At 43.6% G+C, this 70194-nt stretch overlaps 1 long non-coding RNA gene and 1 pseudogene across 1 annotated transcript; one reads left to right on the forward strand and one right to left on the reverse strand.

Moving 5' to 3' along the window:
* Positions 1 to 1224: 1224 nt before the first annotated feature.
* On the forward strand, positions 1225 to 45370 carry LOC105738119. Its single transcript, XR_001113850.2, has 8 exons — positions 1225 to 1444; positions 3304 to 3354; positions 6469 to 6512; positions 7181 to 7295; positions 8276 to 8351; positions 16663 to 16754; positions 43326 to 43400; positions 45331 to 45370. It is a non-coding gene; the product is annotated as an uncharacterized LOC105738119 (long non-coding RNA).
* On the reverse strand, positions 39402 to 40874 carry LOC100580594 (annotated as a pseudogene).
* Positions 45371 to 70194: the final 24824 nt, after the last annotated feature.

Genomic DNA, 70194 nt, shown 5'->3' on the forward strand with positions numbered 1-70194 from the left:
GCTCCCCATATATCACCAATGCACCTGATGATATGACGAAGCTACATTTATTGCTTCCCTCACTATAGGAGAACACCACTTCGTGAAGCTTTAGCGGTGCTTCAGACAGGAAAAGAAAGATCAGAATTTATTGAGAAATGAAAAAATGGGCTTAAGGCGGTGAGTTTTTCAATGCCGGGATTTGATTGGGATTGGGTAAGAACCACGAGATACCAGCATTCTATGATTGGTGTAAGCAGCAAGAGGAGGATTTTAATGAGAGGCATTCAAAAAATTTTAGAGTGCAAACTGTTGGTGCTGTCCATTGACGAGTTGATGGGCCTTTGCAGAAGATCCTGTAATGCAGAAACTCTTTGCCTGCAGAGAACGTCCTGGAAAAGTAATGCGAATGAAGACAGTGGATTAGCAAAGTCCTTTTTATGTAGATGCTAAAGTGGGGTTTTTGATTCTCAGTGTCCAGGCCGAGTTTGGGGATAGGCGGTTTTAATTCCCATATACATACATTTTTAATGGACAATTCACCTTAGGCACGTGTTTATTTTATAGTGTCAAAATCCTTTCATTTCTCGAAGGTGTTTACTGAGACCTGAGTTAGTTGCTAAACTAGCTAGTTTAAAGCTAAACAAGTAGCTTTAACCTGTCTGCTAAAACCTTCAGGTGGATTATTTCATTTGCTCCTCACAAACACCTGTGAATCCTCACAAACACTTCACCATTATTGTCCCTATTTTATAGAAGAGGAGAATGAGACTCAGAAGTAATAATTAGCTCACAATCTCGGGGCTACAAATACATGTTTTCAGTAACATCAGCAAAACCCTCTTAATCAAACAAACAAACATAAACTCCAAAACCCTGCCTTATTCTTCTGTTTTTGCACAAGGAGCTGGAATCCATGTTCAAGATAATTATCTGGCCATTCTGTCTTCTCAGGGGTCCTTTTTCCTTTCCGGGAAAGAGAGGAAAGGGTGGAAGCGGCTTCCACCCACTCCAGTTCGGGCTTGGGTCAGCTCCCTGGGGGTCGCGGAGCATGCCCTGGTGCCACCGGCGGGGCCATTTCCGCCGCGGGGGCCCAGAGAGCGCCGCCGGCTCGCGTAGGGTCCAGCGGACCTGCAGGCTCGCGCTCGCGGCGCCAGCTCTGCTCTCTTCTGGTCACCAGGGGGCGCCAGAAGCAATGGTGTATCCCGAAAGGGACGGCGGCCACGTGACAGGGGGGTCATGCGCAGTGTCGTGGGGGACAGCCTGGGGATCCCTGGACGGCTGCGACGAGTGAGCGGTTGGCTCGGGCTGCTTTCCTCCCTCCACCGCCTGCTTGTTTCGCCATGCGCCGGCCGGACGGTGGGGCTGCAGCGGCGAAAGCGACTGAAGTCCGGGAGCAGTCGCATGAGCTTCCCGGTCACCAGGAGGCCCCAGGAACAGACGCCTCACCCTGACATTGTAGCAGGTTTGGCCCTTCCCGCAATGCAACAAAGGAGGGACTTTGTCCCAGCTTTTCCCCTAGCCAGGAGAGATGCTGTTAAATCCCGTTGTGCCCCCCCACCGGCCTTGGAGAGATGAGCTTTCCCCTGTAGTACCCCAGGGGACGGGCCGACGGATGGACTTTGTATCTTTTGGCTGATCTGGCCGGACATCCTTCCTCAATAAGCACTTACCCAGTTGCCCACCCTCCAAAAAAAGGAGAAAATCAAATCAGTAATTTGATCGATCATTTTCATAGATAGGCTGTAATAGAACAATTCACCTGGTTGTGAACTGGGCTGGGGAGTTTCCAGACGTGAGTTTGTTAACTGACTAGTTTCTTGCTTGGTGTAGAGGCCTTAGGCACTCTCACACTTAAACTGGCAGAAAGGCCAAGGAGTATCTAGACTACACACTGGGGTCACTCAACTGGAAACACGTTGTACGCCTCAAGACATCCTACAATTTCACAGACTGAGATGCTAGCTGTGATGACTATGCAGCACAGCCCCAAGTCCCAACTGACAGAAATGTCTCAGAAACTTAATTCACCACGGTCTTTTTTTTTTTTTGAGACAGAGTCTTGCTCTGTCACCCAGGCGGGAGTGCAATGGCGCGATCTCGGCTCACTGCAACCTCTGCCTCCTGGGTTCAAGCAATTCTCCCGCCTCAGCCTCCTGAGTAGCTGGGATTACAGGCGCCCGCCACGACACCAGGCTAGTTTTTGTATTTTTTAGTAGAGATGGGGTTTCGCCATGTTCGCCAGGCTAGTCTTGAACTCCTGACCTCAAGTAATCCGCCCACCTTGGCCTCTCAAAGTGCTGGGATTACAGGCGTGAGCCACCGTGCCCGGCCTCACCACAGTTTTTTTGTTTTGTTTTGTTTTTTGAGACGGAGTCTCACTCTGTCGCCCAGGCTGGGGTGCAGTGGCACGATCTCGGCTCACTGCAACCTCTACCCCCTGGGTTCAATCAGTTCTCCTGTCTCCACCTCCCGAGTAGCTGGAATTACAGACATGCCACCACCACGCCCGGCTAATTTTTGTGTTTTTAGTAGAGACGGCGTTTCACCATGTTGGCTAGGCTGGTCTCGAACTCCTGACCACAGGTGATCTACCCGCCTTGGCCTCCCAAAGTGCTGGGATTACACGCGTGAACCACTACCAAAAAAATAAATTTAGCCAGGAGCGGTAGTGCACACCTGTAGTCCCAGCTACTTGGAGGCTGAGGTGGGAGGATCACTTGAGCCAGGGAGGTCGAGGCTGCAGTGAGCTGTGATTGTGCCACTGCACTCCAGTCTGGGTGACAGAGCAAGACCCTGTCTCAAAACTAAGCAAATAAATAAAAATAAATTTATGGAGTTATGCAACCATCACCACAGTACAGTTTTAGAACATTTCCCCTGTCCCCCACGAATTCCCAGAAGCAGTTTGCAGTTGATCTCCTCTCTCATATTTAGCCCTAGGCAACCATTTGTCTGCTTTCTGTCTGTATATAGTTGCTTTTCCTGGACATTTCACATGAATGGACTCATACAATATGTGGCCTTTTGTGTCTGGGTTCTTTCACTTAACATGATGTTTTCAAGGTTCATCCGTTTTGTAACATTATCAATACTCCCTTCCTTTTTCTGGCTAAATATTACATTGATAGATATACCATATTTTGTTTTTCCTCTCATCAGTTGATAAACATTTGAGTTGTTTCCACTTTTTGGTTGTTATGAATAATTCTGTGAATATTCGTATACAAGTTTTTGTGTGGACATGTTTTGGGTTCTCTTGGGTATATACCTAGGAGTGCAATTGCTGGGTTTTATAAAGTAACTGTATGTTTAACTTTTTAGGAACTTCTGGATTGCTTTCCAAAGTGGCTGCACTGTTTTCTATCCCCACTGGTAAATGTATGAGGATTTCTATTTCTCCACATCCTTACCAATACTTTCTTGTTTGTCTTTTTGATTGGTGTCTCATTGTGATGTTAATTTGCCTAGATTGAGTGATTTTTGGTTGTATTTGGTTTAGCTAGTTTCACTTCATTTAATGAATGCCTTTTTTAGTGTTATAAAAATTAGGAGCTGAAATGAATAATACATAGTCCTTCCTTGCAAGGAGCTCATAGTTCCTTCAGGAAGACAGACAACAAAGCAATGACAGTACAGCTTGTTAAGTGCTCTGAAGGGAGTTGAGGACAAGATGCTCTGGGGAGCAGAGAAGAGGAACACTTAACCGTGCTTGAAGGCGGGTGGAGGAAAGTATTAAGGAAACCTTTTCCAGAAGAGGTCTTAATGTGCCTCTGGTTTTCTTTTGTTTATTTTAATCAAAATTATACAAGTACATACTGTAGGTTTTTTGTTTTGAAACAGCATCTCGCTCTGTCACCCAGGTTGGAGTACAGTGGCACATGCAATCACAGCTCACTGCAGCCTCAACCTTCAAGCAATCTTCTCACCTCAGCCTCCCAAATACCTGGGACTACAGGTGCACACCACCATGGTTGGCTAATTTTTAAATGTTGTGTAGAGACAGGGCGTGGTGGTGTGCACCTGTAATCCCAGCTACTCAGGAGGCTGAGGCAGGAGAATCGTTTGAACCCAGGAGGTGGAGGTTGCAGTGAGCTGAGATCACGTCACTGCATTCCAGCCTGGGTGACAGAGCAAGACTCCATCTCAAAAAAAAAAAAAAAAAAAAAAAAGAACAAAAAAAGACAGGGTTTTGCCATGTTGCTCAGGCTGATCTTGATCTCCTAGGCTCAAGCGATCCTCCCACCTCAGCCTCCCAAAGTGCTGGGATTACAGGTATCATACTGTAGTTTTAAAAATCAAATAGTTCTACAAGATTTGCTTTTTTAAAAAAATGAATCATTTGCTTTCCTTCCCATTCCATGTTGCCCCCAAAAGCAACCACTTTCTGTTCTTTTAACTCTTTGAATATTTACCTATATATCTTTAAAGAGCACATTTATATTTGAGAAAAAGAAGCCCCAACATAGGCCAATTACTATCCTCACTTGCACTGATTTTTAAATCGGTCAGCCCTATTAAATATTAACACATGGTTAATTATGAAAGTGACGGTCACAATGCAGCCTACCTTCTGTCCATCTAAATGAAAGAAGACAGGCATGCTCAACAGTTAGCTACTAGAATAACTGAAGTAACACAATACATACTTTTAAAAAATGTGGGCTGGGCGCAGTGGTTCACGCCTGTAATCCCAGCACTTTGGGAGGCTGAGGTGTGTGGATCACCTGAGGTCAGGAGTTCGAGACCAGCCTGGCCAACATAGGCGAAACACCATCTCTACTAAAAATACAAAAATTAGCCAGGCGTGTGCCTGTAGTCCCAGCTGCTTGGGAGGCTGAGGCAGGAGAATCGCTTGAACCTGGGAGGCGGAGATTGCAGTGAGCTGAGATCACACCACTGCATTCCAGCCTGGGTGACAAAAAAAAAAAAAAAAGTGGCTGAGGAATTGTTTTTCTCATTGGTGCTTTACTATCATATAGCTCCAATAAGCCAGCACCCAAATGTAACTGTCAATTATGAGGAATGTTATTTTCACTTAAACTTTAAAGGAAAAGCAAACCACAAACAAGCTGCATGATGTAGTATAGGAATTGGCAATCTATGACCTGTGAGCTAAGAATGTGTTTTCAGATGAACAGTGACAACAAATTTGATGATAGGAAACACTAATTTTCAACCCTAATGAAGCAAAATGTTATTTTTCTATTCTAATCTTTTCATTAGTAGAACTGTATTATAAAACCTTATAGTCAATTGTTATTACATTTTAGATTTCATTAATTAAAAATTTGTACAATTTTGTTTTCTCTCATTATGTAAATACTTATATAATATCCTCGATTTTGCTTCTTGGTTCATAAATTCTAAATTATTAATTCTCTGACCTTCACAGAAAAGCTTGCTAACTCCTGGTTCAATAGAATAAAAAGGGCTGGGCGCAGTGACTCACGCCTGTAATCCCAGCACTTTGGGAGGCCGAGGCGGGTGGATCACAAGGTCAAGAGATTGAGACCATCCTGGCCGACATGGTGATCAAAAGATTGAGACCATCCTGGCCAACATGGTGAAACCCCGTCTCTGCTAAAAATACAAAAATTAGCTGAGCATGGTGGCGTGCACCTGTAGTCCCAGCTACTCAGGAGACAGGCAGGAGAATTGCTTGAACCCAGGAGGCAGAAGTTGCAGTGAGCTGAGATTGTACCACTCTACCCCAGCCTGGCAACAGAACGAGACTCCATCTCAAAAAAAAAAAAAAAAAAAAAAGGTATGGAAAGCAATTGACATGTACTTGCTGTGTGACCTTGGGAAGTCACTTTATGTCTCTGGTCTTTATTATCTATAAAATGGAGCTAAAGAGTAATGGGTTGATGAGATAAACTCTACCATGAATCCCCCAGTTTTTGATTAATTAATTATACAAATATTTATTTAGTTACTGTTATGTACCAAGAACTGTTAAATGCATTGGGAATACAGCATGAAACACAATTTTTGTCCTGAAAGAAGACAGTGTTCTCAATGAAAAGAGACTTAAGCGTGTGGTCTGAGATTGGATCATGATTTAAACAAACTTGCTTAATGGGACATTTTTGGGAAAATTAGGGAAATTTGTATATGGGTGGTTATTAGATGATGTGAAAACTTATTAAGATGAAATGGCGGAGGTCATTAACCGAAAAGGGTAGTTGTAAAACATTTTGTACAGTATTTCATTTTTGGAAGAAAATGCATATATGTATTACATATACTTAGAAAAAATATCTGAAAAGATATATACTAAGCTGTTAACGGTGATTTCTGTGTGATGGGAACACAATGTTCTATTTAGTTATTTTTGCTTTTGAATTTTTCACAATGAATATACACTGCTTTTGTAAAAATAAAAGATTGTTTCTAATTTAAAAAATAATCTCTCTTTTCGCAAAGCTTATAGCTAATGCTTCTTGTAAGTATTCATATTGCCAATTTGTCACTTTTTTTTTTCAGGGCAGGAAAACATCTAAGAATGGAGGCTCCCCCTTCCCTTGCAGGTAACAAAGTATCGGGGTGATCTCTGTGAAATAGCTACTGAATGTAAACTGATGCTACTGGCATTCCTCTGGGACTTTTACTGATAAGTAGAGCTTTCATAGTCTTCCCAATTTCAGATGACTCGAGATCGAATTTCTTTTTCCTTCCTTCCTTCCTTCCTTCCTTCCTTCCTTCCTTCCTTCCTTCCTTCCTTCCTCTCTCTCTCTCTTTCTTTCTTTTTTTTTTTTTTTGACAGAGTCTCGCTCTGTCACCCAGGCTGGAGTGCAGTGCCACGATCTCGGCTCACTACAACCTCTGCCTCCCAGGTTCAAATGATTCTCCTGCCTCAGCCTCCTGAGTAGCTGGGATTATAGGCACCCACCATCGTGCCTGGATAATTTTTGTATTTTTAGTAGAGATGGGGTTTCACCATGTTGGCCAGGCTGGTCTTCAACTCCTGACCTCAGGTGATCTGCCCGCCTTGGCCTCCCAAAGTGTTGGGATTACAGACATGAGCCACTGCACCTGGTCTAGATTGGATTTCTTATCTTGCAAAGCCAAGGTGAAGTCCAGACCATGAAAAAGCAGAAAATGTATCAAGATAAATGCTACCTTGTGAGCCCTATCAATAGTCCTACCAATAGCTTTCTGATAATGGAGGCTTTCAAATGAGATGGGTTTTTTTTAGGGTGACCAGCAATTAAAAAGAAGTACTAGAGAGGCAAATATTGGCAGTATACATCTAAGCACTGGTCAGAAAAGAAGGAACTCAGCCCAAGAACTTGCCCAATCTGATACTGGAGGTAGGTGTATCTCTGTTGCATCCATGAACACATCAGGCCACCAAAGCCCGATGTGATTAAGCATTTGAATCGTGTAACTGCTTCTCTTATTGTAGGCCAGGAGTCAGCAAACTTCAGCATGTGGACCAAATCTGGTCTGCCATCAATTTTTGTAAATAAAGTTTTATTGTTTATTTGTTTATATATTGTCTATCACTGCTTTTACCCTGTGATGGCAGAGTTGAGTAGTTGGCGACAGATGCTGTATATGACCTACAAAGCCACAAATATTTACTATCTGTCCATTCATTCATTCATTCATTCATGAGACAAGGTCTCCCTCTGTCACCCAGGCGAGTGGAGTGCAGTGGAGTGATCATGGCTCACTGCAGCCTTGAACTCCTGGGCTCAAGCAATCTACCCACCTCATCCTCCCAAGTAGCTGGGACTACAGGTATGCACCACCATGCTCAGCTAATTTTTAAATATTTTGTAGAGGTGGGGTCTTACTGTGTTTCCCAGGCTGGTCTCAAACTCCTGGGCTCAAGCGATCCACCTGCCTCAGCTCCCCAAAGTGCTGGGATTACAGGTGTGAACCACCATGCCCAGCCTATATGGCCCTTTAAGTAAAAAGTTTGCAGACCCCTCTTCTAGATTCACCAGAAAACTGCCTCAGTATACATGCCTGTGGAAGAGAATAACCACTTATATTATTTTCTTTTTTTTCCCTATACATTTAAGTAGTGTTCCTTTCATCCAAGGGAAAATGAAGAGAGGGACTTTCTTTGGTCCCTGCCTGTGTTCACCTTTGCCAAGGACCTTTCTCTCATGAATCCCTCTCTGCTCTTTTCAAGGAGGGTTTGAGGTTCTGTGTTATCACACAAATTGTGACCTTTACAAAGCCCCGCTGGTCTGCTTGGAATTTCACATGATGTGCCCTTCTCTAGATTTAGGTCTTTACATGTAGTACTTGCTTATTTAAATTTTATTTGTCTTTCAAGGTGCCACCCAAGAACCACTCCCTCCAAGATGTTTTCCTGGATTTCCTCAGCCTAAAGTAATCCCTCTTTTTCCTGGGTGAGTCATATCTTTTAGTTTATTTCTCTTGTTTGGCTTATATTCACTGATTTACATCCATACTCATTGCTTTGTGCTTATTTGTATTTGTGAGTTATATTCTCTACCAGATTTTAAATTCCTTGAGGGTAGGTACATATGTTGTTCAACTTTTTTTTTTTTGAGACAGATTCTCACTCTGTTGCCCAGGCTGGAGTGCAGTGCACGATCTCAGCTCACTGCAACCTCCACTCCCTGGGTTCAACCAATTCTTGTGCCTCAGCCTCCCGAGTAGCTGGGATTATGGGTGCATGTCACCACGCCTGGCTAATTTTTTTTAACAGTTTCTTCATGTTGGCCAGGCTGGTCTCGAACTCCTGACCTCAAGTGATCTGCCCACCTTGGCCTCCCAAGATGCTGGGACTGCGCCCAGCCTTTTGTTCAACTTTAAATAAATTATTTTTTCCCCATCACCAGATGCAAAAGAGGTTCAACAATAAAATAAATTTGTAAGTTCCCCCATGTACTTCACATCTAATCTTTAGTTCTCCAATGTTTCTACTGAGGATTTTTCCTGTGAAATGCTGGAGTCACTTCCTTTGTCCCTAGTGATCCTTGTAATTTCAAGCACCAGGCTATGATTTTCTATTCCATTGCTTTGATGGAGTTACTTCCACTAGGGGGAGCTCCTTACTTTGCTATATAGTCAATTTCCTTCTCTTTGGGAGACAAAAGAAGGGAGACTTCCTCAGACAAAATGTCAAAACAATGGTAGGAAGTAGGAACTAAAAACATCTCCTGGGGCTTGACTAGGTCTCAGCACTAGGTGGCTCCTCAAATGCCATTTCATTTGTCATTGCGATTTGGTATAATTCTGGCCCATGTGTCAAGATTTCCCCCTACCCAATCTACTTAATTCATTCCATTTACAAATACATATTGAGTGCGTACTTTGTGTCAGGTATTGCTGTAGATGCTGGGGCTTCATCTGTGAATAAAACAGACCAAGTCCCTGACTTTATGGAGCTTATATTCACATATGGGCAGCGGACAATAAGTGAGATGAATAAAGAAAATACACGGTCTAGTAGATAGGGATAAATATAAAAGAAAAAAGCAATGCAGCATCTTGTAGGCTATTGTAAGAATTTTGAATGTGATGGGAAGCATTGGGGAATTTTGAGTAGGGGAGTGATGTGATCTGACTTATATTTTATAAGGATTGCTGTGGTTGTTTTGTGGAAAGTAATTTTTTTTTTTTTTTTTGAGACGGAGTTTCGCTCTGTCGCCCAGGCTGGAGTGCAGTGGCGCGATCTCGGCTCGCTGCAAGCTCCTCCTCCCGGGTTCACGCCATTCTCCTGCCTCAGCCTCCCGAGTAGCTGGGACTACAGGCACCCGCCGCTACGCCCGGCTAATTTTTTGTATTTTTAGTAGAGATGGGGTTTCACTGTGTTAGCCAGGATGGTCTCCATCTCCTGACCTCGTGATCTGCCTGCCTCGGCCTCCCAAAGTGCTGGGATTACAGGCGTGAGCCACTGCGGCCAGCCTGTGGAAAGTAAATTCTAAGGGGGCAAGCTTGGGTCAAGGGAGGAACAGTGGACTTGGGGAGAAGTTGTTGGACTTTGGATACATTTTGAAGGTAGAGCCAACTGGATTTGCTAACAGATCAGATGTAGGATGTAAGAGGAATCAAGGAAAGCAGGGTCACCATATGGCATAACACTAATAGCATTGACAAAAATGTGACTGGTGCCCCCTGGAGTTCTGTAACACAGCATCTCTGTCCAAGATGATGCCAAGGCTTTTGGCCTGAATGGTCGGAAAGATAGAGTTGCCACTAACTGCAATGGTGAAGACTGTCAGATGAACAGGGTTGGGAGTGTACTGGAAGTTCAATTTTGGGTATGTTTAATTTGAGCTGCCAGTTAGACATCTAAGTGGGGATGTTGAATAAGCTGTGGGATGTATGAGCCTGGCATTCAAAGGAGTGGCCTGGGCCAAAGATAAACATTTTTGAGTCATAGGCATCTACATAGTATTTAAGGTATGATATGGATGAAATCACCAAGGAGTGAGAAGAGTTAAAGAGAAGGAGACCGAGGACCAAGCCCTGAGACAGCTCAACATTTAGAGTTTAGGAACGTAAAGAGGAACAAATAATGGAGGCTAAGAAAGACTGGCCAGAAGGTAGAAGGCAAACCAGAAGAGAATAGTATCCTGGAAGCCAAGTGAAGAAGGTGCTTCAAAGAAGAGAGAATGATCGACTGTGAAAAATACTTACGGTTGGCCAAGTAAGATGAGGTCTGGGAAGTTTTGGTAGAATTTAACAACTTAGAGGTCACTAGTAGCCTTGATAAAACCTGTTTCAGTTGACAAACGCTTGATTAGAATGGTTCAAAAGGGAAAGAGAAGAGAAAAATTGTAGACAGGGAGTATAGACAAATCTTTTGAAGATTTTTGTTTTAAAGGTGAGCAGAGAAATGAGGCAGTAACTCAAATGGTATGTGGGGTCAGGAGAGGGTGTTTTGAGTGGGAGGAATAATTGCAAGTTTGCTCCAGGAGTACTTAGCGACAGTTGAGTTCACTTGTACTTATTCACCTGCATTTCTTGGGGGTAGTACCCAGTAATCCTCGGGGAAGGTAGCTATCACAGGAGGGGATGTTGCCAACAGGTTTGAGTGGAATGAACTCCAAGGGAACCCATGGATGCCCTTTAATAAAACTGAATTCAGAACCTCTGCAGTTAGCAGAGCAGAGAGTATCTTCATGTATAGAAAAAATCGGGGCTGTGAGGTCTAGCTATCCCTCTCACCCACGTGGTGATTCCAGCCTCCTTTGCCAACCTTGAAAGATCTGGCATCAAGTTACACTACAGAGAGTCTGAGGGTCTCCTTCCAGAAACATTATCTATTGTATGGAAGGCAGAGGAAAAGAAGTTCTTACAGGTGCTGTGAAGCTGACTAAAACCCCAGGGAGGGTTTCAACTAAGTGGGAAACTTGACATAAAGATTCACTGGTCATTTCCCTGTTCCTTGGTGAGAAGTGGCCTCAGCAGTAGAAGATAGTATAGTGCTGGGCTTGTTTCTTAGCTTTGTACTTTAGTAGTGATGGCTTTGAAAACACATACAAGTTTTACTGGTCTCCACGTAGCGTTTTGGTTTGAATTTTTTAAAATTATTTTTATGTTTTTGAGACATAGTCTCGCTCTGTCACCCGGGCTGGAGTGCGGTGGTGTGATCTTGGCTCGCTGCAACCTCCACCTCCCGAATTCAAGCAGTTCTCCTGCCTCAGCTTCCCAAGTAGCTGGGACTACAGGCACCCGCTACCACGCCTGGCTAAGTTTTGTGTTTTTAGTAGAGATGGGATTTCACCATGTTGGCCAGGCTGGTCTCGAACTCCTGACCTCAAGCGACCTGCCTGCCTCAGCCTCCCAAAGTGCTGGGATTATAGGTGTGAGCCACTCTGCCTGGCCTGAATTTCTTTCCTATTCTCATACCTTCAAGGCCCAGTTCATATGTTACCTGCTCTACAGAGCCTTCTTTGAGCTCCTTCTCTGGCAAAAGTCACCATTTCCTCTCTGCATCTATAGTATTTTTTCTCTTTCTTTCTCTTAGCACATATCACATTGTGTTATGGTTGTGTGGTTATAAACTGATGAGGCAGTAGAGTGTAGTGATGAGAGCATGGGTTCTGGAGCTAGGCTGCTTGTATTCAAATGGTGGCTCTTGCAAGTTGCTTAACCTCCCTGAGCCTCAGTTTCTTATCTGTCTCATCTCAGTTTAATAATAACAATATGACTGGGATCTCATAATAGGGATTTTGTAAAGATTAAAGAGATTAACAATGTGAAGTACTTAGAACAGTGCCCAGCACATAGTAAGTGCTTAGTGAACTTTTGTTATTTGTTTCTCTTCTTGTTGAGGAATAAGACCATATTTTTTTTTTTTTTTCTTTGAGGCGGAGTCTCGCTGCTCGCCCAGGCTGGAGTGCAGTGGCACGATCTCGGCTCACTGCAAGCTCCATCTCCTGGGTTCACACCATTCTTCTGCCTCAGCCTGCGGAGCAGCTGGGACTACAGGCACCCGCCACCATGCCCGGCTAATTTTTTTTTGTATTTTTAGTAGAGACGGGGTTGCACTGTGTTAGCCAGGATGGTCTCAATCTCCTGACCTCGTGATCCACCTGCCTTGGCCTCCCAAAGTGTTGGGATTACAGGCGTGAGCCACCGCGCCCGGCCGAATAAGACCATATTTTTATCTTTATATATATATATATATATATGTATTATTATTATTATACTTTAAGTTCTAGGGTACGTGTGCACAACGTGCAGGTTTGTTACATATGTATACATGTGCCATGTTGGTGTGCTGCACCCATTAACTCGTCATTTACATTGGGTATATCTCCTAATGCTATCCCTCCCCCCTCCCTCCACCCCACAACAGGCCCCGGTGTGTGATGTTCCCCTTCCTGTGTCCAAGTGTTCTCATTGTTCAATATAAACAGAACCAAAGACCATATTTTTATCTTTGTACCACTGATGCTTAGCACTGGGCTTGGCAGAGAGTACTGGGTATCTACTTAATCAATTTTTGTGTGAATAAACCAGGTTTCTAAATCAAACCAACTTCAGTTCTTGTTTAATAGTTTCATAGGTATATAGCCCTTTTATGAGATCACTCATTCATTCCTGTGTACCACTCTGTGTAGTAATTAAGAATGAAGGTTCTGGAGCCTGATCACTCAGTTTGTATTGTTGCTTTGCCAGTTATTGGCTGGATGAGATTAGGCATGATATTTAACATCTCAGTGCCTCAGCTCTCTCACCTGGAAAATGAGGAGAAATATAGGACGTTAAACATAGAGTTTCTGAACACTCAAAAGTTAACTATAAGTATTATTAATCTTATCAGCAGTTAAATGACTTAATGAACACCTACCATGTTCCAGGAATTGTGCTAACAGTGGGGATGCAGAGATGAATAATGCCTGGTCCCTGCTCTCAGAAATCATGTAAGCTAGTGAAGGAAACAAGTGTGATCAAATCAGTATGTATGGAGCCTAGCAGAAGATGGGATCAATTTAACAGGAGGGAACAGTAACGGGAAAAGGCAGGGTAGGAAGACTTTATAGAAGAGGGAAATGCTGAGCTTTGCATCTGTGGGTTGACAGTCCTGGGATATTAATGTCAAGTACACACTGAAATCCGTTTTGTGGTTCATCAGAGATGAGTTTTATAACAGATTTCTCCCATCAGATTTTCTTTTTTGTTTGTTTGTTTTTGTTTCACTGAAAGCATTTACCTGGAAGATTTTCTTAATAAGGCCACTTAACAAGAGGCTTCCAGACGGTGATGATCTCTGTCCTCACTCGGCAGCATGGTGACTGCACTGCCGTGCGGCTCCTCCATCTCACCTTGACTTTTGAGAGATCTGGCTGGTTTTAGAAGCACTGTTACTGGATTCAACATTGCACCTAGACTTGAGAATTCTTTGTTCACATCTGGTTTAAAAAAGAATGTTTCAATGGCTTCTGTCTGTCCTGTTTGCTTGGAAACAGAAACAGGGCTAATTGTTTTATGGAACCCTCAATCTGCTATTTGAATGAATTTTATGATAAATGCATATAACCAAGACCAGTATTGATATTGCCTTCTAGTTTGGGGGCCTAAGAAAAATTTTAATCCTTTTCGGAAAATATGGAATTGTCATGTCAATAAATCTTGTCCAATGCCTAAAAAAAAAAAAGCCTCACCCTAGCTGGGTGCGGTGGCTCACGCCTGTATTCCCAGCACTTTGGGAGGCTGAGGTGGGTGGATCACGAGGTCAGGAGTTCAAGACCAGCCTGGCCAAGATGGTGAAACCCCGTATCTACTAAAAATACAAAAAAAAAAAAAAATTAGCCAGGAGTGGTGGTGGGCACTTGTAATCCCAGCTACTCAGGAGGCTGAGGCAGAGAATTGCTTGAACCCGGGAGGCGGAGGTTGCAGTGAGCTGAGATCACGCCACTGCACTCCAGCCTGGGCGACAGAGTGAGACTCCGTCTCAAAAAAAAAAAGCCTCACCCTGCCTTTTGAATCCCAGAGAGCCTGTTCTGGGCCAACAATGCACCACCAGGCTTTCCCAAGTGTGCCAAACCTAGTTTTGAATAGTTTTCCTTGGGCAAAGCTCCTCTTTCCTTTTGAACTTCAGCCAGAGGGCCCTCACAGGCAGAAGACTAAATTTCAGATGCTTCTGTCTTGCCCTCTCCCTCCCTCTCAATAAATTTTCTGAAAAAGTTGGCATTTAGATTCTTCTTTTCCCACCCTAACAATCAGGCAGGAAAGAAGTAGAGAATAGCATATGTTGTAAGAAAAGGCTGGTGCCCCTTTCTAGTTCATCCTTTTAATAGAGGCCTCTTAGAGATGGTGGGACTGGAGCTACAATTAAATTTTTGAGATCAAAGACAGGGTGCAGATAGATGAAAATCTTAATGTCTTTTGTCTCTCAAAAAACCAATAAAGCCATCGAAGCTTGTCTAGTTCCCCCAAGTAGTTAATGAGAACAATAGAATTTTGAGTTCCTGGTGTTCCTTTGGAGCTGATTTTGGCAGATGACAAGAAGTTTGTAAAAGAGCTTATTATTCGAGTAGAGCTTTGGCTGCCTGACTTTTAAGGTTGATTATTTGTTTTGCATGTTGTATAACAGGAGTGTTGGGCAATGCTCAGAAGAGGTTTTTGGGGTCAGAGATGTAAGGACTTCTCTGACTGTCTTCTCCCAACAGAACCAGATTCCAGCTGTGGAGCAAGAGGCAAGCTTGTACACAGGACCAAAGCCATGGCTTTTGTATAGCCCCTTACCACCAGACAGGCCTTTTTGTTGGTTCCTTTAGGGGGAGAATATATCAAAATTTCTATCAAATCAGTAACTCAAGGAAAATATTTCTCTGTGTATGTAATTTCTCAAACTTTCATTGGTGATGTGACCTGCTTTTTAAAGAAACATTTTTAAAGACATAATTTGGTCTTTTGCAATAAACAGTTGTATATGGGGTCCCTGTCAGCTCAGTAAGCAGATGCTCTGAAAGGTAGAGCCTTCAGCTGGTTATAGTGAAAAACAGCTAAGAGAGGTCTTCCCTCATTGGTGAAGAGTGCCAAGTGGAAGTTGTCCCAGCCCTTTTGTTTTCAAGGTTTAAAGTGTTGTGCTTCCTGGCCAGGTGCAGTGGCTCACACCTGTAATCCCAGAGCTTTGGGAGGCTGAGGCAGGTGGATCACTTGAGGTCAGGAGTTTGAGACCAGCCTGGACAACATGGCAAAACCCTGTCTCCACCAAAAATACAAAAAATAATTAGCCAGGCGTGGTGGTGCACGCCTGTAATCCCAGCTACTGGGGAGGCTAAGGCAGGAGAATCTCTTGAGCCTGGGGGACGGAGGTTGCAGTGAATGGAGATCGTGCCACTGCACTCCATTCTGGGTGACAGAGTGTGATTCTGTCTCAAAAAATAAAAATAAAAAAAAAAATGAAGTGTTGTGCTTCCTATCTTATGCTGGACCTGCTGGCTCACTGAGAGATAGAGAGAGGCAAATATTAGACATTTTGGAGACAGTGAATGAAGGATGTTCTTCTCCCTCCTATTCTAAGCTTTAAAAGTACACTGAGCCAGAGCCTACAAGAAATGGAGATTTTTTTTTTTTTTTTTTTGAGATGGAATCTTGCTATGTCACCAAAGCTGGACTTGAATTTCAAACAATCCTCCTGCTTTAGCCTCCCAAGTAGCTGGGACTACAGGTGCTTGCCACTATCAGATGGCTTTCATAAACAGAAACTTAGTTGTGTCTTTTTTGTTTTTTAATGGGAACCTAATATATGAGGGAGTTCTGTGTATAAAGGCTATAAGCTAGCATTTGTGTCCAGTGCCATCAGTAAAATGGGAAGTAGCAGAAGGAGATGATAGGTACCTAGGAAGAGATTTCATGAGCTATTCAATAAATTTTGGATGCTTTTTGATATTTGGAAGATGTGTGTCCTTAGGAGAGATGGCCTCTACACTTGAAGTTACTAATTCATGGCAAACCATTCTCCTTCAAAGACAAAGTTTTGTTGAAGAGAGTCTTGGGAAACATGAAATCTGATCATCCTGGTAGAGTTTGTGTCTCTAAAAGGAACTATACATTGTGGGTGTGAATAGCTTAATTTCTTGCACTAAAGTCTCTGGCACCCTAAATGAAACACTGCTTTGGTGCCTATATTAATCACGATAGGCTAGACTGATACAGTGACAAATAGCAGAGGTTTATTTGTTGCTCACATAATGTTTGATATAGACTGGTTGGCCCTCTTCTGTCTTGTAGCTATACCATCTGGAAAAGATGACTTCCAAGGACACTGTAGCAAAGAAAAAGAGAACTGGAAGCCCATGTGCCTTAATCGCCTCATCTTAGAGGTAACACAGAACTTCTGCATACACTTCATTGGCAGGAACTAATCACCTAGCCCCGATTTAACCACAAGGAAGACTGGGATATGTAGAGGCATACCTAGTAGATTTCATGTCTATTAACAGTCTCTGCTATGCCCCCTCAGTACCAACTGACCACTAACTTCCCACCCCACCCACCAGGAATGTATAGCTGCTGATGATTTTCGAATTCGGTAAGAGACTGGATTGTGAATATCAGACCATCTCTTCAGTCTAACAGACAGTGCTTGTTTTACCTAAGGCGAGGAGACAGCACAGGCAGTACTCACTTGTTTGTCAGTTACAGTCCTTTTCCTTTCCGTCTCTCATTACTCACCATCAAACACACATTGTCCCTTCTACTTCTGTCCCAAGCATCACACTCATAAGAACATAAGAAGTGCCCCCAGATCAAACAAGAGTGCTTGAATAGAAAGTGAGATATTTCTTCTTTATGAGGTTGACATTACAAGGCTGAGGCAGGCTGTGCCTAATTATGTAGGCACCCTAATGTCTCATGGTTGTGTCACCATAAATTAATTAATGATTAACCCTCTAACAAGGCTAAGTGAACAGAATTCTCCAGTGTCCTGACAGAAGGAAAGTTAATGTGGTCTTTCTCCCAGGAGGAGGATAACCAGTGGTGCCTTTTCCAGATTTCTCACTAGAAATAAAGACCAAATTTCCAGAAGGAACCTGAGAGATAAAAAGTGGTTGGCTGCTCCTGACCTGACTCATAGTGTTTAACTGAACCATACCACTAGTGTATACTAGTGTGTGTGTATGTACATGCATATACACATGCACACACACATTCACACACAATCCTATGGTATTTGGTGACTTTGGATGCCCAGCTCTTGCAACAATTTCCTGCTGTCATTCTTTTCCCTTTGAATCTCAGGGGTGAGCAAACTAAAGAAATACTATCATCTTGCTGCTTTTAGTATCTTCCATAGAAAAGGAGTGGCTGGAGTCAGTGTAGATCAACCTAAGCAGTACAAATCTGCCAGAATTGCAGCTCAGCTTCCTTACCTCCAGCATGTGTACCTTTCTGAAGGGTAGGCCCTTAAGCCAGACATAAGTAAGTTATCCACTCTGTGCATAACTGACTTGGCTTAGAAGCATGAAAGGGGCAGAAATGTAAGATGGGTAAAGAAGGGCTGCATCTGCAATAGGGCCATGATGATTAGCTCTCTCTTTCCTTCCTTTGGCTTCATTGCTGTATTCCATGTGGGTCTTGATATCTTGAAACTGGATGAGATACCCAAATAGTCAGTCCCTGAATATAAATCATTTCCTTGTACAGAATCACTGCCAAACTCAGTATAGTTAAAAGATTTTTAACACCCAGCTGCAGCATTCACTCTGGTTGGAATTGGCCATTTAAATTTATTTCACATATGTAAGTATCATATCCTTTATAATGCATTCTTAATTGTTGCTCAGTTCTTCCAGATTGAATTCCTTTAAAAAAATTCCTTATGTAATCTTTTAATTCTAGTTGGAAAACATCACTTGACAGTTGCTGTTTATACAGGCATGCCTCGTTTTATTGTGCCTGGCTTTATTGTACTTTGCAGATACTGTGTTTTTCACAAATGGAAGGTTTGTGGCAACCCTGCGTTAAGCAAGTCTGTTGGCACCATTTTCTCAACAGCATGTGCTAACTTTGTCTCTGTCTCACATTTTGGTAATTCTCTCAGTGTTTCAAACTTTTTCATTATGATTACATCTGTTATGTGGAGCTGTGATCAGTGATCTTTGATGTTACCATTATAATTGTTTTGGGGTGCCACAACTGTGCCCAGATAAGACAGTGAACTTAATTGGTAAATGTTTTATGTGTTCAGACTGTTCCGCTGACTGGCCCTTCTCCAAACTCTCTCCCTCTCCTTGGGCCTCCCTATTTCCTGAAATACAACAATATTGATATTAAGCCAATTAATAACCCTACAATGATTTCCAAGTGTTTAAGTGAAAGGAAAAGACATATATCTTTCACCTTAAATCAAAAGCTAGATATGGTCGGGTGTGGTGGCTCACGCCTGTAATCCCAGCACTTTGGGAGGCCAAGGTGGGCGGATCACAAGGTCAGGAGATCGAAACCATCCTGGCTAACACGGTGAAACCCTGTCTCTACTAAAAAATACAAAAAATTAGCTGGGTGTAGTGGCGGGCGCCTGTAGTCCCAGCTACATGGGAGGCTGAGGCAGGAGAATGGCACGAACCCAGGAGGCAGAGCTTGCAGCGAGCCAAGATCGTGCCACTGCATTCCAGCCTGGGTGACAGAGCGAGACTCAGTCTCAAAAAAAAAAAAAAAATGCTAGAAATGACTAAGCTAAGCTAAGTGAGGAAGGCACGTCAAAAGCCCAGCGAGGCCTCTTGTGCCAGTTAGCCAAGTTGTGAATGCAAAGGAAAAGCTCTTGAAGGAAATTAAAGTGCCATTCCAATGAGCGTGTGAATGATAAGAAAGCAAACAGTCTGATTGCCGATATGGAGAAAGTTTTAGTGATCTGGATAGAAGATCAAATGTTTTCTTAAGCCACGATATTCCCTTAAACCAAAGCCTGCCTAATCCAGAACTAGACCCTAACTCTATTCAATACTATGAAGGCTGAGAGAGATGAGGAAGCTGCAGAAGAAAAGTGTGAAGCTAGCAGAGGTTGGTTCATGAGGTTTAAGGAAAGAAGCTGTCTCCACAACACGAAAGTGCAAAGAGCAGCAAGTGCTGATGCAGAAGCTGCAGCAAGTTATCCAGAAGATTAATTAAGATCATTGATAAGAGTAGCTGCACTAAACAACAGATTTTCCATGTAGACAAAACAGCCTTATATTAGAAGAAGATGGCATCTAGGATTTTTTTTTTTTTTTTTGAGACAGAGTCTCGCTCTGTCGCTCAGCCTGGAGTACAGTGGGGCGGTCTCAGCTCACTGCAACCTCTGCTTCCCGGGTTCAAGCAATTCTCCCTGAGTCAGCCTCCCGAGTAGCTGGGATTACAGGTGCCTGCCACCACGCCCAGCTAATTTTTGTATTTTTTAGTAGAGATGGGGTTTCGCCATGTTGGTTAGGCTGGTCTTGAACTCCTGACCTCAAGTGATCTGCCTGCCTCAGCCTCCCAAAGTGCTGGGATTACAGGCGTGAGCCACCGTGCCCAGCCAGCATCTAGGATTTTAATAGCTGGAGAGGAGAAGTCAGTGCTTGGCTTCAAAGCTTCAAAGGACAGGCTGACTCTCTTGTTAGGAGCTAACGCAGCTGGTGACTTTAAATTGAAGCCAATATTCATTTATCATTCTGAAAATTCTAGGGTCCTTAAGAATTATGCCAAATTCTGCTTGTGTTCTATAAATGGAACAACAAAGCCTGGATGACAGCACATCTGTTTACAGAATGGTTTTCTGAACATGTTTAGCCCACTGTTGAGACCTACTGCTCAGAAAAAAAGATTCCTTTCAAAATATTACTGCTCATTAACAATGCACTTAGTCACCCAAGAGCTCTGATGGCTATGTACAAGGAGATTAATGTTGTTTTCATGTCTGCTAACACAACATCCATTCTGTAGCAGATGGATTAAGGAGTAATTTAGACTTTCAAGTCCTCCTTTTTTAAAAAAATACATTTTGTAAGGCTGCCATAGAGCTATTCCTCTGATAGACCTGGGCAAAGGAAATTGAAAACCTTCTGGAAAGGATTCACCATTCTAAATGCCATTAAGAACACTCATGGTTAATAGGAGGAGGTCAAAATACCAACATGGACTGTAATCCCAGCACTTTGGGAGGCCAAGGCGGGTGGATCACTTTAGGTCAGGAATTCAAGACCAGCCTGGCCAACATGCTGAAATCCTGTCTCTACTAAAAATATTAAAAAAAATTAGCCAGGTGTGGTGGTGGGCGCTTGTAATCCCAGTTACTTGGGAGGCTGAGGCAGGAGAATCTCTTGAACCCAGAAGGTGGAGGTTGCAGTGATCCAAGATTGTGCCACTGCACTCTAGCCTGGGCAACGGAGTGAGACTCCATCTCAAAAAACAAAACAAAACAAAACAAAGAAACAAAAAAACAGACAAAAAAAACCCAACATTAACAGGAGTTGGGAAGAAGTTTGATATGGTTCAGATCTGTGTCCCCACCCAAATCTCATGTCGAATTGTAATTCCCAGTGTTGGGGCTGGGGCCTGGAGGAAGGTGGTTGGATAACAGGGGCGGTTTCTCATGGCTTAATGCCATCCCCCTTAGTTGCTGTCATCACATACTTGTGAGATCTGGTTGCTTAAAAGTGTGTATCACCTCCTCCCCGCTCTCTTTCTCCTACTCTGGCCATGTGAAATTACTTGCTCTTCCTTTGCCTTCTGCTATGATTGGAAGCTTCCTGAGACCTCCCCGGAGGCTGATGCTGCCATGCTTCCTGTACAGCCTGCAGTACTGTGAGCCAAATAAACCTCTTTTCTTTATGTATTACCCAGTCTCAGGCATTTCTTTATAGCAATGCAAGAATGGACTAATACAAAGTTGATTCCAACCTTCATGGATGACTTTGAGGGGTTCAGGGCTTCAGTGGAGGAAGTCACTGCAGATGAGGTGGAAATAGCAAGAGAACTAGAATTAGAAGTGAAGCCTGAAGATATGATTGAATTGCTGCAATCTCATGATAAAACTTGAACAGATGAGGTATTGCTTCTTATGGATGAGCAAAGAAAGTGGATTTTTGAGATGGAATTTACTCCTGGTGAAGATGCTGTGAACATTGTTGAAATGACAACAAAGGATTTAGAATATGGCATAAACTTAGTTGATAAAGCAGTGGCAGGGTTTGAGAGGACTGACTCCAATTTTGAAAGAAGTTTCACTGTGGGTAAAATGCTATCAAATAGCATTGCATGCTATAAATAAATCTTTTGGGCGGGGTGCGGTGGCTCACGCCTGTAATCCCAACATTTTGGGAGGCCAAGGTGGGCGGATCACGAGGTCAAGAGATTGAGACCATCCTGGCTAACATGGTGAAACCCCATCTCTATTAAAAATACAAAAAAATTAGCCGGGCATGGTGGCGCATGCCTGTAGTCCCAGATGAGGCAGGAGAATCACTTGAACCTGGGAGATGGAGGCTATGGTGAGCCAAGGTTGTGCCATTGCACTCTAACCTAGTGACAGAGCAAGACTCTGTCTAAAAATAAATAAATAAATAAATAAATAATCTTTTGGGCCAGTCGTGGTGGCTCATGCCTGTAATCCTAGCACTTTGGGAGGCTGAGACGGGCAGATTACCTGAGCTCAGGAGTTCCAGACCAGCCTGGGCAACACAGCGAAACCCCATCTCTACTAAAATACAAAAATCGGCTGGGCGTGGTGGCGGATGCCTGTAATCCCAGCTATTCAGGAGGCTGAGGCATGAGAATTGCATGAACCCAGGAGGCGGAAGTTGCAGAGAGCTGAGTCCTTGCCACTGTACTCCAGACTGTCTAAAAAAAAAAACTCTGTCTAAAAAAAAAGGAAAAAGAAAGAAGGAAGGAAAGAAGAAAAGAAAGAAAGGAAGGAAGGAAGAAAGAAATCTTTTGGAAAGGAAGAGTTAATTGATGTGGCAAACCTCACTGTTGTCTTATTTTAAGAAATTGCCCCAGCCACCCCAACCTTCAGCAACTACCACCCTGATCAGGCAGGAGCCATCAACATCAAGTCAAGACCTCCCACCAGCAAAAAGATTATGACTTGCTGAAGGCTCAGACGATCATTAGTATTTTTTAGCAATAAAGTGTCTTAAATTAAGGCATGTTTATTGTTTTTATAGGCACAATGCTATTGCACAATTAGTACACTATAGTATAGTGTAAACATGACTTTTATATGCACTGGGAAACCAAAAAAATTGTGTGACTCACTTTATTACGATATTCACTTTATTACAGTGGTCTGGAACCCAACCCACAATACCTTCAAGGTATGCCTGTATTTCCCCTTTCTTTCCCAGTAACAAAATTTTAATCCTTCAATTTCACATTTTCCTGTCTTCCTCTTCCTATTTTGATCTCTGCTGTTGGTTGCCACTTTCTTTGCTAAGTTTCCTTCCCTTTCCCAGCATCAAATCCTAAGTTTTATTCCCTTTTCTGTATATTTAATTTCAGTTATTTTGTGCAATTTCTAGCACAACTTTTAAGTGACTGAAGATATATAACTCTGAGCCAGTTAGAATCCCTTAGACTTATGTGATCCTTCCAAGGAGTTCAAAGTAATTCACCTTAAAAATTAAACTATTCCACTGTAGTACTTCATTTATCATCGCCAGATATCTGGAGACTAGGTAGGGGTGACTTTTACCCTTCCTATTTTAAGAATGGACAAATCGAGATTCCAAGATGATAAATAACTTTTCCATCATCATTATCCTGCTGTTTCTTTGATGTCCAGACCAAAGTAATGAAATGATGACCTGTGAATTCTGCATTATTACCTCCCTCCTTGATTAAAAATGACACTGGGACAGGCTGAGGGAGACTGCTGTGCATTGTATGGGGGTGAATAATCTGGCAGAGGCAGAACTCTCTAGTTAGGCATCCCTAAAAGGCAGGGACCCCAGCATCTAAACAATCCTCCTTTGATATCCTGTGTCTGGCTGGGCCTTTGGCATCTAGCCCAGCGCTCCCAGCAGAACCCTGTGGTAATCCTTGCCTACAGAGTATGGGGATGTAGTGAGCATTTAGCTGCCAAGAATGTTATAGACAATAGAAATAGAGAAGTTTCAAGTGTTCCTTCCTAGAGCAGCAAGTGACAGCTTAGGATGGGAGGGAGAATGGCCTTCTCTATAGCTTACTAAATGAGTTAGTGATTATGAAAGTGGTTTCTAAGTAGTAAAAACATGGAACACATGATGGTTATTGCTGTGACATTATAAATTGCCTGTGTTGTCTTTCCCCCAAGGTTTGTAAGGAAGACCACAGAGATCTCAAGTATTGCTACAATCGTGAGCTTAGCCTCCTGAGTAGCTGGGATTACAGGTGCCCGCCACCACGTCTAGCTAATTTTTGTATTTTTAGTAGAGACAGGGTTCTGTCATGTTGGCCAGTCTGGTCTCGAACCCCTGACCTCAGGTGATCCACCAGCCTCGGCCACCCAAAGTGCTGGGAGTACAGGCGTGAGCCGCCGCGCCCAACCAAAATCACATATTCAATTTCCTCAACACTTACAGTTCCCCTAGGCACAATGCAGAGATTCTCCTCTGTGGAGGTTAGAGCAAATTCCCCAGGCTAGTGTTACCCCTGCTTTGTCAGCACTTATTTCATTTTCTGAAAGAAGAATCTGGCGTGGCTTCATCTTTATTCCTAATTGTTCTTCCCAATTTTCTGTCATTCAAAGCCTTCTGAGTTCTAGGGAGTTGAGTGGAGGACAGGGGAGCTTGAGGCATGGCCTGATCCCTGGCTTATATTCCACAGCACAGCATTTATCCCCAGGTCGGGCCTCTGGCACCCTCTGCTCTCTGAAAATCTGCTCCAAATCTGGATGGAAGAAACAGTCGCAAACTCCGTCAAACACACAGAGGTAGCCTTACAGCATTAAAGGTCTGTTATTCTCCAGACATTTTCTAGTGCCTTGTTTATAAGGTAGCTCTAAAGAGTCCTGTAACCTGGTTACCTAGCTGCACAGATTAGAAGCAACAGGCAGATATATTGCAGTGGGGGAGGGAGGGAAGAAGCTCAGACAAACTGATGGAGGAAGTGCCTGCTGAAGGCCTGAAACCCTGGGAGGAGACAGGAAAACAAAATAGCATAACGTAATGAAGGATGTGATTGTGATTACCCTGAGTAAGCTGGAAAAAGGTTTGAGTGGGCTGGGAAATCTGGCAAACATGTTATATAAACATGTGTATTTCACAGGTCATGAAAATACTGTTTAAAATTTTTGGCATTTAAGGGATAAGGTTCCCGGCCGGGCGCGGTGGCTTACGCTTGTAATCCCAGCACTTTAGGAGGCCGAGGCGGGCGGATCCTGAGGTCAGGAGATCAAGACCACAGTGAAACCCCGTCTCTACTAAAAATACAAAAAATTAGCCGGGCGTGGTGGCGGGCGCCTGTAGTCCCAGCTACTCGGAGAGGCTGAGGCAGGAGAATGGCGTGAACCCGGGAGGCGGAGCTTGCAGTGAGCCGAGATTGCGCCACTGCACTCCAACCTGGGCGACAGAGCGAGACTCCGTCTCAAAAAAAAAAAAAAAAAGGGATAAGTTTCCCTTATCTATACAAATCCAATTATTTCTAAGTCTGCCATAACTCACCTAAACCAGAATTATGAGTATTTCCTATAGTGACAATATAATGCTTTTTTATAGTAAGGATTTGAAGCCGTTTTTGGGAGTGTGATTCAGGCATTGTGTGAGAATGTGATTGGAATGCTGAATTCATTCATTCCCTGATTTGATACTCATATAGAAGCGTTAGCCAGGTCCGGTGGCTCACGCCTGTAATCCTAGCACTTTGGAAGGCCGAGGTGGGCGGATTGCCTGTGCTCAGGAGTTCGAGACCAGCCTGGGCAACATGGTGAAACTCCATCTTAACTAAAATACAAAAAATTAGCTGGGTGAGGTGGCGCTCGCCTGTAGCCCCAGCTACTCAGGAGGCTGAGGCACGAGAATCACTTGACCCTGAGAGGCAGAGAGGTTGCAGTGAGCCAAGATCGCGCCACTGCACTCCAGCCTGGGTGACACAGCAAAACTCTGAGTCCAAAAAACAAACAAAAAAAGTGTCACATTCCAGCCTTCATACAAGGCTCTCTCAACCGCCCTTAGGCTTTTCCTCACATTTCTTTCATTGGCCCAGGAGTTGCTTTTGATCCTCCATGGAAGCCTGAGCTGTGGGAGACTGCATCTCAGGACTGGAGGTCCCAAACAGGAAGTGACTTCAATCTTCAGGAAAGTCACTGCCTGGTTGTCACCTGGATTCACATTCAGTGTACCGATGAACTAACTAGCCCAGTGCATTTATCACTGCTTCTGAGTCAAGCCTGGGCAGGGCACAGAGGCTGGTGTACAGATTCTACCTTGTGATCTGTCCTGTTCGCAAGGCCATAAGTTTTCTGACCAGCTGCTGTGAACTGGCAGGCGCTGGGTGGGAGGTGATGCTGGTTGTGCCAGAGCTTTCTGGTGCTGTCATATGCTTCTACAATTACCTCCCTTCTTTTGCTTGCAGATTCATAGTTTGGCCACACATCTTTGCCAGCAGGAAGGTCTGTTTTATTCACTCTTCTCATTGACCCTCCCCCCACCCCCACTCCATGACAGAGAGTATGATTGACTTGGCTCAAAGCAAAGATGCAGCAAGGCTGCAGAGCCCATAAAGCAGTCAGAAACATGTCTCACTTAGCCCTTGTAATTGTGATGTCTTGGCTTGGCCTTTTGCCACCCTTCCCTGTTCTGGTCCTTAACATGCTTCACCGAGGGGTAGTTGCTAATTGGGAAATTTAGTGCATCCTTCTTTGAGGATGATTGTTACGGCTATAGAACTACAAAATAGGACACTAAAATGTGGTGGAGCACTGGACTTAGAATCAGGAAGCCTGGTCCTGATTCTAATCATATTCTGGTCCTGGGTCAGCTGTGGATTGCTGTGTGATCTTGGACAAATCTCTTCCTCATCTGCTGGAGGGGCAAGGGGACGATGGTTATACTAGTCAATCTCTGAGATCTAAGCATTAAATCTTCCATTTTCTTTCCTGTTCATACAGACAGAAATGTTTTGGTTCATTTCCTAGAATGTCTTCTCTTTTTCTCTGTATCCATGTCTCCTTTCACCAGAACCTCTCTTTTGGTGAAGCAGTTATTCATCTATTTCATTTTAAAGCTGCCCTGGGAATATGGAAAGATTGTATAGAGGTGCCTAGGTTCTAGGAGTTTTATTTTGAAACCGATGTATGGAATTCAAGATTAATAGAGTTATTGTAGTCCCATCTGGAATTTTAATCACTGAATCACAGGGAGAGCAGCCAAGCCAACCATCCATGATGCAGTTAGATTTGGAACTAGACATCTCAGCCTCAGTTCTCTCCTGCAAGTGACTGGGGTGGGAGCAGAAGGAATATGCTATCCCATCACCTCCCATCATTAGCACTGCCCAGAAAAAGCAGGGGAGAGACTGAAAAGGGTGTGGTAGCAAACTTGGACAAGGATACCAGACAAGTGGCAGACTTTATGAAATGCCCACTGTTTGGCAAATGAGCCAGGCATTGTGGAGCAGGGAGACTAAGGACAACTTTCTACAAACAAACCCTGCCTGTTCTTGCTTTTGGGCCTATATCAAGTTTTCTCCAATTGGCATGCCCTCCTTTTCCTCCTAGCTTATTCAAAGTCCTACCCATCCAGCAAACTCCACCTCTTCTGTTTAAGTTCAGCAGACCTTTATTGAGGACCACCCAATGACCCAGCCCTCCTTTAAGGATACAAAGATGAATAAAAACTTAGTGCCTGGCCTTGGGCTGAGAGTAATGTATTGTCATGCTTGGGTCACTGTTGTTTCATGTATGTTTCTTTTTCCTCTGCAGCTAAACTATAAGCTCTTGGAGGGCAAATTGTGTTTTGAGGGTTCCCGCGATCACCCGAAGTTGGGTGATTTACTAGAAAGACTCATAAGACTCAATAGCAGGTTTTACTTACAGCTAGGGTTTATTGCACCAAAGGATACAGAACAAAAACTGCAGGAAGAATATACATTGAGTAGGCATGGGTTTTCAAGTCCTTTCTTATCCATGGCTGCACAGGAGCACCTAACAAATTAACAGCAAACTACAGGGACACCTGTGAAATGTCTCTGTCTAGGAAAGCCCACCCAAGTCTCAGAGTCTCTGAGGCTTTTGCAAAATGACACTCAGGAGCCCAACATCAAAACCAGGTACATCATGAATCTTGCAAAAACAATCCAGAGAAGTCCTGACAAGTAGATACAGTATACCTCATTGCTCTGGATGTATAAAATGACATCAAGACTTCATCAATTGGTGACATAAAGAACATCTGAGGGCTGTATTCCCAGAGGTAGACCTAGGGGCAATCATAATTCTAGGCTCCCCTGAAGACGTGCAAGGACTGATCAATTAGAGCTTCTGTGTTAACCCTTTCTTCAACGCTGTGTCTTACACATTTCATACATCCCCTCAGAGTGCTTAGCACAGACAGGTCCTCTTCTCTAAGCCCAAGACTCATATATTTCACTATCTCTTCTCATGTTCATTCCTATAGACATTAGCACCTCAACATGTACAAATATGAACTAGATTTCCCCCCTTACCCCACTCTTCTCCATCTCAGTAACTGTCAACATCATTCACTCTGTTGCTCAAGCCCTCAAATCTTTGTGTTTTCCTTTTGATTCTCCTCTCCGCCTCACCTCCCACAACAAATCAGGAATTTCTTTTGACTCTAACTTTGAAGTATATCCCAAATGTGATCTCTCATCCTCTCAGCCACCCTAGTGTAAACCATCATCATCTTTCATCTGGACCACTTGCCTCCTAAATGTTTCAATTTGTTTCCTCTGTAGCCTGTTCTCCACTCACCACCAAGAGTGATCCTTCAAAATGTACATCAGACTATGTCGCTTCTGGCTACTCACAACCTCCAATTGTTTGTTAATATGCTTGGAATAAAACTGAAACATTTTACTCTCTTGCTCACTTATTGTGCTCTAGCCTGAGACCCAGTGAATGAGTATGTTTCCTTCTCACATGACATTCCTTCTTCCAGGACTGTTCTTCCTCTAACGCTTTAAATGCCTGGATCCTTTTCCTTTAAGTGTCACCTTCACTATCAGCCCCTCATGGAGACTTTTTCTGATTACCCTATGTAAGGTAGCCCTGCTCCTCTGCTCACCTGAAATCATAATTGTTTATTTGTTTATGTATTTGTTGTCACTCTACACTGATTAGACTATAAACTCATGAGAGAAGACCTTTGTCTCTCATTCATAATGATATCTTCAGCGCCTAGCACTATGCCAAATTTAGAGTAGGCTTCCAATAAATATTTGTTAATGAATATAATAGGTTATTAATAAATATATTTGATTACTTAAAAGTGATGAACTGGCCTCTGTCCTTAAAAGGTTTATGTTCTACTGAAGAGTTGAGTAGGAAAGAAACTCAAAATAGATGGAGAAGTTTTCTGTGTTGTCCAGGATCCAACATAGGACATATCAGCATTCTGAACAACAGAAACCAACAAGCAACAGAGGGACCACATCAAACAGCTGGAATCTATCCAGCTCAGCATTCTCTCTGGCAGGGGTTTCTGGGGGCTGTTTGAAGAGAGATACAAGAAGCTTGGAAATTCCATGTGGAAAGCAAGGATCGTGGAGAGTTGATGTCTTCTTTAGGGTAGTGGCAGTGGAGTTTTTGCCAGCGAAGCACCCACAGTATGGCTGCACCTTGTTTCTGGCCTCTTCAGGGTCTCGCTTTATGGGTCTCCAGAGATCCTGTGGGTGGTCTAATATTGTTTAATAAATTTCCTTTCTGCTTAAACTAGTCAGAGTGGATTTTGCAGTTTGCAATTAAGAACTCAGGCCTATCTAATAGGTTGAAAAACAAGGTTGAACTTCAGAATAATGCCTTGTAACTGACATCTAACTTTGATAGAAAGTGTTAAAATTATACTAATGTTGGAGGCATTACTTCAAAACTGAACCAAAACATATAACCATATCAAAATGACATGCTAAGTTTGAGACAAAGCAATTTATTTAGTCACATCCATGGGAAAAATTGTATATGTTTTCATGTGTCTGTAAAGCACTATTGTCAAAAATGAGCATTTTTAAGCATTTACTTCTTTAAGTTGATTGCTATTATAATCTGGTGTAATTTTTATTACAAGTATATCAGCAACTAAATGAAAAACACTTAAAATATTTTTAAAAGGCAAAACTAAACTATTACGTTTAAGGTTGCAACCTGAGTGATAAAACTATAATGAAATCAAGGAAGAGAGGAAGAGATTTCCATAAAAGTCAGCGTAGCGGTTAATTTTAGGATTGGGATGGGACATGTGCCAGGCTTCTAAGGTAGCTAGCAAAGTTCTATTTCTTGACCTAGAAGTAAATATCTAAAAGTGTATTTACTTTATAATACTCTATTAAGATATGCATTTTTCTATTATTATATCTTGCAGTTAAAATGGTTAAAAATATGTATATCAACTACTCAAATGTGAATTATTTTTATGGAAATGCCCCCTGTATGTTTTCATTTCAGGATCCCTGAGGACTTTCTTATGGATTTTTGTCTGTGGGAACTTGTGAATTACTGTATGAGCTTAACAGGAGAGTTAACTTAAAATGTTTATTGTCCCTTATGACTGGGCATGGTGGCTCACGCCTGTCATCCCAGCACTTTGGGAGGCAGAGGCGGGCCAATCATCTGAGGACAGGAGTTGGAGACAAGCCTGGCCAACATGCTGAAACCCTGTCTCTACTAAAAATACAAAAATTAGCCAGGTGTGGTGGTGCACGCCTGTAATCCCAGCTACTCGGGAGGCTGAGGCGAGAGAATCGCTTGAACCCGGGAGGCAGAGGTTGCAGTGAGCTGAGATCACATCACTGCACTCCAGCCTGAGTGACAGAGTGAGACCCCATCTCAAAAAAAAAAAATTATTATCCCTTATAATCAAAGTTATGCAAATGAAAACAAGACACCATTATTCCCCATGGAACTGTCAAAGATGTTTTAAAAAGTGTTATTACTCAGTGTTGGTGAAAGTATGGAAAAATGGATACTTATATATGCCCTGATGGCAGAAATGACTAGAATCTTTTTTTTTTTTTTTGACAGAGGCTTGGCCTGTCACCTAGACTGGAGTGCAGTGGTGCAATCTTGGATCACTGCAACCTCCGTCTCCCGAGTTCAAATGATTCTCTTGCCTCAGCCTCCCGAGCAGCTGGGATTACAGATGCCTGCCACCATTCCCAGCTAATTTTTGTATTTGTTTTCAGTAGAGATGGGGGTTTCACCATGTTGGCCAGACTGGTCTCGAACTCCTGACCTCAGGTGATTCACCCGCCTCGGCCTCCCAAAGTGCTGGGATTACAGGTGTGAGGCACTGCGCCTGACCGACTACAACCTTTTCATAAAGCCATTTTGAAGTCTGTAACAAGGGCCTAAAAATGCTCCTTTTTTTTTTTCTTTTGAGACGGAGTCTTGCTCTGTCACCAGGCTGGAGTGCAGTGGCACAATCTCGGCTCACTGCAACCTCTGCCTCCTGGGTTCAAGTGATTCTCCTGCCTCAGCCTCCCAAGTAGCTGGGACTACAGGCGTGCACCACCAAGCCCAGCTAATTTTTGTATTTTTAGTAGAGACAGGGTTTCACCATGTTGGCCAGGATGGTCTCGATCTCTTGACCTCGTGATCTGCCCACCTCAGCTTCCCAAAGTGCTGGAATTACAAGTGTGAGCCACTGCGCCTGGGCCCAAAATGCTCATTTTTAGGAAACTTTAACCCAGTAAACTCAATCCTAGGAAATTTATGTTAAGGAAATAGAGGTGTACAAGAAAATATATGTACAGGGATGTTTCTTGCAGTAGTTTTGTAATAGTGAAATTTTGGAAACAGCATAAATGTTTAACCCTAGGGAAATGGTACAGCCACAAAACAAAATATTATACAGCCATCAATATGAGTAGTTTTGAATGTATACACATAGAATATAATAATGATGGTGATGGCCAACATTTATTGATCACTCAATATTTGCCAGGGGCTATGAAACCTCTTTACATGAATTCTCTCGTCCTTGAGATAATACTGTAAGGTGAGTACTATGATTATTCTCATTTTGTAAATAACAAAACTGAGACTCAGAAAGTTTAAGTAACTTGCCCAAGGTAAGTAAGCAATAGAGTCAAGGCTAAATACTCCAAATTTACATAAAGGCTGTTAACCATAGTAATCTTTAAGTGATGGGATTATAGTGATTTTTGTTTTCTGCTTTATATTTTATTTATTTATTTATTTTGAGACAGCGTTGCTCTGTCGCCCAGGCTGGAGTGCAGTGGCATGATCTTGGCTCACTGCAACCCCCACCTTCCAGGTTCAAGCAACCCTCCCACCTCAACCTCCTGAGTAGCTGGTACTACAGGTGTGCGCCACCACACCTGGCTAAATTTTGTGTTTTTACTAGAGATGAGGTTTCGCCATGTTGGCCAGGCTGGTCTTGAACTCCTGAACTCAAGTGACCCACCCACCTCAGCCTCCCAAAGTGTTGGGATTACAAGTGTGAGCCATGGTGCCTGGCCTCTACTTTATATTTCTCTTTATGCTTATAATTTTTTATTTTTTAATTGATAAATGATAATTCCATATATTTATGGGGTACAGTGTGATGTTTTGTTTGATGCATGAATACATTGTGAAATGATCAAATCATGGTAATTAGCATACTCATCACCTCAAACATGTATCATTTTTGGGGGTTGAGAGAGGATTTAGAATCCCGTCTTCTAGTTATTTTGAAAAATCTTAATTTTATAAAATAACCACTTATTACTTTTGTAATCAGAAAAAAAAAATAGCTCTTTCCAGATATTCTTGCCACACAGAGATGCACTGACTTCTGGGGAAAGTGGCCTGGGATGAGGGTAGGGCCAAGGGTCTTGAGGCAGGAAATAATACAAAATATTCTGTCACCCAGGCTAGAGTGCAGTGGTGCTATCTCAGCTCACTGCAACCTCCACCTCCCAGGTTCAAGCAATTCTCCTGCCTCAGCCTTCCAAGTAGCTGGGATTACAGACATGTGCCACCACGCCAGGCTAATTTTTTGTATTTTTTGTAGAGACGGGGTTTCACCGTGTTAGCCAGGATGGTCTCAATTTCCTAACCTTGTGATCCACCTGGCCTCGGCCTCCCAAAGTGCTGGGATTACAGGAGTGAGCCACCACGGCCAGCCTGTTTATTTTTTTTTATTTTTTTGAGACAGAGTCTCACTCTGTCGCCCAGGCTGGAGTGCAGTGGCACGATCTCGGCTCACTGCAACCTGTACCTCCTGGTTCAAGTGATCCTCCCACCTCAGCCTCCTGAGTAGCTGGGATTACAAGCACTCGCCACCATACCCGGCTAATTTTTGTAGTTTTAGTAGAGATGGGGTTTCGCCATGTTGGCCAGGATGGTCTTGAACTCCTGACCTCAGGCGATCCGCCCGCCTCGGCCTCCCAAAGCGCTGGGATTATAGGCGTGAGCCACTGTGCCTGGCACAAAATAGTTTTCTTGTGCTCAGCTTCCCCTTCTCTGTGAATAGTCCAGTTTTTTCCGAAGAACATTACCTCCCAACTACACACTAGAAACGTGGCTGCCTTGGTTTGGACCCTTGTTTCGGAGCAAGTAGAATCTTGCTGAGGAAGGGAATGGCATGTGGGGCAGTGACAAAGGGCAGGAACTACCTGCTTTCTGAATTTCCTACTAAATTTCCTACTTAAAGCCCTGCATTTCACACTGTCCCCCTCATAGTTGTGGGTTATGCATCAGGAGTTCTGATTTGGTGCCTCTTGTTTATTTCTCTGCCACCTCTGCCTCCAGACCCAGGGTCAGGAAGCCTTCTTTTGGCTCTGGCTGGGCAGCCACCTTGGTTAGTCCAGAAGGACTCGTGGCTCCCAGAGGGTCATCATAGCTTGGTACTGTTCCATCGTATGTCAGCTACTCCACCTTTCACCTGATCACAACCAGTCTTTTCCAAAACTTGGATCTTTTGAGGAAAGATGAGACAAGAAAATGTAGCAGACTCCACATGAACCCTTCTCTAGACCTAGGAAAACTTATTCAATACTCCTGCTTACTAAGAGCTAATCAGTATATGAAAGAAAGACACTCAGGAAGTTTGCCTGAAGGTTAACTCAGAGACCTGGGAGTGAAACCTAGCTCTCCTGCTTCCTAGGCCCCTCTGTGCCATCTATTTTTAGCCAAGCTGCCCTGAGCCTTGTCCATCTTGTCTGAAAGCCAAAGTAGGCACACAGTTTGCTCATAAACATTCCTGTGCTTGCTAGCTCATGCTAGCCAACCATTTAGATGTTGGTTTTAAAACTGCGAGCCTTCCCTTGTACCTACCTCCTAAGGCCTGCAAAGAATACACACCAAGGGATCAACAGCCTGAGTTTTTCCCGAAGCAAGTGACCTCAGTCAAATGCCCTCAATTGAGAGGCGTGTCTATTACTCGTTCATCTTGGCACAGGGTGCAGCAAATGACTCCCTCTCAGAGCCACTGTTCCTGGTCACAGTTCTTTGAGTGTGCTGACCTACTTTCTCCCCTTCACAGGAAAAACAGAAACCAGTAAATGTCTCCAGTGAGTAATCTTGCTTTCAGGAGCACTGACTCTGTGTTTTGGACTCTTGTCCTTTCCCTGCTCCATTATCACTCTGCTATAACCATAAGAAAATGGTTCATGGCTGAACTAGAACTCTGTTTGTTGTTTACTGTCCCCATTCTGTAGCTGGGTTTTCAGAGCAACTGTGGCCCACATATCACAGGGATGGGGGCAGAGCCCTCCCTGCCTTTCCTTTCCCTACTACAATTCATTGCTAAGTAGCATAATGTGGACTAAAGTTGCTTCTGCACAAGAATGTTGGGAATCAACAAAGTATCTCTGGTTTTGGCCACACATGCTATGTGACTGGTAGCATTATGGACTGAGAGGCATTCAGCTTGAGACTCCTGACTTAACTTACTATACACCTTTGGAGTGGGCCTCCAAGAAGAGTCAGGTGGCTCAATTCAGTTGCCTTGACAAGCAGAACCTCATTACTGAGCGTGTACAGGTGACTCTCAAATACCCACACTGAGATTCTCTGTGGCTAATGGATTATTTTAGTCTGTCCTTACCCTTCACAGTCTTCATGCTATTGCCCACTCCCTCCAGCCATCATCTGGAAGCAACTTGGAAATATATGCTCATTTTAATGTCAGTCTGGGAAAAGTTAACTAGAGGAATAAATCTACTGGGGTTCAGAGGCCGGGTGTTGACAGGACATATAATGTATTCCAGAGTGCCTTTTGGATTATCTACTGGTTTTAATAACCTGGCATGTCTGTTCTCCATGACCATGGATAACTGAGTATATCTTATTTTGCTCCCCTATCCCTGGGCACTGTGTCTCCTTTCTTCCTCACTTGTCCTTGTGTGTACAACAGATTATAACCAGCTTGCCTTCTAGAATCCTGTCAAGTTTCTTTTATATCGAATGTGCTGGCCAGGTGTGGTAGCTCACTCCTGTAATCCCAGCACTTTGGAAGGCCGAGGTAGGAGGATCACTTGAGCCCAGGAGTTAGAGACCAGCCCGGGCAGCATAGCGAGACCTCATCTCTACAAAAAAAAAAAAAAAAAAAAAAAAAAAAAAAAAAAAATTAAATAGCCAGGCATGATGGCACATGCCTGTAGTCCCAGCTACTCGGGAAGCTCAGGTGGGAGGACTGCTTGAGCCTGGGAGATTGAGACTGCAGTGAGCTGTGATCATGTCACTGCACAACAGCATGGACAACAAAGCAAGACCCTGGCTCAACAAACCGGAAGTGCTAACATGGGCTTTTAAAAAGGTTCCAAGTCCTTTTCACCAGCTCCAAAGTCATATTCAAAGTCTGGGCAACATGGCAAAACTCATCTGTACGAAAAATACAAAAAAATAGCCGGCCATGGTGGCACACACCTGTAGTCCCAGCTACCTGGGAGTGTAAGGTGGGAGGATCACTTGAGCCTGGGAGAGGGAGGTTGCAGTGAGCTGAGATTGTGCCACTGCACTCCAACCTGGGTGACAGAGTGAGACCCTGTCTCAAAATAAATAAATAAATAAATAAATAAATAAAATCAATATACATTAGGAAGCAATGATTTTTTTTTTAAAGCAAGTTGTAGACAGATGTATACTGGATGATACTGTTTTTCCCAACTTGGATAGAAATTAATACACAAACAAGAGTATCTTTTGTTTGAGGATAGGTATATATGTAGCAAAACACAGACTGAAAGACTAAGCCTAATTCATGATAAGTCATTTCAACCACTTCGTATCGTTCCATCATGTAAACGTACCCTGATGATTTATATATTATCCTTTTGATGGACATCAGCTTATTTCCAATTTTTGTATTTTGCAAGCTGTGCTGCAATGTACATCCTTTTATGTGTCTCCCAGTGCATATGTGCAAAAAGTTTCCCTAGACCAATGAATACCTAGAATTAGAATTGTTGGGTCCTGTAGTATGCTTACTTTCAACTTTACAAAATATTGCTAAATTATTTTCCAAAGTTGTTGTACCAGCTGGGCACAGTGGTTCACAACTGTAATCCCAGCACTTTAGGAGGCCAAGGTGAGAGGATGACTTGAGGCTAGGAGTTTGAGACCTGCCTGGACTACACAGCAAGATCCCATCTCAATTAAAAAGATAATACAAATATATATATAAAGAAAAAAATCGTATTGTAGTCGTAGTGGCCACAAGAGGCTGCACTTCAGCAACTAGCTGATCTCAGGCCAGCTGGGCCAGGGTTAGAGTGAACCCTTCCTCTGAAGAGCTGGGCAGGTAGCAGGTGGTAAGATAGGACATGGCTGCAGGCAACAGCCAGGAATCTCTTCTTCTGGAGTAGCCATTCATACTTGTGGTTGTAAAGCGTGTGTCCCCCACCCAGTCATCTGGGTTGGAGGTAGGATGTGGATGAATGACAACAGGACCTCTGCATTCACAGAACTGGAGAGGGGAGGGGGCAACGGGGATGGGGAATGAGGATGAATCGCAAGCAGCAGCAGAAGTGAGGGAAACAGTAGGGAGATAGGAAGGGTGATATTGCTAGTCACCGAAACAATGGGACAAAGATCCCAAAGACATTTCAGAGATCATTGAGTAGGTTGTCCCTCCCATTACAAATTCAGAGCAGGGCCTTGAGGGCACGGTTTCCAGAAAGGTGCCCACCAGACCTCAGCATTCACTGCCCAGGGCCACCTCAGGACTCTGCTTCCCATGTTTTGGTGCAGAGCTCCTTGGCTGCTCCAGCCATGGCTCAAGTGAGCCCATGTGCAGTTCATGCCACTGCTCTGGAGGGCACAAGTGTAAGCCTTGGCAGCATGCACATGGTGCTGACTCTGCAGAAGCGCTGAGCGCATGAATTGTGGGGCCATTGTGGCATCTACCTAGATTTCGAAGGATGTATCAGACAGTCTGGGGGCCCAGGCAGAGACTTGTTGCAGAGGCAGAGCCACTGCAGAGAGCCCCCACTAGGGCAATGCCTAGTGGAGCTGTGGAAAGCAGGATCCTGCAGAGTCTCCGCTAGGGCAGTGCCTAGTGGAACTGTGGGAGTGGGACCACCACTGGGACCCCAGAGCCGTAGAGCTACCAGCATGCAGTACCAACCTGGGAAAGCTGCAGGCATGAGACTCCAACCCGAGACAGCTGAAACATGTGCTGAGCCCAACAAAGCCATAGATAGGGGCAGGGCTGCCTGAGGCCTTGGGGGCTCAGCCCCTGTCTTGGTGTGCCCAAGATGCAGGACATGGAATCAAAGGAGATTATTCTACACCTTTAAGACTTAATGTGGTTTACTTTGTTGGGTTTTGGACTTACTTGGGACCCCTTTCTTCTGGCCTATTTCTCCCTCTTGGAATGGGAATGTTTATCCTATGTCTGTCCCACTGTATTAGTCCATTCTTACACTGCTATAAAGAAATACCAGGCCAGGCACGGTGGCTCACGCCTGTAATCCCAGCACTTTGGGAGGCCAAAGGGTGCAGATCATGAGGTCAGGAGATCAAGACCATCCTGGCCAACATGGTGAAACCCCATCTCTACTAAAATACAAACAATTAGCCAGGTGTGGTGGTGCATGCCTGTAGTCCCAGCTACTCGGGAGGCTGAGGCAGAGGAATCATTTGAACCTGGGAGGCAGAGATTGCAGTGAGCAGAGATCACGCCGTGGTACTCCAGCCTGGCAACAGAGCGAGATTCCGTCTCAAAAAAAAAAAAAAAAAAAAAAAAAAGAAAAAGAAAGAAAGAAAGAAATACCAGAGACTGGGTAATTTATAAACAAGAGGTTAATTGGCTCATGGTTCTACAGGCTGTATGCAGATTCTGCAGGTTCTGCAGGAAACATGGTGCTGGCATCTGCTCAGCTTCTGTGGAGGCCTCAGGAAACTTTCAATCGTGGCAGAAGGTGAAGGGGAAGCAGGCATGTCTTACATAGCTGGAGCAGGAGGAAGAGAGAGGGAAGGTGCTACACACTTAACCAGATTTCATGAGAACTCACCATCATGAGAACAGCATGGAGGGGATGGTGCTAAACCATTCATAAAGGATCCACCCCCATGGTCCAATCACCTCCTACCAGGCCCCACCTCTAACACTGGAGTTTACGATTCAACATGAAATTTGGGCAAGGACACATATCCAAACCACATCACCCAGCATTGTATTTTGTAAATAAATAACTTGTTTAATTTTTAATCTGTTTCCTCACAGCTGGAGGAAAATTTGCCTCAAGGTGAATTATGCCTTGAGTCCCACCCATATCTGCTTTTGATGAGACTGGACTTTGGATCTTTGAGTTGACACTGGAACAAGTTAAGAATTTTCTGGCTACTGCAATGGAATGAATGTATTTTGCATTGTGAGGACATGAATTTTGGGGACCAGAATAGAATGCCATGGTTTGAATGTGTCCCCTAAAGTTCATGTGTTGAAAACTTAATTCCCAATAGAGCAGTGTTGGGAGGTGGGACATAATAAGAAGTGATTAGGTCATGAGGGCTCTACCCTTATTAATAGATTAATGTCATTATCTCAGGAGTGGGTTAGTTATTGCAAGAGTGGCTGCATTATAAAGGCAAGTTTGACTTTTCCTGTTCCCTCGCTCTTACCTTCTCTTGTCCTTCCACCTTTCATTATGGCATGACGCAGCATGAAGGCTCTCATCAGATGCTGGCTCCATGCTCTTGGACTTCCCAGCCTCCAGTACCATGAGCCAAATAAATTTCTGTTCATTATAAATTACCTAGTCTGTGATATTCTGTTATAGCAATGTAAAACAGACTAGGACATTCTGCCTGTTTCAGAAGCCTCCAGGGGCTTCCAGTTACATTTTGTATAATGTTCAAGCTCTTTACTTTGACCTAATAAGATATAGTAGCCCTTACCAAAATATCTGATCTTATCCCATACTATGTTACTTGTTTGCGATGCTTCCAGCTATAATTTGTTCTCTCTTCAGGGCCTATGCACCCTGCATAAAATATTCTCTTACCATCTTTCTCATCATCCACGTCTCAGCTCTAGGGTCAGCTCCTCAGAGAGGCTTTCCCTGGTCATCCCAACTAAGGAGCCCCATACTCTGATCAGTATCTCATCATATCACCCTGGTTTTTTTTTATTTTAATCTTTTTTTTTGGTGGGGCAAGGGGGTTGACCTGGGCTATGGCTGGGTCAAGTGCCTGCTTTATTCAACAGGAAATGCCCAAGTGGGACTCACCCCCACCTTTCACAGTGTAAAGTGAGCAGGGAGCAAGGCAGGAAGCTAGAAAAATAACACATGGATCTAGACGATCCAGAAAGACCCTGTTAAGTCAGCTCAAGGCCAAGACTGGTCAGCATGAGAGAATAAAAGAGGTGACAGAAAAGCCTTGGGCAGCCTGAGCCACGATGGGCCTAGCGGAAGTAGTTGGGACATTCGTGGGCAACAAAATGCCAGGTTTGATTAAAAGATTCCATGACAGCCGGCTCCATGGGCCCTTCCTCCATCGCTGCCAAGTTCTGTTCCAGCTTCTCCAGGCTGGACATGCCCAGGATGACCATGTCTCCGTGGGCATCCTGCAGCTGTGAGTGATGGTACATCCACCAGAGGGTGGCCAAGGTCATGCTGGGGGGCACTGGCGCCATACATGGCCTGCGTGGCCTTCTCCATCAGGGCAATGGCCTCGAAGTGGTGCTCCTTCCAGAAGCGATTCCTGTAGGTCTCAGCCCAGCTATTCCCAAAGAAGTAGCCCCCGGACTGTTTTCTGCCCTTGTCCTCATGCTTTTGCTTGCTGGTCAGCAGGCCCCCAGCCAGGGGGTTGTAGGCATAGAACCTCAGTCCAAAGTGCCCGAGGCAGGGGAAGGGCTCCATTTCCACCTGCCAGGTGGTGGCATTGTACATGCCCTGGTATACAGTGGGCAGGATCTAGCCTTTGCTCTTATTTATTTATTTATTTATTTATTTATGTATTTATTTATTTATTCCTTTTCTTTTTTTTTTTTGGAGACGGAGTCTTGCTCTGTCGCCCAGGCTGGAGTGCAGTGGCGCCATCTTGGCTCACTGCAAGCTCTGCCTCCTGGGTTCACGCCATTCTCCTGCCTTAGCCTCCCGAGTAGCTGGGACTACAGGTGCTCGCCACCACACCCGGCTAATTTTTTTTTTTTTTTTGTATTTTTAATCAAGACGGGGTTTCACCGTGTTAGCCAGGATGGTTTCCATCTCCTGACCTCGTGATCCGCCCACCTCGGCCTCCCAAAGTGCTGGGATTACAGGCATGAGCCACCACGCCCGGCCCAGCCTTTGCTCTTGCAGAGGGTACAGATCTTGGCCACTTACCAGCCGGCATAGTTGGAGAGGCCAAGCTCCACGAACTTGCCCTCCTGGTGCTGCTGGTGGCAAGCACACAGGGTCTCTTCCACTGGGGTGCCGTGGTCAGGTGCATGTAGGTAGAAGAGGTCCACCAGGGGACACTGCAATCTCTTCAATGACGTCTCTAGCTGGGACCGGACACTGTCAGGCTTTAGTGATTTTCGCTCCCAAGGGTTGGCCTTGGTGGCAAATTTCACTCAGCAGTCGCCGCCACCCAGCCCCAGCCTCAGGCCGCCCAGGATGGTTTTGGACTGGCCATCGCTGTACATGAAGGCCATGCCCAGCTCGGTGTGGCTGCGCTCCAGGAAAGCGTGCATGGCCGTGGCGCTGGTGGATGCGTCCATGTGGCGCCCCATCTCGATGGTGCCCAGCACCAAAGCGTGCCGGGCCAGGATGCCCAAGGCGGCTTGCGTTGGTTGTGGAAGGGACATGGCGAGCATGCAGGCCTCGGGTGGCAGGTAGCGACCTGCGCAGTGGATGGCGGCGTGGGGCATGGTGCGAGACGCGGTGCTCAACATGGCCATGGCGCCTGCCCCTCACCCTGTTTTATTTTCTCCCTACCACTTAACATTATCTGAAATTGTCTGTTCATTTATTGGTTTGCTTATTATTATATATCTTCACCACCACTAGAATGTAAATTTCATGAGCATGGCAATCTTATTTGCCTCAGTCCTGCTGAATGTCTAGCAACTAGCACAGTACTTAGCAGGTGCTCAGTGGATTATTTGTTGAATAAATGAGTCAGGATATGGACTGGCATTGTTGAAACCATGGGAAATATGTGATCATATGATCACTTCAAGGAGAGCCTGAAGAGTTAAATGTGGATTATAAAGGAATGAGCAGAGGAAAGAATGCCTACAAAGCAATTTGGAGGAACAACCAGGGTGGTAGGAGGAGAAACAGGAAAGTGTGATGTTACAGAAGGCAATCCTACTTCTGTCCCCAAAAGCAACCAATGCTAACAGATGGGTGGGTATCCTTCCAAATCATGTTCTATATATTTACATACATTCACAAATGTTTATATTGCATGCATATGTAGTTTTCGTTTTTATATAAATGAGCTCATAGTACATGTATTATTCTATCACTTGCTTTTTTAAAAAAAAAAATAACAGCTTTATTGAGCTATAATTCGCACACTACACAATTCACACATTTAAAGTGTGCAGTTCAATTGTTTTTAGTATATTCATGGATGTGTGCAACCACTGCCATAGTCAATTTTTAGAACATTTTCATCACCTCAGAAAGAAACCGTGTATCTTTTAGCTATCGCCTCTTTATCCTTTAACCCTTAGCAACCACTAATCCACTTTCAGTCTCTATAGATTTCCCTATTCCGGACTTTGATATTAATGGAAGAATATGTGATCTTTCGTGACTGGCTTATTTTACTTAGCACAGTGTTTTCAGGGTTCATCTATGTTGTAGCATGAATCAGAACTTCATTCTTTTTATTGCTGAATAAAATTGCTCTTGGAGGCCAGGCATGGTGGTGCATGCCTGTAATTTCAACACTTTGGGAGGGTGAGGCAGGTGGATCACTTGAGCTCAGGAGTTCAAGACCAGCCTGGGCAACATGGCAAAACCCTGTCTCTACAAAATACAAAAAATTAGCTGGATGTAGCAGTGTGTTCCTATAGTCACACCCAGGAGGCTGAGGTGGGAGGATTGCTTGAGCCTAGGAGGCCAAGGCTGCAGTGAGCCATGATTGTGCTACAGCACTCCTGCCTGGGCAACAGAGTGAGACCCTGTCTCAAAAAAACAAAAAAAAAAAACCCAAAAACTTGCAACTTGCTCTTGGCATATCCATTGTGTGGATATATTACATTTTGTTTATCTATTTGTCATTTGGGCATTTGGGTAGTTTCTACTTTTTATTTTATTTTATTATTTTATTATTATTATACTTTTTATTTTTTGATAGAGTCTCACTCTGTTGCCAGGCTGGAGTGCAGTGGCGTGATCTTGGCTCACTGCAACCTCCGACTCCCTGGTTCAAGTGATTCTCCTGCCTCAGCCTCCCAAGTAGCTGGGATTAGAGACATGCGCCACCACACCCAGCTAAGTTTTTTTTTTTTTTTTTTTTTAGTAGAGACAGGGTTTCACCATGTTGGCCAGGATGGTATCCATCTCCTGACCTCATGATCCACCTGCCTCGGCCTCCCAAAGTTTTGGGATTACAGGCATAAGCCACCGCACCCAGCCAGTTTCTACTTTTTGGCTATTATAAATAACATGGCTATGAGTATTCATGTTCCAGTTTTTGTGTGGACATATATTTTCATGTCTTTTGGGTGTGTATCTAGGAGTAGGATTGCTGGGTCACATGGTAACTCTGTGTTTAACATTTTGAGGAACTACTGGATTGTTTTTCAAAGTGGCTGATCCATTTTACGTTCCCACTAGCAGTATATGAGGCTTCCAGTTTCTCCACATCTTTGCCAACACTTGTTAGTATCTGTCCTTTTGATTGTAGCCATACTAGGGACTGCGATATCACTTGCTTTTTTATTTAATGTGTATGGGATTTTTTCTGTATCAGTATATATAGATATCGTGTGTGTGTGTGTGTGTGTGTGTGTGTGACAGTCTCACTCTGTAGCCCAGGCTGAAATGCAGTGGCATGATCTCGGCTCACTGCAACCTCCGCCTCCCAGGTTCAAGTGATTCTCCTGCCTCAGCCTCCTGAGTAGCTGGGATTACAGGCTCCTGTCACCACGCCTGGCTAATTTTTGTATTTTTAGTAGAGACGGGGTTTTGCCATGTTGGCCAGGCTGGTCTCAAACTCCTGACCTCAGGTGATCCGCCCACCTGGGCCTCCCAAAGTGCTGGGATTACAGACGTGAGCCACCACACCCAGCTGATATCTTACATATTTAACTGCTGCATACTATTCCACAGAAACCATGCTTTTCAAGATATTCCTGCCTATATCATTGTGTTATTTCTTCCACCAGGGCTCGGCAGTCTGGAAATAGAAACAATGGTGGTGGATCGATTCAATTGATCCAGATTTGGAAGTTGCATGGCAGGTGAGAAGGATTTGGATGGTAATGGTGAGAGAAGATTTGAAATAATTTATCAACCAGGTGGTGCAGATCAATCTTGGTGCATAAGTGACTAACAAGGAGCTAGAGTGGATGGCATAGCATAGTGGCTAGAACCCTAAAAGAAGGGATTTTACATGAAAGTGGAAAGATAGCTTTTTGTTTTGTTTTGCAATTACCCATTCCCTTTGTTGCGTTTTTTTTTTTTTTAATGCTGAGTTATTCACTACTTTGCCTTCTTTTTTTTTTGAGACAGAATATCATTCTGTTGCCCAGGCTGGAGTACAGTGGCAATCTCGGCTCACTGCAGCCTCCACCTCCCGGGTTCCAGTGATTCTTGTTCCTCAACATTCCGAGTAGCTGGGATTACAGATGCCCACCACCATGTCCACCTAATTTTAGTGTTTTTATTAAAGATGGGGTTTCACCATGTTGGCCAGGCTGATCTTGAACTCCTGACCTCAAGTAATGCACCCAGCTCGGCCTCCCAAAGTGCTGGGATTACAGGCATAAGCCACTGCGCCTGGCCTGCTTTGCCTTCTTAAACAGATGATTCAGAACATAATATAACCTTGTCTTGTGACTCAGGGTGGCCATTATGATCATCTGCTTTTGCCCTGGACCTCTGAGGCATGTAGCAATATGTCTTTCCTTGTGTCTTTTTCCCTAAGTGTGTTCTGGATTTTTGTGCTTTTGAAGAAGTTCTGAGATCAACATATTCTTGGTTCTTCTAATGTGTAGCTGTTTGACTAAGGACTGACTCCATGCATCTCCTATGAAGTAAAGTTCATGGGTTTTATGACAGCAATTTTACATGCTGCTTAGATGCTTTTTTCTCATCTAGGTTTTTAGTTATATTATGGCAGAGATTATAAGAAATCTGATCCCCAGAGAAGTGTTGGTACTTCTTTAATTTGGCATAGACTATTTTTGGCAAGCTAGGTTTTTTAGCATTGAACAATTTAATGAATAAGTTCATAGTCACCCTATCCACATTCTTTTTAAGAAAACTGTTTTAGAAAACTGTCTGTCTAATACAGTAGCCATTAGCTACATGTAGATTTTTAAATTTAAATATAAATTAATTAAGAGTAGGCTGGGCATAGTGGCTCATGCCTGTAATCCCAACACTTTAGAAGGCCAAGGCGGGTGGATCATTTGAGGTCAGGAGTTCAACACCAGCCTGGCCAACATGGTGAAACCCCGTTTCCACTAAAAATACAAAAATTAGCTGGGTGTGGTGGTACACACCTGTAATCTCAGCTACTCGGGAGGCTGAGGCAGGAGAATTCCTTGAACCCAGGAGGCAGAGGTTTGCAGTAGCCGAAATCCACCACTGCACTCCAACCTGGGTGACAGAGCAAGACTCCATCTCAAAAAAAAAAAAAAAGTTCCCTTATTGTACTAGCCACATTTCAAGTGCTTAGTAGTCACATGTGGCTAGTGGCTACCATATTGGAGAGTGCAGATGTAGAACACTTTCATCATCAAATAAAGTTCTATAGAGCAGCAATGGTTTAGACATTGAGCCAGTCTCTTCTCAGGCTTCTTGTTTCCAAACTAGAGTCTCATGGTTTAAGTGCATCCTTGTACAAGCAACCATGCTCATACTATTCTCCAACACTCTCTGACTTCCAACCCCTGATCATTGTCATTTGCTCTCTATTAGTGTTAATTTCCTATGGCTGCTATAACAAATCACCACAAGTTTAGTGGCTTAAAACAACATAAATTTATTATCACATATGATATAGTTTTGATATTTGTCCCCTTCAAATCTCATGTTGAACTGTGACCCCTAATGTTGGAGGTGGAGCCCACTGGGAGGTGTTTAGGTTATGGGGGTTGATCCCTCTCGAATAGCTTGGTGCTGTCCCCATGATAATGAATGAGTTCTCACGCTATTCGTTTATAGGAGATCTGGTTGTTTACAAGTACATAGCATGCCTCCCCCCTCTCTCTCGCTCCGCCTCTCACCATGTGACATGCCTGCTCACCCTTTGCCCTCTGCCATGATTAGAAGCTTCCTGAGGTTCTCGCCAGAAGCAGATGCTGGCATCGTGCTGCTTGCTGCTTATACAGCCTGCAGAACTGTGAGGCAAATAAACCTCTTTTATTTATAAATTACCCAGTCCCAGGTGTTCCTTTATAGCCACACAAAACCAACTAAGGCAATACAGTTTTGGAGACTGAAGTTCAAAATCAGCCATTTTCCAGCTTCTAGATGGTGCCTACATTCCTTAGTTCATAGCTCCTTCCTCCGTCTTCAAAGCCTGCAGCATAGCATCTTCAAGTCTCTCTGTGACTCTGACCGCTGCTTCCATAGTCACATGACCTTCTTTGACTCTGACTTTCCTGCCTCTTTTATGAAGAATCCGTAATAAAGATTAGGTCCCCTTGGCTAATCCAGAGCAATCATCTCATTTCAAGATTATTAACTTAATCACACCTGCAAAGTCCCTTTTAGCATTTTACCATTATGTTATACCGGTATGTTGTGAGGACCACTATTCAGCCTGCCACAGACAGTTTTCTTTTTTTCTTTTTTATTTTTTTATTTTTATTTTTATTATTATACTTTAGGTTTTAGGGTACATGTGCACAATGTGCAGGTTTGTTACATATGTATCCATGTGCCATGTTGGTTTGCTGCACCCATTAACTCGTCATTTAGCATTAGGTATATCTCCTAATGCTGTCCCTCCCCCCTCCCCCCACCCCACAACAGTCCCCGGAGTGTGATGTTCCCTTTCTGTGTCCATGAGTTCTCATTGTTCAATTCCCACCTATGAGTGAGAACATGCGGTGTTTGGTTTTTTGTCCTTGCGATAGTTTACTGAGAATGATGTTTTCCAATTTTATCCATGTCCCTACAAAGGACATGAACTCATCATTTTTTATGGCTGCATAGTATTCCATGGTGTGTATGTGCCACATTTTCTTAATCCAGTCTATCGTTGTTGGACATTTGGGTTGGTTCCAACTCTTTGCTATTGTGAATAGTGCCACAATAAACATATGTGTGCATGTGTCTTTATAGCAGCATGATTTATAGTCCTTTGGGTATATACCCAGTAATGAGATGACTGGGTCAAATGGTATTTCTAGTTCTAGATCCCTGAGGAATCGCCACACTGACTTCCACAATGGTTGAACTAGTTTACAGTCCCACCAACAGTGTAAAAGTGTTCCTATTTCTCCACATCCTCTCCAGCACCTGTTGTTTCCTGACTTTTTAATGATGGCCATTCTAACTCGTGTGAGATGGTATCTCACTGTGGTTTTGATTTGCATTTCTCTGATGGCCAGTGATGATGAGCATTTTTTCATATGTTTTTTGGCTGCATAAATGTCTTCTTTTGAGAAGTGTCTGCTCATGTCCTTTGCCCACTTTTTGATGGGGTTGTTTGTTTTTTTCTTGTCAATTTGTTTGAGTTCATTGTAGATTCTGGATATTAGCCCTTTGTCAGATGAGTAGGTTGCAAAAATTTTCTCCCATTCTGTAGGTTGCCTGTTCACTCTGATGGTAGTTTCTTTTGCTGTGCAGAAGCTCTTTAGTTTAATGAGATCCCATTTGTCAATTTTGGCTTTTGTTGCCATTGCTTTTGGTGTTTTACACATGAAGTCCTTGCCCATGCCTATGTCCTGAATGGTATTGCCTAGGTTTTCTTGTAGGATTTTAATGGTTTTAGGTCTAACATTTAAGTCTTTAATCCATCTTGAATTAATTTTTGTATAAGGTGTAAGGAAGGGATCCAGTTTCAGCTTTCTACATATGGCTAGCCAGTTTTCCCAGCACCATTTATTAAATAGGGAATCCTTTCCCCATTTCTTGTTTTTGTCAGGTTTGTCAAAGATCAGATAGTTGTAGATATGCGGCATCATTTCTGAGGACTCTGTTCTGTTCCATTGATCTATGTCTCTGTTGTGGTACCAGTACCATGCTGTTTTGGTTACTGTAGCCTTGTAGTATAGTTTGAAGTCAGGTAGCGTGATGCCTCCGGCTTTGTTCTTTTGGCTTAGGATTGACTTGGCGATGCGGGCTCTTTTTTGGTTCCATATGAACTTTAAAGTAGTTTTTTCCAATTCTGTGAAGAAAGTCATTGGTAGCTTGATGGGGATGGCATTGAATCTATAAATTACCTTGGGCAGTATGGCCATTTTCATGATATTGATTCTTCCAACCCATGAGCATGGAATGTTCTTCCATTTGTTTGTATCCTCTTTTATTTCATTGAGCAGTGGTTTGTAGTTCTCCTTGAAGAGGTCCTTCACATCCCTTGTAAATTGGATTCCTAGGTATTTTATTCTCTTTGAAGCAATTGTGAATGGGAGTTCACTCATGATTTGGCTCCCTGTTTGTCTGTGATTGGTGTACAAGAATGCTTGTGATTTTTGTACATTGATTTTGTATCCTGAGACTTTGCTGAAGTTGCTAATCAGCTTAAGGAGATTTTGGGCTGAGACGATGGGGTTTTCTAGATATACAATCATGTCATCTGCAAACAGGGACAATTTGACTTCCTCTTTTCCTAATTGAATACCCTTTATTTCCTTCTCCTGCCTGATTGCTCTGGCCAGATCTTCCAGCACTATGTTGAATAGGAGTGGTGAGAGAGGGCATCCCTGTCTTGTGCCAGTTTTCAAAGGGAATGCTTCCAGTTTTTGCCCATTCAGTATGATATTGGCTGTGGGTTTGTCATAGATAGCTCTTATTATTTTGAGATATGTCCCATCAATACCTAATTTATTGAGAGTTTTTAACATGAAGGGTTGTTGAATTTTGTCAAAGGCCTTTTCTGCATCTATTGAGATAATCATGTGGTTTTTGTCTTTGGTTCTGTTTATATGCTGGATTACATTTATTGATTTGCGTAGTTGAACCAGCCTTGCATCCCAGGGATGAAGCCCACTAGATTATGGTGTATAAGCTTTTTGATGTGCTGCTGGACTCGGTTTGCCAGTATTTTACTGAGGATTTTTGCATCAATGTTCATCAAGGATATTGGTCTGAAATTCTCTTTTTTGGTTATGTCTCTGCCAGGCTTTGGTATCAGGACGATGCTGGCTTCATAAAATGTGTTAGGGAGGATTCCCTCTTTTTCTATCGATTGGAATAATTTCAGAAGGAATGGTACCAGTTCCTCCTTGTACCTCTGGTAGAATTCGGCTGTGAATCCATCAGGTCCTGGACTCTTTTTGGTTGGTAAGCTACTGATTATTGCCACAATTTCAGATCCTGTTATTGGTCTATTCAGAGATTCAACTTCTTCCTGGTTTAGTCTTGGGAGGGTGTATTTGTCGAGGAATTTATCCATTTCTTCTAGATTTTCTAGTTTATTTGCATAGAGGTGTTTGTAATATTCTCTGATGGTAGATTGTATTTCTGTGGGATCGGTGGTGATATCCCCTTTTTCATTTTTTATTGCATCTATTTGATTCTTCTCTCTTTTCTTCTTTATTAGTCTTGCTAGCGGTCTATCAATTTTGTTGATCTTTTCAAAAAACCAGCTCCTGGATTCATTAATTTTTTGAAGGGTTTTTTGTGTCTCTATTTCCTTCAGTTTTGCTCTGATTTTAGTTATTTCTAGCCTTCTGCTAGCTTTTGAATGTGTTTGCTCTTGCTTTTCTAGTTCTTTTAATTGTGATGTTAGGGTGTCAATTTTGGATCTTTCCTGCTTTCTCTTGTGGGCATTTAGTGCTATAAATTTCCCTCTACACACTGCTTTGAATGTGTCCCAGAGATTCTGGTATGTTGTGTCTTTGTTCTCGTTGGTTTCAAAGAACATCTTTATTTCTGCCTTCATTTCATTATGTACCCAGTATTCATTCAGGAGCAGGTTGTTCAGTTTCCATGTAGTTGAGCGGTTTTGAGTGAGTTTCTTAATCCTGAGTTCTAGTTTGATTGCACTGTGCTCTGAGAGACAGTTTGTTATAATTTCTGTTCTTTTACATTTGCCGAGGAGAGCTTTACTTCCAACTATGTGGTCAATTTTGGAATAGGTGTGGTGTGGTGCTGAAAAAAATGTATATTCTGTTGATTTGGGGTGGAGAGTTCTGTAGATGTCTATTAGGTCCACTTTGTGCAGAGCTGAGTTCAATTCCTGGATATCCTTGTGAACTTTCTGTCTCGTTGATCTGTCTAATGTTGACAGTGGGGTGTTAAAATCTCCCATTATTATTGTGTGGGAGTTTAAGTCCCTTTGTAGGTCACTCAGGACTTGCTTTATGAATCTGGGTGCTCCTGTGTTGGGTGCATATATATTTAGGATAGTTAGCTCTTCTTGTTGAATTGATCCCTTTACCATTATGTAATGGCCATCTTTGTCTCTTTTGATCTTTGTTGGTTTAAAGTCTATTTTATCAGAGACTAGGATTGCAACCTCTGCCTTTTTTTGTTTTCCATTTGCTTGATCGATCTTCCTCCATCCCTTTATTTTGAGTCTATGTGTGTCTCTGCATGTGAGATGGGTTTCCTGAATACAGCACACTGATGGGTCTTGACTCCTTATCCAGTTTGCCAGTCTGTGTCTTTTAATTGGAGCATTTAGCCCATTTACATTTAAAGTTAATATTGTTATGTGTGAATCTGATCTTGTCATTATGATGTTAGTTGGTTATCTTGCTTGTTATTTGATGCAGTCTCTTCCTAGCTTCGATGGTCTTTACAATTTGGCATGTTTTTGCAGGGGCTGGTACCGGTTGTTCTTTTCCATGTTCAGTGCTTCCTTCAGGATCTCTTTTAGGGCAGGCCTGGTGGTGACAAAATCACTCAGCGTTTGCTTGTCTGTAAAGTATTTTATTTCTCCTTCACTTATGAAGCTTAGTTTGGCTGGATATGAAATTCTGGGTTGAAAATTCTTTTCTTTAAGAATGTTGAATATCGGCCCCCACTCTCTTCTGGCTTGTAGAGTTTCTGCTGAGAGATCAGCTGTTAGTCTGATGGGCTTCCCTCTGTGGGTAACCCAACCTTTCTCTCTGGCTGCCCTTAACATTTTTTCCTTTATTTCAACTTTGGTGAATCTGACAATTATGTGTCTTGGAGTTGCTCTTCTCGAGGAGTATCTCTGTGGCGTTCTCTGTATTTCCTGAATCTGAATGTTGGCCTGCCTTGCTAGCTTGGGGAATTTCTCCTGGATAATATCTTTCAGAGTGTTTTCCAACTTGGTTCCATTCTCCCCGTCATTTTCAGGTACACCAATCAGACGTAGGTTTGGTCTTTTCACATAGTCCCAAATTTCTTGGAGGCTTTGTTCATTTCTTTTTATTCTTTTTTCTCTAAACTTCCCTTCTTGCTTCATTTCATTCATTTCATCTTCCATCAGCGATACCCTTTCTTCCAGTTGATCGCATCTGCTACCGAGGCTTCTGCAATCTTCGCGTAGTTCTCGATACTTGGCTTTCAGCTCCATCAGCTGCTTTAAGCCCTTCTCTCCATTGGTTATTCTAGTTATCCATTTGTCTAATTTTTTTTCAAAGTTTTTAACTTCTTTGCTATTGTTTTGAATTTCCTCCCGTAGCTCGGAGTAGTTTGATCGTCTGAAGCCTTCTTCTGTCAACTCGTCAAAGTCATCCTCCGTCCAGCTTTGTTCCGTTGCTGGTGAGGAACTGCGTTCCTTTGGAGGAGGAGAGGTGCTCTGCTTTTTAGAGTTTCCAGTTTTTCTGCTCTGTTTTTTCCCCATCTTTGTGGTTTTATCTACTTTTGGTCTTTGATGATGGTGATGTGCAGATGGGTTTTTGGTGTGGATGTCCTTTCTGTTTGTTAGTTTTCCTTCTACCAGACAGGACCCTCAGCTGCAGGTCTCTTGGAGTTTACTAGAGGTCCATTCCAGACCCTGTTTGGCTGGGTGTCAGCGGCGGTGGCTGCAGAACAGCGGATTTTCGTAAGACCACAAATTCAACTGTCTGATAGTTCCTCTGGAAGTTTTGTCTCAGAGGAGTACCCGGCTGAGTGAGGTGTCAGTCTGTCCCTACTGGAGGGTGCCTCCCAGTTAGGCTGCTTGGGGGTGAGGGACCCACTTTAGGAGGCAGTCTGTCCGTTCTCAGATCTCCAGCTGCGTGCTGGGAGAACCACTACTCTCTTCAAAGCTGTCAGTCAGACAGGGACATTTAAGTCTGCAGAGGTTCCTGCTGAGTTTTTGTTTGTCTGTGCCCTGCCCCCAGAGGTGGAGCCTACAGAGGCAGGCAGGCCTCCTTGAGCTGTGGTGGGCTCCACCCATTTCGAGCTTCCTGGCTGCTTTGTTTACCTAAGCAAGCCTGGGCAATGGTGGGCACCCCTCCCCCAGCCTCGCTGCCACCTTGCAGTTTGATCTCAGACTGCTGTGCTAGGAATCAGCGAGACTCCGTGGGCATAGGACCCTCCGAGCCAGGTGCGGGACACAATCTCCTAGTGTGCCATTTTCCAGGCCCGTTGGAAAAGCGCAGTATTAGGGTGGGAGTGACCCGATTTTCCAGGTGCTGTCTGTTACCCCTTTCTTTGACTAGGAAAGGGAACTCCCTGACCCCTTGCGCTTCCCGAGTGAGGCAATGCCTCGCCCTGCTTCAGCTCGTGCACAGTGCACTTCACCGACTGTCCTGCACCCACTGTTTGGCACTCCCTAGTGAGATGAAACCAGTACCTCAAACAGAAATGCAGAAATCACCCGTCTTCTGTGTCGCTCAGGCTGGGAGCTGTAGAGTGGAGCTGTTCCTATTCGGCCATCTTGGCTCCACCCACGCCACAGACAGTTTTCTACAGTGGCATTTTGTTTTCCTGTGATGGACAGTGATCCAGTGGTCCTTATTTTCCAGGACCAGAGTATGTGGGTCCAGCACAGAGTATGCTAATATCCCAAGGTTTTATATAAAGGGAGGATAATGTTTTAAAATCTTATTTTCTGTGAGAAAACATTTTAAATGGTCCATTTTCAAGGTATGATAAATCTAAGTACTGGCAGCCAGCCTGTGGATGTGACAAACTGCACAGCTCATGCACCTAGAAAGTCGCAATAAGTAAACAGAATGTAGAAGAGGAGTCAGCCTATAAAAGGGAAGAAAAAGCTTACAAAGTTACTGGAAAATCAAAACTTAAGCAGGGAAGGGGACTGGGTTATAACCTTATAAGGGATAATGAAACTTAGGTGACGTCCAGGAAGATTGTAACCCCACAGTACTTGACCAGTGAGGAACTGGGGGAGGGACTTGCGTGCTAGGAGATAAATTACCTGCTGTAGCTGCCCCAGCTATGCCTGCCTACCAGACACCCATTCTTGCAAGATCACCATTAAAAGTCTTGCTTCCATTTTTCTTTTGTGTCTCTGAGTCCATTCTTTGGGTTTGGACAGATGAATGTGTTTCTCACAAACTTGGGGGCCCAACTGGGATCTCTGTGCCTGCGTGGAGTTGGACTCCGGCCAAGAGGGGAGAGACGTCCCACCTGATTTAAGTGGCCTACTCTGTCTGGGAATCCCGGCTCCCTGCAGAGGCCATAGACAAACCTGAGACTGTTATTCAGGAGGCAGTGGAGGTGACACAGGGAGAAAAGCAGGCACCGTGGCAACCAGGCAACCTCATGTACGAGCCAAGGTAGGAAAATTGAACTGTGAGTATTGTCTTGGTGGTTGGGCATTTTTGGAGGTTGAGTGTGTGTGACTGAGACGTATCCTAGGTATGAAGCAAGTGTGGAGACCCAATTTGCGGTTCTGTTCTCTCGCGAGGGAAACATCCAGAGATGGATGAAGTGATTCTCGGTGTGTGCAAGAAACCTCTAGTGGGGGGCTTGAGTACACAGGGAAAAACTAAGACACAGACTGACGAAAATGGGAAACAGAAATTCGAGGCCTAGGGGACAAAGGAAAGAGGGAGCCAAAGAGACTCCCTCTGACATTCCCCCGGATAGTACTTTGGGGAGAATGCTGCAGGTTTGGAGGGACAGCCCTTGAACCAGGGACAAAGAAAAGCAAAAAATGATAAAGTATTGCTGTTTTATCTGTCCCAAAGACCCCATTCATAAGCCTTCAGTCTTTTGGTTTAAGTTTGGCTCAGATGAGTATTGGGTGTGCCAAGCTTTAATTCTCTATGTGAATGATAAAGCTCTATCCTAGGCTGGGCACGGTGGCTTACGCCTGTGGTCCCAGCACTTTGGGAGGCCGAGGTGGGTGGATCACGATCTCAGGAGATTGAGACCATCCTGGCTAACACAGTGAAACCCCGTCTCTACTAAAAATACAAAAAATTAGCTGGGCGTGGTGGTGGGCACCTGTAGTCCCAGCTACTCGGGAGGCTGAGGCAGGAGAATGGCGTGAACCTGGGAGGCGGAGCTTGCAGTGAGCAGAGATGGTGCCACTGCACTCCAGCCTGGGTGACAGAGCGAGACTCCACTAAAAAACAAAACAAAACAAACAAACAAACAAAAAAACATCCTCACAAGAAGAGATAGGTTATGCTCTCTGCTGGATCAAAGAATTAACCCCCACGTTCCCCATCAAAGAAGAAGAAAAAGAGCCTAGTGAAAAGCCCTTGCCCAGTGAAAAGCCCTGTGACCCCGTATCATGCTTGCCCCTCCATACAGCTCACAAAATAGGGGACAGGAAGATCAAGCAGGCAACAGGAGGGTTAGAGGAAGAAAGACCTGGAGACCATGGGGGAGCCGAACCAATTGCTCCTTTAAGTCCTCATCCAAATTTAAGAAAAAGGATAGTGTAAGAGGGATATTGAGAACTTCATTATCCTTTCCACACAGCAGGCATCTGGCATGCTCCCTCTTAAGGAAGTTCCCATGGGACAGGGAGAGACTGGCTTTGTAAATGCTCCTCTTACAAGTTCTGAAGTTAGGAATTTCAAGAAGGAAATGAAACCGCTCCTAGAAGATCACCTCGGTTTAGCAGACCAGCTGGACCAATTCCTAGGAACCAACTTTTACACCTGGGCTGGAATGATGTCTATCATGAATATTCTGTTCACAGGAGAAGAAAGGGGAATGATTAGGAGAGCAGCCATGACCATCTGGGAGAGGCAACACCCTCCTGGGCAAGGAGTCTTGCCAACCAAACAAAAATTTCCAAATGTCGATCCTAAATGGGATAATAATGATCCCAGGGACTGGGCCCAAATGCAGGACCTCAGGGAACTAATAATTAAAGGGATCAAAGAGTCCACTCCTAGGACACAAAATGTCTCAAAGGCATTCAAGATTCAACAAGAAAACGAGGAAACTCCCTCTGCATTCCTGCAGAGGATCCTGAGAAAATACTCTAGATTAGATCTGGAGGACCCAGTAGGGCAAGGCCTTCTGAAGGTTAATTTTGTAACTAAGAGCTGGCCTGACATTACAAAAAAATTACAAAAGAGTAATGAATGGGATGAGAAACCAATTTAGGAATTACTGAGGGAAGCTCAGAAGGTCTTTGTAAGGAGAGAGGAAGAGAAGCAGAAACAAAAAGCGAGAATCATGGTTTCCACTGTGGAAAAGGTAGTCAGAAAAAGGTTAGATCAAGATCCCTCTTGAAGGAGACAATGGAATAATAGATTTCAACACAGAGAAAGAAGGGAAAAGCTCCTAAGACTATGAGTTGATGTTACAAGTGTGGAAAACCAGGGCATTTTAAGAGAGAATGTCTTGAATGGAAAAAAGAAGAAAAAATGATCCCCTTCATGACCGTTGATGAAGACAAGGGGGGCCAGGGGTTCCTTCTGAGTAGGACCCTCCAGGAACCATTGATAAATGTGAAGGTTGGACGTGAGGGAGAAGAAGTGACAGTTTTGGTTGATACTGGGGTGGCTTGCTCCTCCCTAATTCACCAACCAAGGGGTACAGAAGTCTCTAAGGAAAAATTGACAGTATCAGGGGTAAAAGGGGAGGGATTTCAGGTTCTGATATTCAAGGAAATGTTAATTAGATTGGGGCCTAAACAAATTAAGGGGTCACTCTTATATGTTCCTGAAGCAGGAACTAACCTCCTTGGTCAAGACCTGATTGTGAGATTGGGTTTAGGATTAGGAATAGAGGAAGGACAAATAAAAGTAATGATGGGCCTCCTAACAAAGGAAGAGGAAAGAAAAATTAATCACCTTGTGTGGATTAGGGAAGGCAACAGGGTAGGGTTAAAAATCACACCCTTACAGATTAAACTAAAACAACCAGGGGAAGTAGTTTTCAGAAAACAGGCCAGGCACAGTGGCTCACGCCTGTAATCCCAGCATTTTGGGAGACTGAGGTGGGCATATCATGAGGTCAAGAGATCGAGACCATCCTGACCAACATGGTGAAACCCCGTCTCTACTAAAAATACAAAAATTATCTCGGCATGGTGGCACGTACCTGTAGTCCCAGCTGCTCAGGAGGCTGAGGCAGGAGAATCACTTGAACCTAGGAGGCGGAGGTTGCAGTGAGCTGAGATCATGCCACTGCACTTCAGCCTGGCGACAGAGTGAGACTCCGTTTCAAAAAAAAAGAAAAAAGAAAGAACAAGAAAACAATATCCCATTTCTATTGAAGGGAGAAAAGATCTCCAACTGGTAACAGAGGGATTGATTAAAGATGGACTATTAGAACCCTGCATGTCACCATACAATACTCCAATTTTCCCAGTCAAAAAGCCTGATGGGTTCTATAGATTGGTGCAAGATCTAGGGACTATGAATCAAATTGTCCAGACCCACCATCCTGTGGCACCTAACCCCTACACCCTCGTTAATAAGATACTCTATGAACATAAGTGGTTCAGTGTGGTGGGTCTAAAAGATGCATTCTGGGCATGTCCCCTAGATTTTAGGAGTAGGGACCTCTTTGTCTTTGAATGGAAAAATCCTATAACTGGGAGAAAACAACAGTACTGCTAGACTGTGCTGCCACAAGGTTTCATGGAAGCCCCAAATGTATTTGATCAAATAATAGAAAAAGTCCAGGAGGATTTCCAACCTTCCAGGGGAACCCAGTCATTACAATATGTAGATAATCTTTTAATTTCTGGGGAGAGGAGGGCCGAGGTATCAGAAACCACCATAAGCTTGCTTAATTTCCTAGGAGAAAGGGGATTGCAAGTCTCTAAGAACAAACTGCAGTTTGTAGAAAAAGAAGTTAAATATTTAGGACACCTGATTAGTGAAGGGAAGTGGAGAATAAACCCAGAGAGAATATCTGGAATAGTGGGCCTGCCTTTGCCTAAGACAGAACTCCGAAAATTTTTAGGTTCAACTGGCTACTGCAGGTTATGAATTGACTCATATACTCAAAAGACAAAAATTCTGCATCTCAAGTTACTAGAAGAGGAACCCGATCCCATGCAATGATCCCCAGAGGAAATTCAGGTAGTGTAAGAGCTAAAGCAGGCCCTCATTACTGCCCCAGTCCTGGCCCTCCCATCTTTAGAGAAACCATTCCATCTGTTGGTAACAGTAGACCAGAGTTTGGCCTTGGGGTGCTCACTCAAACCGGGGGAGGGGAGAGGCAACCTGTTGCTTTTGTCTCCAAGCTTCTCGAGCCTGTCTCTCGGGGGTGGCCTGAATGTGTGCAAGCAGTAGCTGCCACAGCCCTGCTGGTAGAGTCAAAAGCTAACCTTTGGTGGGGCCCTAATAGTAAGCACCCACACCAAGTCAGGAATATATTAAATCAAAAAGCTGGGAGGTGGTTAATGGATTCTTGGATTCTAAAATATGAAGCCATGTCACTAGAAAAAGATAATTTGGTTGTAAAAACAGATACTTGCCTGAATCCAGCCAGTTTCCTATGGAAAGGAGAAAAGAACAAAGAGACATCAGACCATAACTGCTTAGATATCACAGAATACCAAATCGAAGTTAGACCAGACCTTAAGGAAGCTCCACTACATGATGGGATAAGGCTGTTTGTGGATGGGTTGTCCCAAGTGACAAATGGCAAGAGACATAATGCTTATGCTGTTACTGATGGAAATAGTTAACCAAATAATGACCCTAAAAGGGTAGAAATAATTGAGGTAAAGGATTTAAGGCAAACTTTAGAAATTGAGACAGGGTACAGGGATGTGAATGCCCGGGTCAAATGGGTCAAATTTTCAGTACAAGCCCTCAACAAGAGTAATTGCTGGCTGGGCGCAGTGGCTCACGCCTGTAATCCCAACACTTTGGGAGGCTGAGGCAGGCAGATCACGAGGTCAGGGGATCGAGACCATCCTAGCTAACACGGTGAAACCCCGTCCCTACTAAAAATACAAAAAATTAGCCAGGCATGGTGGCACGTGCCTGTAATCGTAGCTACTTGGGAGGATGAGGCTGAGGCTGAGGCTGAGGCTGAGGCAGGAGAATCGCTTGAACCCGGGAGGCGGAGGTTACAGTGAGCCGAGATCACGCCACCGCACTCCAGCCTGGGTGACAGAGCGAGAGTCCGTCTCAAAAAAAAAAAGTAATTGCTATGTGTGTGCTGCGGGACGACCTCAGGCACAGGTGGTTCCATTTCCCCTAGGATGGGATACTGATTCTGAAGGCATGCATTGCATGTTGGCTCTATACCAGGACAAAGATGCATGGGGAAATGAGACTTGTAAGAGCCTGTCATTGTTCTTTCCTGCATTGTGGTGGCCAGATCCCAGAGTAATCCCCTCATTCTCTATAGGGAATATGAACCACTCCTCTTGTCTCTCAGCAGGGCGCAGAGTTCAATAAGCCCGTGGGAGAACTCTCGTACTTGTACCCACATCCTAATCGTCACTGGTGAGTCAGACAATGGCAATTACTCAGCTCTCCATATACTCTGGGCTGATGTCTGGTGGTATTGTGGGAAAAGGGACCTCCATAACCTGTTAGTTACTGTCCAGTTGGACCACGACTTGTGCTTTAGTCCAATTGGTCATTCCTTTCACCCTGGCATTCCATAAGATACCCGAAAATACACATGGCCACCCAAAACCAGAGAGATTTGACAAATTCTTTTGATCCCAATATATATATTGACTTGATAGGAGTCCCCAAGGGGTTGCCTAATGAATTTAAGGCCTGAAGCCAAATAGCTGCTGGGTTTGAGTCAGCACTCTTTTGGTGATCAACTATTAATAAGAATGTGGATTGGATTAACTATATCTGTTATAATCAACAGAGATTCATCAATTGTACTCAGGACGCCCTCAAAGAGGTGGCTAGCCAGTTTGATGCACCAGCCAAATGGCCTGGGAAACAGACTTGTGCTAGACATGATACTAGCAGAAAAAGGGGGCGTATGTGTTATGCTTGATGGGAGATGTTGTACTTTCATTCCCAACAATATTGCCCCAGATGGGACCATCACCAGAGTTTTACAAGGACTGACAACTCTAGCCAACAAACTGGCAGAAAATGCTGGAATTGACCCATTTACAGGCTGGCTAGAAGGTTGGTTTGGAAAATGGAAAGACATGATAGCTTCGATCCTTACATCTCTTGTAATTGTGGCAGGAGTCTTAACAGCAGTGGGATGTTGTATTATCCCTTGTGTGAAGGGAGTAGCACAGGGATTAATTGAAACAGCTATTAATAAACAAATGCCAATGACTTACCAGCAAAATAACCTGCTACTATTAGAAACCAAATTAAACTCATTCTCCTATAAGGAAGAAAGTAGACAACTTCTAGAGTGATTCGAGGACCAAAAGGGGTTAGATGAAAATGAGACCAAAGGAAATAAATAAAAAAGAGGAGGGAATTTGTGAGAAAACATTATACATGGTCAATTTTCAAGGCATGATAAATCTAAGTACTGGCAACCAGCCTGTGGACATGACAAACCACATGGCTCATGTACCTAGAAAGTCATGATAAGGAAACAGAATGTAGAGCAGGGATCAGCCCATAAAAGGGAAGAAAGTTTTGTTATTGGGAAATCGAAATGTAAGTGGGGTAGGGGACTGGGGTATAATCTTATAAAAGATAATGAAACTTAGGTGACATCTGGGACTATTGTAACCCCATAGTACTCGACCAATGAGGAACTGGGGGAGGGACTTGCATGCTAGAGATAAATTACCTGCTGTAACTGCCCCAGGTGTGCCTGCCTACCAGACACCCGATTTTGTAAGACCACCATTTAAAGTCTCGCTTCCACTGTTCTTCGTGTCTCTGAGTCTATTCTTTGGGTTTGGACGGGTGAATGTGTTTCTCACATTTTCTGCCTTTCGCCTATATGGAAATAACCAAAATATGATTGTTCTGACCCTCAAAATATGATGATTCTGTGAGTATAGTGGTATAGGAGTATCTTATCAGCAAAACAAATCCACAGTTAACTCAATATTCTATCAGTGTTTGGCTACTGTAATACAGTTATTTCAGGGCTAATCTCTGCCAGCTTTTCTTCTCAAACACACACACACACACACACACACACACACACACACGGATATGGATGCCCCCACAAACAAAAAGCTGGGGGCTTGATATATTAAACAAAGCAAAGCCTTCTGAGCTTCTCTTTGCCCCCAAAAAAGGTTGATAAATGAAAGTCTGAATCATTCCTAGGAGAAGAAGCAGCAGACACCAGTGCAAGATTGGTCTTCCACTTCCAGTCTGGACAAGATAGCATAGACTCATTTCTCCCTGCTTCTCCCAGGTAAGCCCAACCAGAAATCCTGGAAATAATTCAAGAGGTGGCCACAGGAGAATTCTAAAAGGTGTAAAGGGGAAGGCAGAATGATTAGGAATCCCAGAACTGGAGGAACACCATAGTAGCAGGGTACCTTATAACTCTCAAGCCATAAATGTGACCCAGGCCCAGCATTTCCCAAACCCCAACCTAGCAATAGAAAATGGTTCCTGTAGGTTCCTTTCTCCTCTGCATTGAATGGGAGTCCTACTGACACCAACAGGTAAGCCTGGCAACTCCAGCAAGTGGGATTTAGCAAGGTGCCCCACTGACAATAAGCAGCCAGCAGAAGTGCTGTCCTTTCCCACAAGGTCAGAGACTCCCCTACCCCACTGAAAGATACTCTCCAAGCAAGCACACCATCAAGGGGAAATGTGACCATGACAAGTAGCCTAGCCCAGGAAGCCTGTTTGTCTTCATGGTCTTGAGGCTTCTTTCTTCCTCTGAGAGATACCAGGAAGGCAGGCAGCAAAGTCCGGGGAGTCCCACCAGAACCGGCAGAGACAAGGAAGATTCTCTGTTTCCACAGACTAGAAAAATCACTTCCCCACCTAGAGGCACCAGCAACCCTATCTGGGGAACACTCTGCTTCCTCAGGCAGCACCAGCAGGGAAGAGTGGACCCATTAGCACCACATGAATCAAGCAGACCAAAATAGCACTACAGAGGCTCTGAAACTAAATTGTCATTGGAATCACCACCTTCAAAAGTAGGCCAGGACCTGCATGCTAAACCTAAACAAACTGACTGCCTGCTAAAATCAAATATTTAAGTAGGAATTAGAGTCTTCTATCATAATAGTCAATATATCCAGAATATGATAAAAATCACCCTAAAACAATCAACTGATACCAACACCAAGATGAATTAGATGTTGAAATTATCTGACAAGGGTTTTAATGTAGCAACCACAAAAATGCTTTAATAAGTAATTGCAAAGTCTCTTGAAATAAATGGAAAAAATATAAAATCTTAGCATAGCAATAGAAGTTATACAAAAGAATCAAGTATACACTCCGGGGACTGTTGTGGGGTTGGGGGAGGGGGGAGGGACAGCATTAGGAGATATACCTAATGCTAAATGATGAGTTAATGGGTGCAGGAAATCAACATGGCACATGGATACATATGTAACAAACCTGCACATTGTGCACATGTACCCTAAAACCTAAAGTATAATAAAAAAAAAAAAAAAAAGAATCAAGTATACTCCAGGCCAGTCTGACATGGTACATTCAGTCTCTGATTAGGAATGTGGAGTAGGGCAAGGACAAGTTAAGATGGGAAATACATGTGTGGTTCTGTGATGGAGCTGCAGCTGAATTATTTCATCACAAGGGGCTCTTATGTTGTCAAAGGACACAGACCTGAACCTTGACTGAGTAGTTTTCTGAGGGGCATTGAGCACTTCCTGGGGAGTCCAGAATTGGGAAACTTGGTTTTGACCTTCATGTGGCTGTGTGACTATCTCTTATCTGCCTCTTTCTGGGAATAGGAACTACTTCAAATCCAAGAAGGGAGGCTGGTCAAATACAAATAACAATAAACAACCCAATGGCAACCCTTCCTTGCAGTGAGTACTCGCTGTGTGCCAAACACTGAACTAGATCTCTTTGTGAGCATCCATTCATGGAATACTCACAGCAGCCCTCCACTGAGGGCATTTTTGAGATCTCTGGTTTAATCAGGTTAAAGTTCCCTCAGTAGACACCTGGGGTAGCTACCAGCCTACAAGGCCCTGTGCCGGGTACAGGTATAGGTGATACTGTGATGACACCCTTCATAGACACACGTGACTAGAGCTCACAGCAAGTGGGGGCAAGCAAGTTCCTGGGATGGAACAACATGGGGGTCCCAAGGAACGAGTGGCCACATTCTGGGAGTGTTTGGGAAGATTTCCCCTTGGCAGGGTATTTAACTTGGGCCTCCAGATACTGGTGAAAGCATGGGCTTTGGCATCAGGAAGACTTGGATTCAAGTCCTGACTCCTTTGCTTCTTGGCAATGGGACCTTGGTTAAATAATTTAACCTAAAAAAAAACTTAACCTGACTGAGCCTCAGTTTCCTCATCTGTAAAATGGGTATAAGTATTGCTATAATCATTGTTGGGTTGTTGTGAGGAAGAAATGGGAAGATGTTCAGAGCAGCCCTAGGCAGGGATAGTCTGTGCCTCTTTACTTGAAGGCCCCTTCTGACACACCTTCCCCAGGAATCCTTTGATCTCTTCTTCCTTCAAATTCATGTATAATCAGGCATTTTATACATGATTAAAACATCTGTTCACATTTTTTAAAGAACCAAATGAAAATTACAGAACTGAAAAATAGATTTTAAAAAATTGCTGGATAGGATCAATTATAGGGCGGAGATGGCAGAGGACAAAATCAGTAAACTTGTGTATAGATCAATAGAATTTACCCAGCCTGAACAACAGAGAGAAAATAGACTGAAAAAAAAAGATGGATAGGGCCTCAGGGACCTGCTGGAAATTACAAAAGATCCAACATTCATATAATCAGATTCCCAGAAGGATACCAAAACCAAAGACAGTACAAAGCAAGAAAACTATAGATGAATGAATATCTTTCATGGACTTAGACACAGAAACTGCCACAAAATAATAGCCGAGTGAACCCAACAATGTAGAAAAGAATTATAATCTGGGATTTATTCCCATGTATGCATAGTTCAATATTTTAAAATTAATCAATGTAATCCACCATATCAGCAGACTAAAATCATTTGACCGTATCAACTGGCACAGAAAAAGCATTTGATGATAACATTCAACTGTTTTTTTTTTGTTTGTTTGTTTGTTTGTTTTTTTGAGACAGGGTCTTGCTTTGTTACCCAGGCCGGAGTGCAGTGGCACAAACATGGTTCACTGCAGCCTCAGCCTCCTGGGCCCAAGTGACCCTCCCTCCTCAGTCCTCCAGTAGCTGGTACTGTAGGTGTGTGCCATCATGCCTGGCTAATTTTTGGTATTTTTTTGTAGAGACAAGGTTCCACCGTGTTGTCCAGGTTGGTCTCGAACTCCTGAGCTCAGGCAATCTGCCCACCTCAGCCTCCCAAAATTGCTGGGATTACAGGCATGAGCCACCACACCCAGCCTAAAGTTCAACATTTATTCATGATTAAAAACTCTCAGTACACTAGGCATAGAGGAAGACTTCCTTAATCTCATAAAGAACATCTACAAAAAACCTACAACTAACATTATACTTAATGGTGAAAGACTGAGTTCTTTCTCAAGTCAGAACAAGGCAAGCGTGTTTGTTTTCACTACTTTTTTTTTTCTTTGAGGTGGAGTCTCACTCTGTCACCCAGGCTGGAGTGCAGTGGCACAATCTCAGCTCACTGCAACTTCTGCCTCCTGGGTTCAAGCGATTCTTGTGCCTCAGCCTCCCAAGTAGCTGGGACTACACGGGCCTACCACCACGCCCAGCTAATTTTTGTATTTTTAGTAGAGACGGGGTTTCGCCATGTTGGCCAGGCTGGTCTCGAACTCGTAACCTCAGGTTATCTGCCCACCTTGGCCTCCCAGAGTGCTACAGCCATGAGCAACTGTGCCTGGCTGTTCTCACTACTTCTGCTCAATATTGTACTGTAAGTTCTATCCAATACAATGGCAAGAAAGGGGGAAAAATAGCTCTAGCACAACAAGGCAAGAAAAGGAAATAAAAGGTACATGGATTGGAAAGGATCAGGTGAAACCGTCTTGATTCACAAAAGACTTAATTGTCTACATAGAAAATCACAGGGAATCTTTTTTTTAAAAAACAAAACAAAACAAAAAAAACCTCGTAGAACTATTCACTGAATTCACTAAGGTCATATGATACCAGATAAACACACAAAAATCAATCACATATATATACTAACAATGTGGAAATCTAAATAAAGAACACAATGCCATTCATCCTTGTGCCAAAGAGCAAGTATAAATTTAACAAAACATGAAAGGATCTGTATGTTGGAAATTATAAAACACTGAGGAAAGAACTCAAAGAAGACCTTAATAATTGCAGAGACATACTGTGTGGGTTAAAAGACTTAACATAGTAAAGGTACCAATTATCCCAAAATTGATCTATAGGCTAATGAAATTCCTATCAAAATCTCAGCAAGGATCTTCATAGACATAGAAAAGCTTCTTCTAAAATTTACTTGGAAAGGCAAAGGACCTAGAGTAGCTAAAGTGATTTTCATAAAGAATAAATTGGAGGGAACCACTCTTCCCAATATAAAGGGTTACCATATATGGCTATAGTAATCAAGATACTGTGGTACACGGATATAGGCAGTGGAAATGATAGATCATGCAGACTTGGAAGGGTGAGGGGTAGAAGGAGGAGGATGAGAAATTGGCTAATGGGTATAATGTATGTTATTCGAGTGATGGATACACTCAAAGCCCTAACTAACTTGGCCACTGTGCAATCTATGCATATAATAAAATTGCACATGTACCCCAATATTGTACAAATAAAAAGAAAAAAAAGAGAGTGTGGTAATGGCAGAGAGTAGACACATAGATCAATGGAACAAAAAACCCAGAAATATAGCAATGCAAACTTGCTCAACCGATTTTTGACAAAGGTATAAAAGCAACTTAAGCAAGGACAGCGTTTTCAACAAACAGTTCAGGAGCAATTGACATCCATAGGCCAAAAAAAGTGAACTTTTACCTAAACATCCCACTTTATACAAAAATAACTCAAAATGGATCACAGACTTAAATGTAAAGCATACAACTATAAAACATTTTAGATAAAAAAAAAACACAGGAGAAAATCTTCATGATTTAGGGCCTAGCAAAGTGTTCTTAGGTTTGACACTGTCTAAGGGTTATCCATGTAAGAAAAAATACATTAAGTTGGGCTTCATAAAAAATTAAAAGCTTTGATCTATGAAAGGTTCTATTAAGAGAATGAAAAGACAAGCTATAGACTAAGAGAAAATATTTGCAAGCTACATACCCAACAAAGGACTCTTATCTAGGATATATAGAGAACTTTTGGACCAGGCATGGTGGCTCATGCCTGTAATCCCAGCACTTTGGGAGGCCAAGGCAGGTGGATCACTGGAACCCAGGAGTTGGAGACCAGCCTGGGCAACAGGGCAAGACCACCTCTCTACAAAAAAAAAAAATATAAAAATTAGCTGGGTGTGGTGGCGTGTGCCTGTAGTCCCAGCTACTCGGGAGACTGAGGCAGGAGAATTGCTTGAGCCCAGGAGGTCGAGGCAGGAGGTACCACCGCTCTCCAGCCTGGGAGATAGAGCGAAACCCTGCCTCTGGGGTGGAGATAGATTAAGACACCCTATTTTGATTTCCTAGTGCTGTCCCCTGGTATGAAGATTTATATAGCAAAGGCTTGGTTTTTTTCATTAAAGTGATGTTCAATTAAACTTGGTTACTGAGAATTTCCAGAAGGCAAACAATTCTTCTTTGGATTACCAGAGGCCCTAAGGTGCTACATACTCAGGTTTGGGGAGTTATTCTTTGTAACTATCCAGCCTGGTAGCCAGATGGCCAATGAGTTTCATGCCTGCACAATGAGCCAGAAAATGTTCAAGGCCCCAATTTTTTGTTTTTATCTTTTTTTAAAAAATTAAACTTTCTATTTTGAAATGATTGTAGGTTCACTTGCAATTGTCAGAAATGGCACATTGAGATATTATGTACCCTTTATCCAGTTTTTCTCAGTGGTGACATCTTATAAAACTGTACTATACTATCACAACCAAGACGTTGCTACAACCTATTACTCTTGTCCAGATTTCCCAAGTTTTACTTGTAATCATTTGTTTCTGTTTATGTGTTCTATGTATTTCGTTATATGCATTTTTTTAAAATAACAGATCTTTTTCACTAGAAGTTTTATGCAGTTGTATCACGTGTAGGTTCATGTATCCACCAACACTGTACAGAAACGTACTTTCACCACAAGGAAACTTTTGTAGCCATGCCTACCTCTTTTTTTTTTTTTTTTTTTTTTGAGATGGAGTTTCACCCTTGTCATCCAGGCTGGAGTGCAGTGGTGCAATCTTGGCTAACTGCAACCTCTGCCCCCCAGGTTCAAGTGATTCTCCTGCCTCAGCCTCCTGAGTAGCTGGGATTATAGGCACCTGCCACCACGACCAGCTAATTTTTGTATTTTTAGTAGAGACAGGGTTTCACCATGTTGGCCAGGCTGGTCTCAAACTCCTGATCTCAGGTGATCCACCCCCTCGGCCTCCCAAAGTGCTGGGATTACAGGCATGAGCCAACACGCCTGGCTGCCATGCCTACCTCCTATATGCTCCATTCCCTAATGCCTGGTACCCACTAATCTGTTCCCCATCTCTGTATTTTTGTCAAGAGTGTTATATAAATAATCATACAGTTTATAACCTTTTAAGATTGGCTTTTTTTCACTAAGCAAACTTCCCAGGAGTTCATTCAAGTTATTGCATGAACCAATACCTGATTTCTTTTTTTTTTCTTTTTTTGAGACAGTCTCATTCTGTCACCCAAGCTGGAGTGCAGTGATGGGATCACGGCTCACTGCAGCTTTGAACTCACTCAAGCGATCCTCATCCCTCAGCCTTCTTATTAGCTGGGACTACAAGCGTGTGCTACCACACCCAGCTAATTTTTAATTTTTTTGTAGAGACAGGGTCTCACTATGTTGCCCAGGCTGGTCTCAAACCCCTGGGCTCAAGCAATCCTCCTTCCTCAGCCTCCCGAAGTGCTTGGATTATAAGCTTCAGCCACTGTGTCTGGCCCCTGATTTCTTGTTATTGCTGCATAGTATTCCATGGCATGTATGAATTATAATTTGTTTAATCATTAATCTGTTGAAGAATGCCAACAATGTATGAATGATACAGTTTTTCTGCTTATTTGCCAGCAGGTGTGTTGTTAACTATTTTTTATTTTTAGCTATTCTGATAGGTGTTTAGTGATATCTCATTGTGATTTTAATTTGCATTTCCCTTATGGCTAATGATGTTGATTGGGCATCTTTGTCGTGTGTTTGCAATCTATATATCCTTTTTGGTGAAATAACTATTCATATATTCTGCTCATTTTCTAATCGGATTGTTTGAGTTTTGAGAGGTTTTTTTTGAGACAGGGTCAATTTTGTATTGCTATAAAGAAATACCTGAGGCTGGCTAATTTATAAGAAAAGAGATTTAATTGGCTTACAGTTCTGCAGGCTGTACAGGAAAGCATAGCGGCATCTACTTCTGGGGAGGCCTCAGGAAGCTTCCAATCACGGTGGAAGGCAAAGCAGGAGCAGGCATATCACATGGTGAGAATGGGGTGGCCAGGACAGAGAGAGGGAAGTGTGTATGTGTGTGGAGAGACAGAGAGAGAGAGAGCGCGCCACCACACACTTTTAAATGACCAGATCTCATGTGAACTCAGAGTGAGAGCCCACTTATCACCAAGGGGGTGGCCCAAGCCATTCACGAGGGATCTGTCCCCATGATCCAAACACCTCCCACCAGGCCCCACCTCTAACATGGGGGATTAGATTTCAACATGAGATTTGGGTGAGGACAAATACACAAACTCTATCAGTTATACTGCATAGTTGATGAAGTCTGGGCTTTTAGTGTACCCATCACCCGAACTGTATACATTGTACCCAATAGGTACTTTCTCATCCTTCACCCTCCTCCCACCCTCCTACCTTTTGGAGTCTTCTCCAATGTGTGTATGTGTGTGTTTTTTTTTTTTTTTTTTTTTTTTTTTTGAGACAGAGTCGCTCTGTCACCCAGGCTGGAGTGCAGTGGCGCGATCTCGGCTCACTGCAAGCTCCGCCTTCCGGGTTCACGCCATTCTCCTGCCTCAGCCTCTCCGAGTAGCTGGGACTACAGGTGCCCGCCACCACGCCCGGCTAAATTTTTGTATTTTTAATAGAGACGGGGTTTCACCGTGGTCTCGATCTCCTGACCTCGTGATCCACCCGCCTCGACCTCCCAAAGTGCTGGTATTACAATCGTGAGTCACCGTGCCCGGCCTCCAATGTGTATTATTCCACCCTCATTATAGAGTTTTGAAACCAGAAATCAGCATCTTGGGCTGCCTGAACTATTCTTAGATCACTCCTCTTACCAATTGGGGAAACTTCCAGGACAGAAGAAGCCAGCTGACTTCCGTACATGTATATGGTTATGGTTCTTGCCCAGGAGCCTCCATGTGATTCTAGAGCCAGTCCTACACACACACACACACACACACACACACACACACACACACACACACAATAGGTACAACTGCCTCAGGAAGTCATGTTTTAAGGAATTCTTAAATTGCCCTCCTGAGTACCCCCAAATGTCTCTTGCTAAAGTTTAATCATGTCTGAACTTTCCAGCATCAGAATCATCTGTCTGGACTGAGGAATTCCAGAAGACCTCCCTAAAAATGCAGATGTGTCACTTATGAGGATATTCCATGATGAAGTTCGGCCCTGTGGAATTAGAATGATACCTTTTGATTTGAGATGTGTGAGAGGTCTGAAATGGTGCTCAATGCTAAGAAATAGGAACTCCAGCTTACATTAAGAGGTAGGACAGGGAATGACCCTGCCCAACCAGGTGTCAGCAGGAGATGCTGGGACTCAGAGAGGTGGACCAGAAGGGGAGGAAAGTGCCAAAGGAGGAGTGGGGGCATGCTGCGTACAAACTTTGCCTATTTCATAAATATGCCTGGATCATGCCCTGGTGGGCCCCACTATTGAGTTGGGTAGCTAGATGCTTGTTGGTTTCTGCCTTATCTACCTACCAGAAAAACACTAAGTAAAAGCTTTAAAATTCAATTCAATAAAAAAGAGTTTATGAATCCAGTGTACTTAGCCAAAATGAGGGATAAGGACGCCTTCTGGTTGCAGGAGGGCTTTATTCTTTGTTTAGTTTTCTCTTCTTTTGTGTTTCTCCTTTCTCCTCAAAGGTCACTGAGGTCCTAAGGAACTTAGTTGTCAAGTATTGAACACTGCCAGTTTCTATAAGGAAGGGAGTCAGTCTCAGGTGGGAGGATTTAACCTGGAGCTGAAGGCAATAGGACAATCTTTGCACACTGCATCCAGAAGTAAGCATCCCTTCTGGCCGGGCACGGTGGCTCACGCCTGCAATCCCAGCACTTTGGGAGGCCGAGGCGGATGGATCACTTGAGGTCAGGAGTTCAAGACCAGCCTGGCCAACATGGTGAAACCCTGTCTCTAGGAAAAGTACAAAAATTACCCGGGCATGGTGGTGTGCACCTGTAATGAGGTGCTTGAACCCAGGAGGCAGAGGTTGCAGTGAGCTGAGATTGTGCCACTGCACTCCAGCCTGGGTGACAGCGTGAGAATACGTCTTAAAAAAAAAAAAGAAAAAAAAAAGTAAGTTTCCCTTCTGCCTCAGGTTAACCAGGGCCATGGTCTTTTTCACCTTTTTTTTTTTTTTTTTTAAGACAAGTCTTGCTCTTGTCACCGAGGCTGGAATGCAGTGGCACAATCTCGGCTCACTGCAACCTCCGCCTCCTGGGTCCAAGCAATTCTCCTGCCTCAGCCTCCTGAGTAGCTGGGATTACAGGTACCTGCCACCATGTCCAGCTAATTTTTGTATTTTTAGTAGAGACGGGGTTTCACCATGTTGGCCAGGCAGGTCTCAAACTCCTGACCTCAGGTGATCTGCCTGCCTCGGCCTCCCAAAGTGCTGGGATTACAGGTGTGAGCCACCACGCCCATCACCAGTGTTATTTTATAGCTCCCCTCCCAACTACAGACATACACAACTAACGAAGTAAGGGTGTGTATGTCCAGCAACACAGCTAATTTCCGTCAGCTGGCCAATGCTCAACAATTGACAAATTAGTAGATAATGCTTGAGTTGACACTTTTACAATCCAATGCTTCATAAAACAGATGGCTGCTTGTTTTATTCATATATAAGTGGCTCTTAGTACATCAAAAGGATGTTTAAAACGACAAAAGAATAATCAAAAGCACAATTTGTCACCTTGATTCTTAACAGATTCAAGCCATATAATGATACGAGCCTTTGGTTAAACAAGCAAAATGACAGATTGCCAGCAGAGGTATTGAGGCAGGCACAGTCTCATTCCTGATGGGTTCTGGCCGTGACACCTGTACACCAAGCAGGTGCGTTTAGGTGTGCCCCAGGAAGTGGGAGATCTGAGCATTAGGATATTCCAGACCTCTTCACATTAGTAGTCATAAC

Source organism: Nomascus leucogenys, chromosome X (assembly GCF_006542625.1).
Source record: "Nomascus leucogenys isolate Asia chromosome X, Asia_NLE_v1, whole genome shotgun sequence".
Classification (NCBI taxonomy): Eukaryota; Metazoa; Chordata; class Mammalia; order Primates; family Hylobatidae; genus Nomascus; species Nomascus leucogenys.